The sequence below is a fragment of the Trichosurus vulpecula genome, chromosome 8 (genome assembly GCF_011100635.1).
Source record: "Trichosurus vulpecula isolate mTriVul1 chromosome 8, mTriVul1.pri, whole genome shotgun sequence".
Lineage (NCBI taxonomy): Eukaryota > Metazoa > Chordata > Mammalia > Diprotodontia > Phalangeridae > Trichosurus > Trichosurus vulpecula.
In genome coordinates, this window is record NC_050580.1 from 123,269,842 (window position 1) to 123,341,930 (window position 72,089).

A 72,089-nucleotide genomic window follows, 5' to 3' on the forward strand; every position below is an offset into this window, starting at 1 on the left:
GAGAAGACAGTGTATGTAGGCGGTTTCAGCTTCAAGTCAGATGGAAAGGCACCGTGGTCCTCAGGGAGCAGCAGCAGGGCAGGTGGTAACGGCATGCCCTTTTGTGGTGAGAATGTTTCCTTCTGGGTCTTTGGCAATCATAGTTGCTGAGCAGGCAGGGAATGCAGTCAGCTACAGATGGTTTCTAGGTTGTATCTCCTCAAGGGTTACTATTCCCTTGGATGATGACTGTTGAGAGTTGGATAGAACCACAGCCAATGGGATCCGGTGGCTCTGGTATCCCGGGGTTCTTGGGTTTCCCTGTCCATCAGTGAGCATTTATTGAATATCTACTCTGTGCTAGGTATTACGTGAGGTAGAGAGAAACAAAGACAAACTTTGGGGTTGGAGTTGACTCTGTGGTCCTTCCCTAGACCGGGCTGCACATAAAGTTGGGTAGTAACTGGCCCTTTGCTTCATAGCTCAGTTCTGTCAGTCAGTAAGCATTAGTGGAGGCAGTTGGTCAGTGCTTGGTGGCTGCAGGGGTCAGGCTGAAAGCAGGGCCAGTGACCTGAAGAAAGGGGTGTTCCAATTCCTAGAACTCTTGGACTGTCTGCCCCTGGGCCTGAGGGGAGGTGGTGGGTGAGATGGTGGCAGTGGTTTGACCCACCTGATACTCTGCTTGTCCCAAGACTCTTGAATAGTCTTCACCAATGACTTCTGAGTCTTTTTGCTGGCCTTCCAAGATGGTGGACTGCAGTCTGATCCCTGACCAGTCTGAGCATTCCAAATAATGCTCTCTGTTAATAACTGTTCTATTTTTTTTTTTTTTTACTGTTTCTCCAGGATGACTGAGAGTAGCAGGAAGTGGAGCATCTCTCTGGTGGCCTCTATCTTTTGAATCCCTTCACCCTAATTTCATCTTTGATGCTTCTCATGGAACAGTGGCAGTAGGAGGGGAAGATGTCATCACTTCATCTTAGCAGGTGGTTGGAATATGCTTCAGGCTGGCCCATCTCCACTAAAATCCTTTTGGGGCTGGGCAAATCCATTCGTTGTGGCTCCTAGAGGACCTAGGCTCAAGGCCTGTTCTTTTCAGAGTTTCCCATGTTTAGTTCCTGTCCTCATTCAGGTGGCTCAAGAGTCTTCCTAGAGTGTGACCAGATACCTCCAAGATGAATTGGAATTATTCATAACTACACATGGAGGAAATAAAAGTGACTCACTCAGCTGAGACACAGTGGCTCATGGGAACAAGTTGGTGAATTCCCTGTTGGCCATTTTGGCTTTAATTTCCTGAATGGGTCCCTGAAAAACTAAAGTTGGATATCAGTTCCTCTTTCTTCCTCTTTGTGCTCCTTCCCTATGGCCTTGCATAGATTCATATACTCTCTCCCACAGCCCCATACCCCTCTTACCTTTCTTGGCAATGCAGCCATATTTCCATTTACACTGTAGCCTTCATCCCCAATTTCACTTTGTCCCTCCACTAATTGTCCCCTCACTGGGGCTGGCAACTTTAATCTCTATCTCCTGATTGCGAGATGCCTTGGATTTGGCTGGCACTAATTGGGCAGTTGATAGGGAAGAGCCAAAGGGGTCCATTGGTGTGCCTAATTGCTCCATAGCTCTAAAACTAACCCTACCAGTCCAGAATGTTTTGATTTTTAATGTAACTTATGCCTCTTTTATACCACAAGCTAATTTTATCAACAGTTTTTGTTAATTAATAAATTTCTGGGGTGGGAGGGGGCAGCTAGGTGGCGCAGTCAGTAGAGCACCGGCCCTGAAGTCAGGAGGACCTGAGTTCAAATCCGGCCTCAGACACTTGACACATGTACTAGCTGTGTGACCTTGGGCAAGTCACTTAACCCCAATTGCCCTGCCCCCCCCCCCAAAAAAAAAGCAAAAACAAACAAAAAAAAAAAAATTTCTGGGGTGGGAGAACACAAAATAACCCTTTGATTTAAGTGTGTGATTCTTAGTTTGAGTCAGTGCCAGTAAATGCTCTAATCTTTCTTAGTTTCAGGATGCTGTTCACTGAAAGTGGTTTCTAAGTGTTGGTACTGCTGACTAGACAGTTAATATGCTACAAAAAAAACACCCAGAATCTGAACTAGGAAAAAAATCTACTTTTCCTGAAAAAGGAGCAGGGCCTAGGTGGAGCCTTGGAGATCTCCATGACTTAACCTCTCTCCAGAACATTCTGAGAATATCAGTCATCAGTGGGCATTTATTGAATATCTACTCTGTGCCAGGTGTTACACGAGGCGGAGAGAAACAAAGACAAACTTTGGGATTGGAGTTGACTCTATGGTCCTTCCCCAGACTGGGCTGGACACAAAATTGGGTAGTAACTGGCCCTTTGCTTCATAGCTCAGTTCTGTCAGTCAGTAAGCATTTATTAGACGCCTACTATATGCCAGGCACTGTTAAGCGCTAGGGATACAAAGAAAGGCAAGTCCTGAAGGAAAAGAAGGTTCTGAAAAATAATGTTTTTGTCAGAAGATTTCCTGGTCAGTATCATTTGTCAGATGGGCAAGCAGAAAACATCTAGTCTGCCAGAATGGAACCCTAATTTTCCACATTCCAGGGTCCTTGAAATAATGCTGCTGATGGATTAAACTCTCTCATATTATTTCCTTCCAAAGGAAATAAGCATTATAAAGCCCCTACTATGTGCCAGACACTGTGCTAAGAATTTCACAGTTGTTATCTCATTTGATCCTTACAACAAGCCTGCAAGGTTGGTGTGGTTAATATCCTCCTTTAAATGTTGAGGGAACTGAGGCAAACAGGGTTCAGTGACTTGCCCAGGGTCACACAGCTAGTAAGTGTCTGAGGCTGGATTTGAACTTGGGTCTTCCTGATTCCAGGCCCACCTTGTGTCCTATATCCACTGCCTAAAAGGCAGGTTGCATCACATTTATTTAAAAATTTTTATTTTGGTTTTTATTGATGGGGGACGGATACCTTTTGTTTTTCTGTCACTTTACCTTCTGAATATATATCCCTCCCAGGGAGCTATCCTTTGTGACAAAGATTAGGAAAGAAAACAGAAGCAGATGAACAACACCAACAAGTTTGCTGTGTCCACCAGTATATGCGGTATTCCACACCAATGCAAGAAGGTGCATTTTCTCAATTCTGATGAAACTTGTGCACGATAGATAAAAAGAAATTATAAAAACCCTCTATGGGTAGGGTGAGAGTTTGGGTTAAGGGATAGCTAGGAATTATCCTCACATTAAGGAAGTTCCATATTCCCACCTGTCTTTGGGGAGGGCTTGACTTGGGGCTTCTGGCTCCGAGTCTAAATAAACTCTGTGTCTTCCTGAGCCTGGTGACTTTAATGCCGCCTCAGTGTAGTCTGGTGGAATCGAGCACGCAGGAAGATCAGAGGGTCATAGAAGGAGAACCGCCAACCCTCCCCTTTTACATGTGAGGAAGCAGGAGCAGAGGAGTTAACCGAATTGTCCGAGGTCATACTGCTAGCTCCTAGCTGAGATGACATTCGAACACAGATCTCTTGAGTCCAGGGCTGTAGATACACCGCCCTGGCTTTGTTACTGATTAAGCAGGTACCCTTGTGTCATCTCACTGCCTGCTGTGCTTAGGAGATTATTTTATGGGAGCAAAGAACACATAATAGCACTTACGTAATATTTACTGCCAGCCGGGTGCTTCGCAGTTGTTATTACGTGTGACCCTCACAACGACCCTGGAAGGTGCTATCATGAGCCCCATTTTACAGATGAGGAACCCCAGGCAAACAAGTGGAGTCACGCAGCTAGTGAGGGTCTGAGGCTGGATTTGAACTCAGGTCCACCTGACTCCAGGCCCTGCACAGAGCCAGGGTCTATTATTTATCCCTCATGTCCAACCATCCTGTTAATTTGGAGCAGGGCAAGGATATGGGTCTTTGAAAAATGCCCCCAGACCTTGGGTATCAGGGGGCGGGAACCTATTTTTGTTTTTGTTTTTGTAAAGGTTAGCGATGGGCTCCCAAGGATCACAAAAGAGCTGGTGGGAAAACTGAGTCCCAGCCACAGAAAACGGCTCCCTAAGAAGGGTCGGGAGTAGGGGGCGGGCCTTAAGCGCCGTCTCTATATTTCGGGCGGGGGGACACTATTGGCAGAGGGACTGGCCGGAAGTAAGCGTCAGTCCTGGCGGAAGCAGCCGGAAGCGGTGCCTGAAAATCGGTAGCGGCGTGGGCTCCCGGAAAGATGATCCAGGCGATTCTGGTGTTTAACAATCATGGGAAGCCACGGCTGGTCCGCTTCTACCAGCGTTTCGTGAGTGCGGCCCCCTTCGCGCTGCGGCAACACCTCCTCCTCCTTCTCCTCCTCTTTGCCACTCGACCCTTGACCCCTCTCGCCGGTCGCGTCTATGGCGCTACCCGGGCGTCTACACCTGCCGCGCCAGTCCTCCAGCGATCCCGGGAAGCGGCGGGTGTGGTGGAAACAGGGCTGGGCTGGAGTTGCATAATCCCGGAATAGTGAGATCACCTTGGTGCTCAGCCCTCTATTTACGGAGGCGGAGACTGAGGCCCAGAGAGGGCAAGCGACTGGCTCGGGCACGCACTGGTGGGCATTAGCGGGGCCGGGATTCGAACCCCGGGCTCTTGATTGCCGGCGTTCAGGGCCTCACCCCGACACCACCAGTGCAACCTTGGGCTGGCGCCGTCGCCCCCCCGGATCCTCAGGTTCTTTATCTGTAAAATAGGCGTGAGTGGGAGGGGACTGGACGAGAAGGCTTAGGATAAAAATCGTTTGAGGTTTTCAGTGGTCATCCCGCCGCCGGGTACCGTGACCGACAACATAGAACTGCGAGTGCCTTGTCGCCGCCCAGCATCCCCTGTTTATCCTGTACATAACTGACTTTGCGTACGTTCGTTGGCATGTTGTCCTCCTCCACCTCCCTCGTTAGACTGTAAGCTCCTCGAGGGCAGGCACCACCTTGTGCCTCTTTGTATCTCCAGTTAAGCGCCACCATGCCTGGCACTTAGTAGGTGCTTAGGTTGGTTGAATTGAGGTCTAGCTTGCTATGTGCCCACCTACATCCCAGTCCTTCTCCCCAATTACTCTGATTCAGCCAAAGTTGGAGAGAAATGATGAGTGGATATGAAGGCGCTGTGCAGATGTTGTTTATTGGTGGTCTAGACCCTTTTCTATGCCTGAAAACTGATTGTTTTGCCCCTCTGCATACCTTTCACAGGTGTCCTGACCTAGTGGAAAGAACACTGAATTCCAGGCCTGAAAGGACCTTGGACAAGTCCATCCCTTTTAAGCAGCCTCAGTTTCCTTATCTGAAAAATGAGGGTGTTACGGTAAATGATCTCCATGGGCTTTTCCAGCTCTTACTACCAAGAAAGACACTTAGGACTGGGTCCTTTTCCTTGAAAGGCGTTGTGGACAAGGCTGCATTGGCATACTGCCCACAGTGCCGGACTTGGGAGTCAGGAGACCTGGATTCAAATCCTGTCTCTGATACCATTTACTAGCTATGTTCAAGTCATTTAACTAATACGAGTCTCAGTTTCCTCTTCTGTAAAACCGGACTAGCACCTATATCTCAGGGCTGTTATGAGGTATGGAAGAGATGTATGTATGTAGTATGTAAAGTGATTTGCAGACTTGTGTGCTATAAACACGCCAATAATTGTTCCTTTCTTTTCGTTGATTTGAGATGCTTTCTTACTCTTTTGTCGTTACCATGATCATTAACCAAATTCCTGTTCTTAGACCTTAGCCCCTTTCCTTGGTCCTTCATACTCTTCACTTCCCCACCTTACACTTAGGCCTGGGTCCTGGAATCCTGTCCTCCAGAGAGGCAGAGAGTGTCTTTTGAAAATTTGATTTGTCCATTTAATTCCACAACTAGTAATTGTTTACCAAGTGTAAGGCAGTGGATGAAAAAGAGTACAATGGAAGTACAAGAAGGTAAGTAAGACGGCTCTCTGGCTCCAAGCAGTTGACATTTGGATGGAAGGTATAAGATATGCTGAAATAACTAAATGTCTACGGAAGAGTTATGACCAAAGTTGATAAGAGAGCCATCGTTTTCCACTTAGAGCAAGATTAGATATGGCTGCATAGAAAAGGTAACATTTGATGTGAGCTTTTGAAAGAGAGGTCAGATTCAACATTAATTAGGTTTTTTTTTTTTAGTATAATTTTATTTATTTTTTTTTGAGGGGGGAAGGCAGGGCAATTAGGGTTAAGTGACTTGCCCAAGGTCACAGAGCTAGTAAGTTTGTCAAGTGTCTGAGGTCGTATTTGAACTCAGGTCCTCCTGACTCCAGGGCTGGTGCCCTGCTCACTGTGCCACCTAGTTGCCCCTTTTAGTATAATTTTTAAACCCCTTAGCCATATGGACATGTTTTTTTTGTTTGCATGATTTCATATGTAAAATGGGCATGATTGCTTTTTTTCTCAATGGATGGCAGAGTGGCCAGAGGGAGAGACATAATTTGCTCAAAATTTAAAAAAGAACATTAAATTTTTTTTTTAAAGCAAGCAACAAGTTTATTAAGTGTCTTCTGTGTGCCAGGCCCTGTGATAGGCACTGTACAAATTTTCTCTCATTTGGTCCTTACAACATACTTGGGAATTATGTGTTATTATTATGTCCCATTTTGCAGTTGAGAAAACTGAGGCAGAGATAATGTGATTGACCCAAGGTTGCAAAGCTAGGATGTCTTTGAGTTTGCATGTGAACTCAGGTTTTCCTGACTCCTGGATCAGAGCTGTATCCATTGTACCACCTCACTGCCTCTACATAAGCGTATGAAGCAGAATTTGAACTCAGATATTTTTGCATTCAAGTCTAGTGTTCTTTCCACTAGGCAATATAAGTAATAATAAAAATGTATAATTAGATGAGTAAGAACTAGCATTTATATAGATTAGCACATCCTAGTGACTTTGAACTCCTGTTGCTCATCGTCCAATCCTCATTCCTCATCCTCTTCAACTCAGTTCCTCATTCCCACCCCTCTCCATTCTCTCACCTCAAAATTTTATCATAATGTCGTCCCCCCCCCCCCCCCGCCTCCCGGCCCTCCCAAGCTTTTCCACTGTGCTTTTTGGAATGCCTTTCAGGCATTTTAAAAATATTACTCTCTCACTCCTTCCATCTATGAGGTCTTGCTGACACCTGGCTTTCCTCCTGATAACACAGCCTCCCTGGCCACTCTTTCCAGTACTGGCTGCACCTTCAATCATTCCCTTTGGCTCACCAGCCATGGCAGGAGAGTTGGAATGCTGTTTGCTACTGCTTGCTCCCCCATTGCCATTTCAGGTTCTCTCCACTCCTTTTTTTTTAATTAATATATTTATTTTTAGTTTTCAACATTCACTTCCAAAAGCTTTTGAGTTATAAATTTTCTCCCCCTCCTGCCTTCCCCCTTCCCCCTCCCCAAGACTGATATAGGTTCTACATATGCAAGAGAATGCTAAAATTTTAAAATAAAAATACTCCAGCCTGTGGGACTTGACAGGTTCTGCTATTTAAATTATTTGTGGGTAAATGTCAGTCTGGGGCAGCCAGGTGGCGAAATGGATAAAGTGTCAGGCCTGGAGTCAGGAAAACCTGAGTTCAAATATGGCCTCAGACACTTACTAGCTGTTTGACCCTGGACAAATCACATAACCCTGTTTGCCTCAGTTTCCTCATCTGTAAAATGAACTGGAGTAGGGCATGGCAAACCACTTTAGTATCTTTGCCAAGAAAACCCCAGAATGGGGCCATGAAGAGTCGGACATGACAGAAACAACTGAACAATACCAAACAAAAATGTCAGTTCTGATAGTCGTGGTATGTCGGAGTTCTGTGGTATCATAAGTGTTCAGGAACCACGTTAGGTGCTAGAGTGTTGAGGAAATATCAGCGTTGCAGTGTAAGTAAATGCTAAACAAATCAGACAGTGATTTGATTTCTTTTTAAGATGGACACATTGCTTTATTTCATGCATTTAAATGCATGCTAAGTACTCAAACTTCACCCAGCAGTTTTTTCTCAAATACGGAAAACCATGTTCAGTGCTGCTGCCAGAACACATGGGAATTCACTCTTTGCTGTTCATCATCATCACAGAGCGTCTCTGTTCTCTTCCCAAGTACAGGCTTGCGGAGTCCTAGCCTTCTCCCATCCAATGCTCTTCTTATAGGTCGAAGAGAAACATTACAATTTCAAAATGCAAATTGAAATAAATGGGGCAGAATTTATTCCCGTATGTGTCCCCTATTTCATTGTGTAGAATCATTTTAAATAAAAGTTACGTGTAAGAGATGTGTTAGAGATGGTACCTGCTTCATACATTAAGGATATGTTGTTCAGTTGTGTTCAACTCTTCGTGACCCTGTTTGGGGTTTTCTTGGCAAAGGTACTGGATTGGTTTGCCATTTCCTTCTCCAGCTCATTTTCCAGATGAGGAAACTGAGGTAAACAGGGTAAAGTGACTTGCTTAGAGTCACACAGCTAGTAAGTGCCGGAGGCCAGATTTAAACCCAGGAAGATGAGTCTTCCTGACTCCAGACCCAGCACTCTGTCCACTGCATTACCTAGCTGCCCTGTATATTAAGGATATAAACCCAATGCATTGATTTCCAAAATATGTTACAACAGTAACTTCTGGAAAATATAGCAAACTAGAGTTTGTTACTTACACGATCCCTTGGTTTCTAAGCTACTAGGTTTCAGGGACCAGTGGGAAGCCAGTGTAGTCTCAAAGGGCTTCTTCAACTTTTTCCACTCAGGATGAGACCCCATGCGGTCGTGACCCAAGATTTGTATACATACTGTATATGTTTTGTCAAGGGGTGAGTCAGTGCGTATAGTAAGTACTTTGTCAACTTTGTATTAAAATTGGGTAGCAGTTGTTGAAAAAAGAAGATCCTCATCAGTGATAAACTTACCTTATGCCAGTCTCTTCCTCTGAGTTCTTTTTCACAGCCTCATTAGTTAGATGTGAGTAAGCAGTCCACTGCCTGTTGCACTCTTTCTGTTGTAGTAAATCTACCCTGTGCACTTTGGAGAAGGGTTACAACCTGAATCTTTCTCTCCTGCCTCTGTCCATCCTTATCCCTTCCTATCATCTTTTTTGGTGTGAAGGGCGATATCCCCAGCTCCTTTTCTCCAAACTCTTTTAAGAACAGGTTTAAGGTACTTGATCACAAGTCAAAACTTTTCAAGGTTACAGCAAGTGGACCAAAAGAAGGAAATTTTTTTTAGTGCTTAGAGTAGCTCCACAGACAAATTCAAGAATTTTAACCTGAGAGAACTTTCCTAATTCTTTTCAATCTCATAGTGATAAGTAGTAATCAGATAATTCATAGCATTTAGATCATAGATCGAGAGCTGGAAGGGAACTCCGAGGCCATTTTGTCTAATCCCTTCATTTTATAATTGAGAAAACAGAGGCCAAGGGATTAATTTTGGAACTTCAGTGTCTTTAATAATAATAATGATAGTTGTCACTTATATAGAACCTACTGTGTGGCAAATACTATGTTAAGTCCTTTATGAACATTATCTGGTTTGATCCTCAAAACAACCGTGGGAGGTAGGTGCTATTATTAACTTCATTTTTATAATTGAGGAAACTGAGCAAAACAGGTGAAACTGAGTCACACATCTAATAAGTGTCCAAGGCTGGATTTGACTCCAGGACCTGTGCTTTATCCACTTGGCCATCTAGCTTCCTCTCAGGGTAATTTGGATCAGGAATATTTCAGAATGCTAACTTGGAAGCTGATTAAAGCAAATTGAACACAGTATCTCAGAGTGGTGAATTAGCAGTGTTGAGATGGGTGTTTTGGGATTTAAAAAATGACATAGGGGCAGCTTGATTTTTCTTAGGTCCTGCACTTGCCCTGCTGTGGTATTTTATTTTTCATGTGAAGTCCTCAAATCTATGTTTTAGTGCTAGGTTTTCTGTTGACCCTCTGACCTTATGTAAGAATTTAGCAAATTTTCTCTACCTATGAAGAACCGCCCCCTACACACACACACGTCTTACCCCCCAGCATTTTCTGTTAGCTTATCTTTGAGAGCAGTGAGTCTTCTGCTCTTCTCTGTGGGCCAGGGATGTGTATATTGTTAGAACTGTAAAGAACAGCCAGTTTACAGATTGAGTCTCAGAGATAAGAAGTGATTTGCCCAAGGTCATCCCTCTAGTTAGTGACAGAGCTACAGCTAGAACCCAGCACTTCCCTCTACCTCTGTCCTAAGACCAATTTTTCATCCAGAATCAGAAAAGGGTCAAGTGGCACAAGACAAGGTTTCAAGAGTTCTGAAAACGGTGGTTTGGCAAAGAGTTAAACTGATGTATTTCCCCTGGGGATGAGCTTCTGGGCAGGGCCTGGGGAAAGAGGAGAGAAATTGCATCTTCCTCTGCCCCTTTACTATAAGCCCAAGGAGGGATTGGTCCAGCACTCTCTAGAGAGGGAGCTTTTCTGCATACCTTATACTCCCCTAAAGGGCTAGCTTTCACTAATCTTCATTGTGGTTTTTGTTAAAAACTTTTTTTTTTAAATTAACAAGCATTTTATTTTCTCCTCTTCCTACTTTCCCCTAACCTTAACTGGTAAAAGAGAACATAGTAAAGAGAAAAAAAATCATTGTAATAAATATGCATAGTTGAGCAAATGGAATTTTCCTATTGGCCATGTCCAAAATTTTTTTTTGCATATTTAAATATGCATTCTGCATATTTAGTCCATCACCTCTTTTTCAGGAGTTTGGTAACATTCTTCATTATCAGTCCTCTATGAGCTGTAGGTGTTAAGAATTCTTGTTCTGGATCAGGACTGTACAACCTTCGGCCCGCCAAAGGATTTCGGGTGCCTATGAAAAATGGGTGTATGGTTGTGCAGGCCTGTTCTAGATGGTGTGAGAAATAATACATTTGGACCCCTACTCTATTCTAATCAGTATCAATCAGTTTGATATTCCATACGAATCATATAGGGATAAATAGGTTCTTAAAGTGGGCCTCAAAGTTTAATGTAAAGTTCACGACTTGTCTACCAAGTTATAAGGCTCATTTGTGCAATTACAAGAATGCTGACAAAGATATCTTCATCCTGTTTTACTCATATTCCATGTCTAAACCTAGCATGGCTAAGATGCCTTGAAAGTCTCCCAATCTATTTTTGTACCTCCAGGCCATTCTCTCTTGTCCAACATGAGCAGGTGACCATCTTATGACCTCTTAGTGGAAATGTCCCATGTTTCACCCAACCTGTGACACCCTACCCCCTGCTGATGTGTCTTTTTTTTTTTTTTTTTGGCTCTCAAGAGCAAGGTCTTTCAACCAATGAGAGTCTGTATTTCACCATGCGTCTTTTGTGTATCTGGAAACTTCATAGAAACAAGGTCCTGGAAGAAGGAGGCATCTCAGATCATGAGGAATCTCTGAGGTCCACTGCATTAAAGTGGCTCATGGACCCTTTAGTAAAGTGCCATTGGCTCAGAGCTCTGCCTCAATCGATTTTATTATAGGTTAGATAGCTTTAATCCCCACAGTAGCAACATCATAAAAGGGATCTTCATTGGTATAAATAGTCTGTTATCTTCAGGGTTTAGATCATGGATAGTCCAGAACACTAAAGAACTGATTATAGGTTTAAGGTTTATACTGCTATACTAGAGATAAGCAGGCACATTGCTGAGGCCAGTCTCATCTTGGCAGAACCTTACGGACTTAATTCTGGGATATATACCCATTTGTGAGAGAGCTGGAAAAAATAGTCTTGTTTTACTATTAGTAATCATGAGCTATCCTGATTGTCCTTATATCACTCCTAACCTAGGAAGACAAAGTTAGTCCTCAGGAGTTTGGGTCATTTGATGACATTAGACATTAGAATGTCTTCATATTGGGCTCTCAAATCTACCTTAGGAGCTTTAGAAATGAGATGGTTTCCTTGGGGTCCCTCAAGACTAAACTAAACCCCACAGGATTTAGCTTAAGATAGCTTGGCATCTGAAGATGAGGTGATAACATGGTAGATGAAAGATTTATAGCATTAGGCTTCCTGTTCTGCTGCCAAGCCGGGGTCAGGTATTTGTCCTGGAATGTAGAAGAGCCTGGGTTTTGACCCACACCTTTTGAGCATCTCCCAAATCTAGCCAACTTCTGGGATGGTTTGTGTGCCAAATGAAAAGCTGTTCACCTCAGTAACGTCAATTCATCGTGGGTTCACAAAGAAATAGAAAGACGGAAGTGTGTGTATAGCCTTTGTGAAAATATGAATGATATCTGTTGCCTATAAGCTCAAAACTAGCTGTTTCTCCACCGACCTCTGATAATCATTTTTAATTCTTCAGAGATTGCAAGGTTCCATGCCTCATAATCTTAAAATACTGGCAAGAATATTGGTATTTAAAAGATGTGCTTTAATTTGTGGGAGAAGCTTAGTGTCATTAGGGTGCCTTTTCAATTTCCTTAAGGCAGAGATAAGTGGTGAGGTATATGGTGGGTATGAGCAGGCCGCAACTATGAGCAATGAATAACTGCAAAGAAAAACAGGAGTAAAAAAGATGTTATTGAGCATAAAGATAATGAGGAGATTGGCCAGTCATATGGTTTAGTCAAGGAATGGCAACAGATGGACAGACTGGGTGCTGCCCTGGATTTTTGAAGTACCAGAAGTTCAGGAAGGCCTCTGACATTTTGAGTGGACATTTTGTTGCAAATTATGGAAGGCTATTGATAAGAATTGTTCAGAATTGACAGATATAGATGGTTCATGATATGCAGCTTTGGAGAAACATCCAATCCGTGAGATGACTGATCCATTTGAGTTTTTGTCAGTTAGACAAGGTTCAAGTCAAAATTGTATTATTTTCTTCCATTATTTATTTTTCTCATACTCCTCATCTACTCATCATCACTAATTTAGGTCCCTTATTAGCCCCATATGCTAGTACAGAATAAAAGCCATCCAGAATCAATGGAAAGGTGATGGTAAGTAAAGGGGGGTACCACTGGGGTGCAGTGTGTATCCTTCTGCTTTGAAAGTGTAGGATATTTACTCTGCTTTTCTAACCAAAACCATCCAAGAGCAGCTAGGTGGACTTGGAGTCAGGAAGAGTCTGGGTTCAGATCCCAAGTCTGACACTTTCTAGTTATGTGAACCTAGGCAATTCTCTTAACCTCTGTGAGCCTTAGTTTCCCCATCTGCAAAATGGGGATAATAATATTTGATATACCTGTGTCACGTAGTTAAATGCCTTTAAGGTGCTACATAAATATAAACTTAAATAAAAAAAGAAATACACACCTAGATAGGTATAACTTAAAGGTAAATTCAGAACAAATCAGAGTGAAATCTTCTGACACTTTGGTCAGTTCTCATGCTGATACCTCCTCAGATTGAGGCTTAACTATCTGTCCCCTAAGCTCATGCTGGAAGCGAATGCCACCTTGAGGTTTGCTCATTAGGTCTCAAGGTCTCCTTCATTGCTGCAGCTATTCAGCTAGGAAGAATGATAGAGAACCAAAAGACTTCACTTGTACAGAAGGGATTGTTACTGAGAGTTCAAACACAAAGACTTTTCTCCACAGAAAAGTCTTGAAAGGTTAAATCAGAACTTGAATTCAGTGTAGCTTATCTAGCAGTGCACATTGTTCTGAAAGACAGCAAAGCTTAACCTTACCCATGTGACAAAATTACACATGTGATGGATAGGGCAGAGACACGTTGTGAGGTTGGAGGGGACAGTTGGTTCCTAACACCAAAATGACTAATTGGATTTTTCTAAAATATCCTAGAGAGAGTTGTATTTTTGGCAATAGATAGAAGATGGGGACAGGGTGATAAGAGCAAGTAGTTTTTGCTCAGCAGACAGTTCTTCTAAAAAAGTATTTGGGAAATTAGGTTTCTGATTCTGTACTTGCTTTAAGGTTGTTGCTTATAAGCATTGTGATAAAATAGTTTCAAGACTGAGAGAATGTATTTTGGGGAGGTCAGTGTATTTAAATGTTCTAAGCGTTACATTTTTGGAATATTGGCAAATGTCCATGTTTATCCTACCCAGTGATTGCAAGTTTTGGTTAAGGGAAGAATGATGTGCTCTCATAAATTACTTTCAACTGGAAGTGATGGCCATATTTAAAGAAGTTTTTCCTGGATCCCTAGTATAGAATGTTATGTCCTCAACTTTTTCTTTCTATTAATGGTATAACTTTGAGATTGTCCTCTTGCTGTTCCATGACCTGGACAATGAAGTATTATTGTAACTATGTATGGGAGGGTACTGTTCAAAGTCTCAGAAAAGATTAATCGAGAGATAGAGCTGGGACTAGTTGTGTTGCAAGACTTGCATCTCATTGTATTCATGGAACTATTTACTTTATAGTTCATCTTGGTGATGCTAGAAATGGAGACTTGATGGACAATGTCCATTTAATGGTAGCTGACCATCAACCACTTGATGTTTTAGGGCAGCAGTGCTCAAAGTGATGGTCAGACTCTTGGAGGTCCCCAAGATCCTTTAAGGCCTTATATTAAGGTCAAAAACTATTTTCATGATAACATTACCAATACATTATTTGCCTACTAAAGTTCTCCTCCCTTTTCCAACTACATATCTGTGTGAGGTCAGAGTTTCTTCATACACATTGACCAAAATGACATCTCTCAAAACATTTATATGAGAATCCAGCATCTTCTGTTAAGCTAGACATTAAAAAGATTTACAAAAATTTGTAAAATAATGCTACCCTTCTCACTACGTTTTTTTTGTTTGGAAAAAGATAGTTATTTTTCATAAAAAATTTATGTTAACATGGAATGGATTTATTATTTTAAGTGAAGTAATAACTAAATATTTAAAAAATTATTAGCTATAATTTCTAGAAGGTTAAATACCAACAGATATAATCCACATAAACAAAAGTTCTTTGGGATCCTTAATTTTTAAGAATGTAAATGGGTCCTGATACAAGTTTGAGAACTGTTGATCTAAGGTTAGTCATGTGAGTCCCTGGTAACATTAGAGGGGAAGGGGAAAGAGCATGGTAGGGAAGGAGGTATATGAGGGAGAGTGGAAACTTCCCATTTCCAGTGTTATAGAATAGCAGAGTGGTGTGCTTTATAGATTTTGGTAATACTTTGCTCTCCTCATAACTATGGCCCCTTTGGGTCTCAAACAAATCCACTGATTTGTCTGACTCTTCTTTTTTCCTGCAGCCAGAAGAGATTCAACAGCAGATTGTCCGGGAGACTTTCCACCTTGTCCTCAAGAGGGATGACAACATCTGTAACTTCCTAGAGGGGGGGAGGTAAGCCAGCAGCTCTTTCTCCACTTATTTCAAGGTCTGGTCAGCTGACAGGTCCTGTGACTTCAGACTGGTGCTCTTTAAGTGTCAGGCTGGATCCAGGACACACCTTGGCGTTAACCTTAACAGAGATGTTCATGAAAAGGCCCTGTTTAATTTTTCCAGGGCTTGTCTGTGCTTGTAAATTCACTTCCTTCACTCTGAGGAGGGGCTACATGTCTCTTGCTCAGTTTGAATGTGAGTCTGGTGAATTGTGCTGTGCATTTTTAGGCATTGTGGTATAGTGGAAATCATATTTGCTCCAGCACAGTATTTCAGCTCTCTCTGGGGGTTGTCTTTTGTTCCTGCAGTTTGATTGGCGGTTCTGACTACAAGTTGATTTACCGGCACTATGCCACTTTGTATTTTGTGTTTTGTGTGGATTCTTCAGAAAGTGAACTGGGGATCTTGGACCTCATTCAGGTATGTCTGGTGGACTTGTTTAGAGGCAGAGTACGTACTTGACTTCCTGGGGCCTTACTTTTCTTATTGGTAAAACAATGGCTGATGAGCTAGATGGGCCTCTTGAGTTCCCCCCTGGCTCTAGATCTGTGATTCTGGGGTCCTAGGGTGAGGTGATAGTAAAGTGGCTCCAAGCCTTAGCCAGTGGTGATTAATCTTATAAATTGCTGCCCCACACTGTTATATTCATCTCCTTTGTCCCTTTGGTCTCCTGGGGTCTTTGTGGAAAGCTCCACAGATGGTTTGCCTTGGAGTCACTTACTGGTCTAGTGGGTCCTTTTACTGTTCTTAGATTGATACCTGAGACAGAATTGTCAGATGACCAGCAGGTGGTGCTCTGAGTCAAGTCCTTCTGAACAACCCTCTGGGTAAAATTTGGGAGTCAGGCAAATAAAAGCTTAGATTGGTGATCAAGTAAAGAGGAAACCTCTTGTTATTTAAAAACTTTTGGGCACCCTGTGAAAGGAGAAAGTATGCTTGCTACCTGAGCCTGTAAGTAATGGGGCCATATTAAAATAGGAGATTTTTTTCCCCAGAAGCTTTTTTCATTCCCTGTACTGGGTTAGATGATGTTCAGTTAATACTGTATTAAAGGCCTAGTGCATAAGATCATTTGTTGGAATTCCATTGAGAGGAAGGGGTAAGCTTAAGTCATAGTTGCCTTACTCCCCAACGGGTTTACATTGAACGATTCATGAGCAACTTCTTCCAGTTTGATCTAAGTCTATTTCTCTTCTTTCTCTAGGTTTTTGTGGAGACACTAGACAAGTGTTTTGAAAATGTCTGTGAGTTGGACTTGATCTTCCACATGGATAAGGTACATCCTGTCCCAGAACAAGGTTCTCAGTAAGTTAGGAGCTCCAGGCTATTTCCACTCCTCTCTACCCATTCTTCTTTTGTCCATCTCCTACTTCAGGAATGTTCCCAGAGCTGCCTTAATATATTTAGTTTGTGTTTTATTTTTAAACTCTGTGTAGCCTCTACTTATCTGTGCAGAGAGAATCGGACATTCAGTGAACTCAGAGTAATTGGATACCAGGGTGAGATTTAGGCAGATTATAAAATGCTATTCTTTGCTTTGGCCTCGGGCAGATTGAAGCTTACTATTACCACGGGGACTTTTGCTGTAGTTTTCAAAGTATGAATTTGTCACAGAGAGTTTAGTTACTAAAATGACAGTGACCATAATTCAAGGTTGTGCTGTATTCCAGGAAAGGAGTAGTAGACTGATAAGATCGGGGTTGGAATGGGAAGAAGGTGGGGTGGGCCAGAGAATTTGTCCTTAGATCCATCTTACTACTACAACATGGGACATGTGGGACATGGTCTGTCTGCCCCTTCACTGTTGGGAAGGCAAGCTTCCTGATGTAACAATATGTTTAAAGGTAGAACCCGGAAGACAATAGCAAACTTTGAGCCTATACTATAGTACCAGTACAAACACATGTGCACGTTGTTATCTCAAGTATGAGCTCACTCGTTCGTAGGTCTGCTTACATAAGTTTTATCTTTGAGATAAGTTAGAGTCCACTAAAAGACTTTTCTTATCATGAGATTAAATGTTCTTAGACAAATCATTGATAGTAGCCTTTGGTTTTTGGTTTTTTTTTTTGAGGAATTTTCTTTTGATTCTGAATAAGTTCCTTTGTCTCAGTATTATTGCCCTGAATTGTTATTAAACTCAGTGAAGAACTAACTGTATGATGGAACTAGGTATTCTTACATGACTTTGTTCTTGGACCCTATGAAATATATGATTCCTGTAGTTCTAGAAGAGAACCTAGAACACGTACAGAAAAATCATGACTTCCTGCTCCTTCTTTCTTTACTTTACTTTGGACCCTCGGACAGTTATACTGGTTTCCAGAGCCTTCAGGGAAGCATTTGAGCATCCACTCTCCTGTTCCTCTTGAGAAAGGATCCTAAAAGTTTCAAAGGGCTATTAGTATACTATTTGCAGTCCTTTGTAGTGTATGCTGAATAAGCTAGTTGTTAAAGCTTCTGTTCTCCTGTCATACATCTAGCAAGGAGATCTAAAGTGAAAATCTGCTTCCCTGTCACACTACTGAAGAGACAAAGCCAAGAATAAATGGTTTTGAGGATGTCACAGAACATAGTGGTTCCTTTCCTCTGTGCTTACTGGCCTTATCATTCTAATATAATATTTTGAACATTTGTAATAATTCTCATAAAGTAATAAAGCAATTCAAATACATTGGCATATTATGAGACTTATTCTTGAAGAGAAGGAAATAGCCACAAAATAGCTGTTGTGGCTCTTCCTTACAGTGCTTATCTTCATGTAGGCTCCATTAACGATATTGCTGATGTCACAAATTCTTTTTATAACTTATTAGATGGTTTACTATATTTTACTCATGTGATATCAGAAAGGATTGTCAACCCTAAGATTGTTGGGTGACAAATAATGCAGAAAGTAAATCAGAAGCCATAGCCCTCTTTGAGCATCAAAAAGGTATCTTCCCTAAGACATTTTTTTGTTAGATAGAAATTCAAACTCATCTTGATTTTATATCTCTGTTTCTGAGACAGACTTACTCTCTTCAAATGCAGAAGATAAAGGAAAAAAAAATAAGACTCTAGATATATCACCCTCATTCTTGATTTAAGTATTTTATTGCTTTAAATTTAGAAACACAGAGTAATAGCTCCATTGCCAGGTTTGTCTGATTAAAGTTAGCCTCTCCTTCTCTCTCTACTCTACCTCCCCAAGTGGTTCCTCCTCAGGGTTTTTACTAGAATGCTGTTTTCCTTCAGTCTCTGGAATAACCTTGGTTCTAGGCTAGCTAGATATTTCATAAATGACCCCAGCGTGTGACCAAGTTTCCTCAGCCAATCCAAACATGATTGCTGTGCCACATCATTGTCATTTCCATTTCCAAGAAATTTCCTACTTAGTCTCAAGTCTTGTGTTTGATGGAAATGAAAGCTTATGGCTGAGATTGATTAACTGAGACTTGTTTTCTCCTTGTTAAAATATTAAGGCATTTTATCACTTTAAATGGGGTGGGTGCAGTCAGTTCCACCCTTATACTCTCTTCCCAGTTTTGATATTTGCTGTTGCCAGAAAATCTACTGGAACGTGTTTGGCAAAGCTCTTTTAGTGCTTGGGGACGTTCTTTATTTCCTTTTTGAATACTTTTGCCAGTGCCTCTGGAAAACTCTGTATAGCACAGTTGATAATCAAAGCTGGTAATTAACATTCTTCCATACTTCCAAATACATTATAAAACAATTTAAAGTTATAATAGGGTTATTCTTGTCTTGGTACTTTCTAAAGATCCTTACCCAATCCAAAAATAATAAAGAAAAGGGAAAGAAAATCAAACTACCTTCTCAGAGGAAAGACTGGCTCTTTACAGTGTTATCTGAGAGTGTGGGCTTCTTCCCAAAGGGAGTGGGTTCACTAGAAGTCAGCCCTTTACCCTTCTGGTGAGAAACCGAACAAATTTGGCTTGGTGCTTGTGTAGCAGCACTGGTTCATTGGCTCCAGAGTGGGACCAGGTCCTCACTCTTTCTCTCCTGTGGAGAGGCCTCTCTACTCTGAGCTAGATCAGTTTGCCAAGTGCTACAACAAAACCAAAAGTGGGTCCAAGAGGCCTCTCCCCACAGAGGTCAGGGACCTGGGGTTGCCTAGAAATCATCCCTGCACAATTAGATGAAAAACCAGACTGTTCTAGGTAAAACTCTTCAATGATTCTCTCAGACCATAAAGATGACTGACTGGGGTCAAGACAAAATTTCTAGGTGTTTCGTTCTACATAGCACACACCAGATTTCTTCAGGGACCTTGGTATCTTAAGTGATTCCTGTGAAGGAATTTATTCTGAGTCCCTGTACCAAAGGGCACCATTATTTTCCTCGAGAATTTTGACATTTTTTTCCACCAAATGAATGTTGTTATTTTTCTTCTCTGTAAAGTAATCCTTTGGTAGTTGATGATTGTTATGACCTTGGATAAGTAAATTAATTTAGAAAGTATTGGCATTTCTATTATATTGCTATGGCCCACCCATGTTAGTAGCTTTCCATTTACTTAGGTTTATCTTTATTTCTGTTTTAAAAAAAAGTGTTTTGTAGTTGAATTTATGTAGTTCCTATTCATATCTTGGTAGGTGAACCCCTAAATATTTATAGATTCTCTAGTTATTTAGAATGGAATTTCTCTTCCTATCTTTTTCTACCAGGTTTTATTAATAATATATAGAAATGTTGCTGATTCTAGGGGATTTATTTTATATTGTGCTACTTTGCTAATGTTATATTTCAATTAATTTTTAGTTATTTCCCTAGGGTTCTCCATATAAACTATCATATCATCTGCAAAAGTTAATAATTTTGTTTTTTCTTTGCCTACGCTTATTCCCTCAATTTCATTTTCTTATTGTTATAACTAGCATTTTAGCACTATGTCAGATGATAGTAGTGATGCCAAACATTCTTGTTTTACTCCTGATCTTATTGGAAAGGTTGCTAGCTACTTTTTAAATATTTTGATTTTGTTTGATTATTTCTTTTTGTTTCATGGAGTCATTGAGTCCTCCTTGTTCCATTCTAATTTTCAGAGTCTGTTATTTAGGTGGGATTTTCCACCTTCTATTGAAGTAATTATTTTTTTCTCCTTATGATTCTTTCTACCAGAACTCTTAATTCACTTATAATTTGATCTTTTATCTCTTGCTTCATTTCTTTCATGTACTTTCATTGTCCTTGTGGCCAAGCTGTTTTTTTCTCTGAGGCTGTGCTTATAGTTATTGTGGAATTATTCACTTCCTCTGGTTTTAAATCTTCAGCATATTTTAACCCATAATATTTTTTATGATGTTCAGTATCTTCTGTTTAGTCATCTTTCCTTCCTCAGTTCCTTATTTGTGATTTGGTGCCAGAGTTAGACTTCTTCCTCTTCCCCTCCCACATTCTTAATTAAGTCTCATTTGATCCTGACCCTCAATTTTTTAATCTCCTGCCACTGACTTCCACTTCCTCTTACATGTCTACACGCATAGTACTGGCAAGATCCCCTGGACCATCCAGGTTAAGAGCTCTGCGGTCTACAGGGTCCTTAGGAGCCAATCAGTCAGGTCAGAGTAGTACAGATGTCTGGTCTTTTTTCCACAAAGCGCTGTGGGTCTTCATTACCCTTTGCCCCATCAGCTTTCCCTTCCAAACTTTTCAGGTCCTCTTCTCTAGCACTGAAGGCTTCAGGGCCCCTGGAGGGGGTCAGAATACTGGCAAGTTTCTGGCTTGCTTACCTTTATTGAGGCTAGCTAGCACTCCTTGTCAAAAGCTCATAGGCTTCAGACCATTTGATCTATTTTTTATTTTTAGTCCAGAGTTATATGAAGAAGTGAAGAAGTTCACTTTTGTTTCTTTTTGGATTTCTTGATCATTATTTGTGTCCATTTTGATTCTTTGCCAGAGTATATGCGCAGAGCTGGGATCCTCTATGACTCATTTGAAACAAAAGTCCCTGGCTGATGTTTTAAGTATACAAGTTTTCTAATGGGGATACAAATGATAAAATAGGTTTATAGAGTAACCCAGCACATAAAATTCTCCTTAATTTTCTTTAAACAGTTTCTAGGAAGGTTGCATAGGGTAGAAGTGGAGCACTGTCTATAGACAGTCTTCTCGAGGAGTAGGCTGCTATGAAAGGAAGCAGTAATAAAGCCTGATAACTAATAGACAGATCAATCGAGGATTTTTTGAGGATGGAGCAGACATGAGTGTTTTTGTCAACAGGGAAGCAGCCAGTAGAAGGAGTTTGAGAAGAGTGAGACAGTGGGGATAAGGGGAGTGGAGAGGAATCTGTTGGAGAATATGGGATGGAATGGTATCACTTGTGCATGTAGAGGGGTTTGTCTTGGCGAGGCACACCTCTTTGTGTGAGACAGGAGTAGCAGAGGAGATAGTAGAGGAAGGCATTTAAATAATGTGACATAAGGAGGGGAGAAGGAGCTCTCAGTGAATGGCCTCAGTTTTTCCAGTGAAATATGAGACAAGCTTCTGAGCTGAGAGGGTGGGGAAAGGGTTAGCCATGGAAGGTTTGAAGAGAGACAAAAAAGTCTGGAAAAGCCACTGTGGTGAATAGGATAGTATATCCATTAGGGCTGTATGAAAGGATTGCCTAGCAGCAATGAGGGGGCCCAGTTGAATTTATGTAACATGAAAAAGAGATAGTTTGGGACCAACTTTGGGAGGGCCTTAAGTGTCAAGAATTTGGATTTTCTTTATATTGTAGCAGTTAGGTATACCCTATGGAGGATGTGGCTTCAGGCTCCAGAATACTTCAGAGCCTCCTGGAAATAATCCATAAGTCCTGACCATAAGAAACATCAAGTAGATGAAGAATATTTTGTCCAGATTATGACATGAATTTGGATGGAAAACCTACAGAACTTGTTCATCATTATGTGTGTCTGGAACAGATGGTACAACTGGACAGAGTTGGGCCCAGAATTAAACAGGAGGAGGAGAGCAAGAATCAATTGGCTTCAGGAATTGCAGATCTCCTTTAATGATGCTAAACTCCTCCCAGGAACAAAGAAAGACCCATCTTTTTAATACTAACATTCTACTAGTTCTGTCGTAGGACTGTGAGAGACAGAACGTAACAGTCTCTGAAGGATTGGAAAGGAATGTCACACAGAGGGCTGTGGATACTTACATGGTAGGTGTGAGCAGCTTACAACATATAACTAGTCAGATATTTTGAAGAACAGAAAATAAAGATGTCATCAAGACACAATGATAGGAAGAAAAGTTGGCCTGGTTATGTGGTAAGGGTGAAGGATGACAGGGAGATAGCCTGAGTTCTCCACTGGTATCCTCAAGACATCAGGAAAAATGGTGGAGGTCCTCCAGCATATTGGGAGGACAGTGTTAAATTTATGGAAAGATGTTGACAAGAATCTCCCAGGGCAGATGTAAATGGACTGCAGCTTGGGTTATCAGAGGAAACATACACATCTAGGAGATGTTAGATCCATTTGAGTATATGAGAACAAATAGAGAGCCAATGACATATTTTGAATAGGGAAATGATAAGTATAAAGCAGCACTTAAATTCTTTTATTGATTCTTTTTTTTTTTTTATGCCACATTTAGTCTCTCTCCTCCCCCCCCCCCCACCTTGTAACAGTGAGTTAAAATTAAACAGGTTTAGTAGAACTGACCAAAAAAATGACTATGACTAATGGCACAGAGACTATTCCTTTTTCATAGTTCTCTATTTCTCTAGCAAGAAGGGGGAAGTTTGTTTCATTATCTGTTCTTTTTGACCAAAATTGCTAATTTGAAGCAGTATTTTGGAGAAATTATCTTCTACTATTCCTTTCCTGTTAATCTTTAACCCTGGGTAACTTCTACCACCTGATTTCCCTTCTGTGCCCTGAAGCTACTCAGTATTGCTAAAGAAAATTACAAAATGTTTAATTCTATCCATTATAAATTTATGCTGCTTAACTTCAGACAGGCTCTCATTGCTGTTTCTCAGTCCTTTTATTCACCTCTTCTGAGTTCCTTATCACATTCCCCACAACAACCATTTGAACCACTTTTATCTCTTTAAACCCCAACTCTGATTCTGACCCTACATTCGAAGAAGTATAGATGATCACATATGCCCACATTATCGCCTCTCATCTCTATACTGAAGACTCCTAAATTTATATCTCTGGTCATTAGCCATCCATTGCCAGTTGTCTTCTGGACAGCTCTACCTAGCTGTCTCACTGTCATCTCAAATTCAGTATGTTCAAAACTGAATTTATGCTCTGTCTTTTCCCCATAACTTGTTATTCATTTGATTTCCTTTTTTCTGTTAACTCATCACCTAAGTCATCTATGCTTGAAAACCTGGTGTCATCTTTGACTTCTTCCTTTCCCATACCATCCATATTTATTCAGTTCTACCTCAGTGATACCATATGTTCCTTTTCATTCTTGCTGTCACCGCTTTAAGTACATTTTCTCATCATCTCTTGATTGGACTGTTGCAGAAGCCTAATCAGCCTCCCTATTTCCAGGCTCTGTCTTTCCAGCACGTTGTTCATATGTTCCCTACCAGATTAATTATCCTTGGGGACAAATCTGATCAGCTGGCACTTAATAAATGCTTGTTGATTGGTTGCTCAGAATCATGTAGCGGAGTCTCATTTCCTAAAGGATAAAGAACTAATTTTTCTGGCATTCAAGGCTCTCTATAATCTCAGACTAATTTATATTTATAACTTAATATCACACTACTTTAAAAAAAAAAACTTGTTGAAGTTCTATTTAGCCTTCAAACCTAACTCAAATGCCACCTCCTTCATGAAGCCTTTTTTTATTTCTTCACTTGAAATGATCTTTCCTTCATCAGCACTTTTTACTCAATTATGTTCTATTTTTAATTGTAATTCTTTTCTATGTCTTATCTTACCAGACTCTTCCCTTCAAGAGCAAGAACCATGTCTAAAATTCATCTTGGCATCTTCTCCATTGCCTGGCATAATGAGCTGTATGTAGCTGGTGCTTACATTTATTAAATTTGTTGTTGCATTTGGATTAGAAGGAGGGGAGAAACTTAGGGGACTATTAAAGTAGTCCAGTTTGAAGGGATAAAGACCTGGTCTAATGTGTTTAACAATGGGAATAAAAAGGAATGGGAGGGTAGGAGAGACATTAGGAAAAAAAGTAGAAAGGACTTGAGTACTGAGTGGGTATGGAGAAGACGGGAAGGGGAAAAAGAATTACAATATCCTGAACTTAGGTGCTTGGAAGAATAATTGCACTATTGATAAAAATGGAGATGTCCAAATGATAAGGTGCTTTTGGGGGAAAGATGGCAGGAGAACTTCAGTCTACTCTCAGCACCACCACTTACTAGGTGTGTTAATTTGGACAAGTTACTTCATCCCAGGTGTTGGTTTCCTCATCTGTAAAGTAAATCAAAGACGAGGTGACTTCTGTGGTTGAAGGAACCAGAAACGTTTAGTTGTCTTCCAGTATTTCAAGGATTGTCATGTGAAGGAGGGACCAGATTTGTTCATTGTAGCTCCAGAGGGCAGAACCTAGAACAAATGATGAAGAAGCAAATTTAGGTTCAATGTCAAGAAAAACTATCCTAACAGAGCTACCAGAAGTGGCTTCACCCTTTCCTTGTAGGTCTTCAAGCAGAGGTTGGATAACCATTTATTGGGTATGTTACAGTGGGCATTTGTTGTTTGTGTATGGATCAGACTAAGTAACTGCTGAGCTCGCTTCTAACTCTCAAATTCTGTGATTCTGTGAAGGTCTCTTACATTACTCGTAGTTTTTGATGTGTTTGATTCTAGACATGTTGAACTTGAGATGAAAATAAAACATCTAGTTGGAAAAGTTAGAGATGCTGGTTGGAAACTCAGGAAATAGGTTAAGACAGCAGATATATGTTTGGGAATCTTTTTATAAATGTGATAGTTGAAATGATGTGAGTAAATTAGTTCTTGGAGAGCTGTGTATTGAGAGAAAAGAATTTGGGGCAAGGCTTTAACCTTGGTTTATGCCTGCTGTGGGGTTGAAAGGCCTGCCAATCTGGAAAGGCTTCAGATATAGACCTAGTGATGGACTTTGTCATCTGAGAAACATCCTGGGTAAGTTAGGAAAAACTTATCACCAGGTTGACTACAGTGATGAATTATTTTGCCCCAGCAACTCCCAAAGACCATCATCTAAGGCATCTGAGAATTATGATTTGAGTTGATGGAGAATACCTACATCAGTGAAATCACAGATTGTTGAAGCATTGAAATGGCATACGGTCTTTTTCTCCTCAACTCCTGTCTTCATTGTAAGGGGACTTTTCAGTATACATATTGATGCTCTCCCAAATAACCTAATTTCCCAGTTCCTCCCTTTATTCAATTCCTCTGAATTCCCACTCCCCTATTCCACTTCCTCTACACATAGAGATAGACTTGGCCATGATCTTATTACCAACAAGTGCTCCACTTCATGAAGTCCAAAACTTTATTTGCCTTATTTGATCGTAATCTCTTATCATTCCATCTTGGTTAGTATCTCACCTCAGAAGTATGGTCGTGGGCAAGACAGTTAACATCTCTGAACTTTAGTCTCCTGAATTGTAAAATGGAGATGATAGTATCTATAATACCTGCATTACAGAATTATTCTGAGGATTAAATGAGATACAGTACGTTCTGCCTTCTGCTCTGAGGCTAAAGGTCTGAACTCTGGGTTATGATGGTGAGGTAAGGGGGAAAAGAAAGTGATGAGAGCACAGGACAGAACTGAAGGAGGTTTAGAGACAGGTAGGACAGCTTTGGAACTAACATGCCAATGCATTATATGTACTTTAAAAAACAAAGCTGTATATAAGGGAGGTTCATGATTTTTTATACACTAGTTTGGTTTTTTGAATAATGTGATGCTAATATTTATTAGAGTTTGTTAAGTTCAGAATAACAAAAAAATAAAATATGTACTTTTTAAAAAGTAAACTTGTATATGAGTTGCTTATTTGCCTATAATATAGGATAGAGAGAACCTTGGCTACCTGATTGCAGTTTCCTGGGTTGTTTGCAATGGGGAGTATGTATAACAATACTCACAGAGCCAATTTAAAAAGATTAATCAATTTATAATACTATGTAAGACACTTTTATGAACCTGAGAACACGTAGCTAGCTCTGGGTATTTTTATGTACCTGGTAGAACTGGTATCAAATGATGATATGCTTCATTTGCATCTTAGGAAAATGAGTACTCATAAAACTTGGTGGGGCATTATCTCTGTTGAATGGCAAAGACACTTTGCACAGTAGTTAGCTGAGTCTAAAAGACTCAGTGAAAATGGTAGGAAGGAAAGCTTTGATTTCCATTGGCAACAAATACTTGAGGACTTGAGAGTCCTCTTGCTGTTCCTCCTACTTGTGTTACCTGCTCCTTTTACCCCCATTATGACCTTCTCTAGTTTATATGCTTCAGGTTTTATGATGACTGGTTTCTAAAGCATCACTTCTCAACATGGATCTTCATTTGTTGTTGTTGTTGAGTCATTTTAGTTGTTATCTGATTCTCTGTGACCCCATTTGGGGTTTTCTTGGCAAAGATACTGGAGTGGTTTTCCATTTACTTCTCCAGTTAATTTTACAGATGAGGAACTGAGGCAAAGAGGGTTAAGTGACTTGCCCAGGGTCACAGAGCTAGGAAGCATCTGAGGCAGGATTTCAACTCAGATCCTCCTGACTCCAGGGCCAGTGTTTTATCCACTGCACCACCTGGCTGCCCTATGGATTTTCATAGTATTCCATATTTGCACAGCATATTCTACTCATCAATCATTTTACAATCGTTTTTATTTTAAGTTGTCCTTTAAAACCTTCAGAGGTGAAATGGAAATACGAGTCCTTTTTATAGCTCAGGAAATTGAAGAAAAGACGAAATAACTTGTCCTGAAAAACCAATGGTAGAATCAGTATTTAGCCTGATTGATAAACCTTCCCCACTCCTGTCTTCTAAGTACTTGCCCTTGCTAATAGTCTTATAACTGTCAGTGACATACTGTCTTTTTCCCAGGTAGAAACCCTGGAATGATCTTTGACTTTTACTCTTCTTCCTTTGTCTCCTTTGTTCACATTCACCAAATTGTACTGATATGTTTTTTCACTTGTTCTTCTTGTATCACATTAATTATAATTTAGATACTAATAACCTTATTTGTGGATTACTGCAGTATCTTCCCATCTCTCTCTTCTCTAACTATGTTGAACACTGTTAAGAGACTATTTTCTCAGCCAGACTGTCTGTACCTAGAGTGTATAAAGGTGAATGATGTGTGTGGTAAGACTGGACAGATAGGCTGAAGTTGGATTGTGAAGGGCACTAAATGCCAGACTGAGGAGTTTGCTCCTAGGGGCAAGAAAAAACCGTTGGAGTTTATTGAATTGGTAACTTGTCCAAGGTCAAGCTATTCAGCTAGTAAGTGTCTCAAGCCAAATTTGAGCGCAGATCTTCCTGACTGAGCCTGGCACTCTATACACTGCTCCACTAGTTGCTCATATAAATTAATAAGTAAATATATGCTTAAGGAGGGAGGGTATGCTCAAAAAAAAATTTTTTTTTAACCAACATTGTTGTGTGATCAAAAAAGTTTGGAGACCATTGGCGTAAGATAGTGAAAAGTTAAGGGACTGGTCTGGGGCCACATAGATAACGTGTGTCAGAGTCAAAACTAAAATCTAGTTCTTCCTGACTTTCTGCTCATTCTTTCAGGCTGCTTCTCATAGGTCTCACACACACGTGCACGCACGCATGCACGCACACATGCACGTGCGCATCCCACAAATTACCAAACAATTAAATGACTGCCATTTCCCTCCTGTATGGTCAGAACTACTCATTCAGATTCATTAGGCCAGTGCTCACTTGAAATGCTTCCTTTTCACCTGATATTACCTTTCATTCCACAAATATTTCTTAAGCACCTGCTAGTTAGATTGTGTTGTACTCTTCAACATATCATACCTACTATAATGTTTTTTGCTTAGTAACTGTTTGCAGATTGTGTGTGTAAAATGCTCAAAGGACTTATAGTTCATGGTTTGTCTGCTTTAAGAAGGTTCTATAGTGTTGTTATGTATTGTAGTTTTGAGGTTATCAGGTAAAAATTACTTTTAATTGTAATTGTTCACAATAAATGGGGAGAACTTAAAAAAAGAGAGAGACAGCTTTCTCTTTAGTTGTGTATCATTCCTCTGCCAAAGACTTATAGTGGCTCCTGATACCTCTTGTATCGAGGGTCAGCTCAGCTTGTGTTTAGAATCCTCCATAGCCTCCGTATATTTAGAAACCTCCATATCCATAGCCTGCCCCAACTTAACTGTTTCACTTTGTCATTTACTGTTCTCCAGCACAAACTCTTTGTGCCAGTCCACCTAGTTTCCTCCTTATTCTCCATGCGTGCCATGTAAATGCTGCATCATTTCCAGCCAAACTGACTCTTCATGTTTTTAACACACGGCAGTCCATTTCCCATCTCCGTACCTTTGCATCATCTGTCACCCTTGCCCAGAGGGTCTCACCCCACCACTGCCTCTGAGACTCTTTTTCCCTTCAAAAACTCTGCTCAAGCTACTCCCCCCACTCCCCTTTTTAAAGTTTGCTCCAGTCTGTATTCAGACATCAACAATTCTTTCTCTGGGGATGGATAGCATTTTTCGTAAGTCTTTCAGAGTTGTCTTGGATCATATCATCATAACTAAGTCATTCACAGCTGATTATCTTACAATATTGCTCTTACTTTGTACGTAGTACGTTTCAGTTTGCATCAGCTTGTGCAAGTCTTTCCAGGTTTTTCTGAGAGCATCCTGCTTATCATTTCTTATGATACAATAGTATTCCATCATAATCACATACTGCAGCTTGTTTAGGCATTCCCCAATTGATGGGCCTCCCCTCAACTTCCAATTCTTTAACCTAAGAAAATTGCTGCTATAAATATTTTTGTACATACAGGTCCTTTTCTTTTTTATCTCTTGGGATACAGACCTGGTAGTGGTATTGCTAGGTCAAAGGATATTCATAGTTTTATAGCCCTTTGGGCATAGTTCCAAATTGCTCTAAAAATGGTTGAATCAATTCACAGCTCCACCAACAGTCAAGCTACATCTTCTATAGAAGTCTTTCTTGGTACCCTTCCCTCCTAACTACTTGTGTCATTCTCCTTCCCACTCCCCAGCTTTGTTGTATTTATTTTGTTGTTGTTATGTTCATATTGTCTCGCTAATAAAATGTAAACTTCTTGGGGACAGGGACTGTTACTTTTGTCTTTGTATTCGCAATGCCTAGCATAGTGCCTAACACGTAATAGAAGCTTAATAAATGCTTGTTGATTAATTGAGCTGTACTTTTGTTACTCTTTTATGACCTACCTATTTCCACTTAAACAAAAGCTACCTATTTTTTCAAAGTCCAACTGAATTATCACTTCTTTCATAAATTTCCCTAATTATTCTTACCTCTAGTCAACTCTTCCTTATCTTTCCTGCTAGTTCACTTGATTATATGTGTAATCCATAGCCCAGAATTAAAACTTAACATTTACACAAACTATTTTTGGTCTTTGGGTCTCCTCACTAAAATATCTTTATGACTTGTACCTCTATCCAGCATTTCCCTTGGGAACATCAGAATTTGCCTCTTATCTAGATCTCTACAGAAAAGGTAAAGATCTTGCCCTCAACAACCTTCAAGCACTCTGGCTAACACCACATTGACTATAGGACAAGCTTTATTTCACTTGACTAAAAATTCAAAGCATAAAAGACTCTTTGCACCTTTAAATAACTAAGGTAACTCTTCCTCTCTCCCTAGACACAATACTAGGTTTTGTTGTTCAGTTGTTTCAGTCATGACTGACTTTTCATGACCCTGTTTGGGGTTTTCTTGGCAAAGATACAGGAATGGTTTTTCATTTCCTTCTCCAGCTCATTTTACAAATGAGGAAACTGAGGCAAACAATGTTTAGTGATTATATTAGGGTCAAACAGCTAGTAAGTGTCTAAGGTCAGATTTGAACTCAGGAAGAGGAGTCTTCATGACTCCAGGCCCAGCACTCTATCCACTGCACCACCTAGCTACCCTGGTTTTAGGTTCCTTCAAAAAGACAAAACATTCAAGATTGCTAGAGGTTTGACTCCTCTCCCTCTCGTGGGAATGATCTTTACCTTCCCAAATAATAACAGCAGGAAGAGAGAAAGAGAGAGAAAACTATAAAATGTTCTATAAAAAGAAATAATTCTTGGTTGGATAGATTATAGAGGAGGAAGGGAAGGAGAGCCCAAGAGGCTCTGGGAGGATCATATAATGTTTCTGGATCCTTTTCTCTTTTTTTTTTCCACTTCATATTAAAGATGCATAATTAGACATCCATTGAAATATGAGAACTAGAGATTATATTTGACTGGCTCTGTGAGCCTTCCCCCATTCTGCTTTAAGTACCCTCTAAGGCTTTCCTCAGAATAGCTGAGCTTCCCAGAGGAACTGAAATTTAACACATCCTCAAGCATAGAACATTTACTGTTCTTCTCTCAGAAGGCAATTACTTGGGACTCTTAAAAGAGGAAAGGGGAAAGGAAGGAAACACGCCAAAGTGGAAAGAGGAAGGGAAGGGAACAAGCATTTATTAAGCACCTACTTTGTGCCAGGCACTGTGCTAAGTCCATTATAAATATCTCATTTGACAGTTAAAATCGACTAAAAGCATGCAGGATTCAGGAAAATAGGCCCCTTGTAAAAGCTCTTTTGTAAAGTGCTTTATATTTTAGTTTTGTTATCATAGATCACTGGAGTCAGTGCTGAGTGACAGAAAGGAACCCATAGTTACCTTTTTATCTCTGGCTTTTTTGAAAAGTTTATATGCTGTAACATTATAACGCTCTTGATTTAATAAGAATAGTTAATTAGCACCCTGTACTTTACTATTTAATTTCTAGCATTTATTTTATTTAATTAGATAGCATCAGTATAATACTTTATTATACTTAAGGCCACTCTATTTATCAGGAATCCAGCTTTCTTGCAATTTATCTGGAACAGTGGTGTCAAACTCAAATAGAAACAGATTCCTTTAGGCCACATACTGGCTTAGAAAACCACAAATGAACATTATCTATGTTCGTATTATATTATTATTTATTTTGTTAAACATTTCTTAATTGCATTTTAATCTGATAGGCCACTTGGCTCCCCACCAGCAAGTTTGACATCTCTGATCTAGAACACAGTGATATGTAAAATATTATCTATTACTTTGTAGCTCCTAATAGAAGACCACACTTGATAAGTATCCATATATGAGAATTAGTGGCAGGGGAGGTCATAACCCATACTCCCTATTCCTTTTCTGTGTGAAAACAGCTGTCCTTTGTTTCCTAATTAAGAGCATTCTGGAATGATTGACTTAGTGATACTTCATAGTATCTTCTCTCTCTCCCTTCAATCCTGTTCTCTAGCTTGGGAGTCTTTACTGCTGCTGCAAATATTTGGGATGTGTTTCTGATGTCTCAAGCTGAAACTTGGAATTTCCCATGCAGTTATTGAACAGTTGTTCAGTGTATGTGAAATAATACCATTAATGCTATATTTAAGCTATGTTATGAGTTAAATAGCCTTGTAGACTGACCTAGAGCTCTAACCACCATTTTAAACGTAATTTTTAAGGGAAAATATATTCAAATTTCTAAAACATTGAGTTACACGTGAACTTTTAGAACACAATCTGTTCTTAAATCAGGCAAATTTGAATTTTGGGACTAGGGGGTCATTTTGACCATGAAGAGGGTAGTTTCAATGGAGTGATGATGGCAGATGGCCATTGGCAAGAGGTTGATGGAGAGAGTAAGTAGTGAGGAAGCAGAGGTATCAAATGTAAACATCTTTTAAAAACATTTCATTGATAATTTTTTAAAAACATTGCTGTCATTACCCAGTGACAGACAGACAGACAGAAACACACACACACACACACACACACACACACACACAAGAACCCTCCAGTCTAATACAAAAGTAGAGTTAAAGAAAAAAATGCATATACCTTTTGATCCAGTAATACCACTAGTAGGTCTGTATCCCAAAGAGATCATAAAAAAGGGAAAAGGACTCACGTGTACAAAAATATTTATTGCAGCTCTTTTTGTGGTGGTGAAGAATTGAAAATTGAAGGGATGCTCATCAGTTGGGAAATGGACAGACAATGTGGTATATGGTATATGAATGTAATAGAATACTATTGTGCTATAAGAAATGATGAGCAGGCGGACTTCAGAAAAACTTGGAAAGACTTACATGAACTGATGCTGAGTGAATGGAGCAGAACCAGGAGAAAATTGTACACAGTAACAGCAACATTGTGTGATGACCAACTTTGATAGACTTAGCTCCTCAGCAATGCAGTGATCTAAGACGATTCCAAAAGACTCATGATGGAAAATGCTATCCATGTCCAGAGAAAGAACTGTGGAATCTGAATGCAGATTGAAGCATTCTGTTTTTACCTTTTTTTTGGCTTTTTCTTTCTTGTGGTTTTTACCTTTTGTTCTGATTCTACTTTCACAACATGATTAATGTGGAAATATGTTTAATATGATTGTACACGTATAGCCTGTATCAGATTGCTTGCCGTCTTGGTGAAGGAAGATGGGAGGGAGAAAAAAAATTTTGAATTCGAAATCTTATAAAAGTAATATTAAAAACTATCCTTATGTATAATTGGAAAGAAAAATGCTATTAATTGGAGGGGGGAATGTTTCTCACATCCGCTCAAAAAGAAAAAGAAAACAAATGTATACACTAACAATGTATAACCATACATGTGTCATTCTGCACCCTTAGTCTACCTCCTCTGTGCTGAAAGGAGCCAAGCAGTCAACAAGCTTACTTAGTATGTCCCAGGCATTGTTTCTGCTGCTTAGAATCCATAGCTCTCATCCAGGAAAACCAACATTCAGCTCAAATACCACCTCCTTCAAGAAGCCTTTTTCCTGTTCTTGCAGTTATTAGTACTATCCTTTCTCTGCCAAATCTCTGCGTAATTTATTTTGTCTATTACCTGCATTTATTTACCTGTGAACGCGTTGTTTTCCTTTAATGGAATGTAAGTTTTTGAGGGCAAAGATAGTCTTACTTTTTTATATTTGTATCCACAGTGCCTAGCACATAGAAGTTTAATAACTGCTTGTGTATTGATTGCTCGTCAGTCCTCTGGAGTGAAGATTGATATAGGCAACTTTTTCAAGACATTTACCAGTAAATAGGAAGGGGGAGAGAAAGGTCAAAGGAAGGACTTCTGATATGGTCGCGAAGGCCTGAGGGATCTGTAGGAGCCATTGGACACAGAGAAATTTAAATACAAATAAAATAAAGTTATAAATGAACAGAGAAGGGCAGAAGAAGCTTTGGATATACTACATGTAGAAATTTGTGTTGCAGTGTAAATAGTTCTAATTGTATGTGTGGTTTTGTGGTTGTCTGAAGTTCAATGCACAATAAATTGTTTTTAACAAATAAACACATAAGAGAAAGCTGATGACTATTGAAACAAGATTCGGAAGGCAGTAAGAGAGCATGGGATCAAGAATATAGGTAGAAATGGGGCAGCTACTATCAGCATAATTGATCATATCAGTAACAAAACTAGCAGAAACCATATGATTATCTCAATAGATGCAGAAAAAGCTTTTGACAAAATATAACACCCATTCCTATTAAAAGCACTAGAAAGCATAGGAATAAATGAAGTCTTCCTTAAAATTATAAATCGCATCTACCTAAAACCATCAGTAAGCATTATATGTAATGGGGATAAGCTAGATGCATTCCCAATAAGATCCGGGGTGAAACAAGGATGTCCATTATCACCCCTGTTATTCAGTTTGGTATTAGAAACATTAGCTTTAGCATTAAGAGAAGAAAGAGAAATTGAAGAAATTAGAATAGGCAAAGAAGAAACTAAATTATCACTTTTTGCTGATGATATGATTTACTTAGAGAATCAAGTAAAAACCTACTTGAAATAATAAAAAATTTTAGTAAAGTTGCAGGCTATAAAATAAACCCACACAAATTCTTGGTATTCCTATACATTACCAACAAAGCCCAATAGCAAGAGATAGAAAGAGAAATTCCATTTGAAATTCCTGTAGAGACTACAAAATATTTGGGAGTCTACCTGCCAAGATAAACCCAGGGCCTATATGAACACAATTATGAAACACTTCTCACACAAATAAAGTCAGATCTAAATAAATGAAATAACATCAGTTGCTCATGGTTAGGCTGAGCTAATGTAATAAAAATGACAATTTTACCTAAATTAGTTTACTTATTCAGTGCCATACCAATTGAACTACCAAAAAATTATTTTACAGAGCTGGATAAAATAATGACAAAATTCATCTGGAAGAACAAAAGGTGCAGACTATCAAGGGAATTAATGAAAAGAAATGTTAGGGAAGGAGGCCTAGCCATACCAGATATCTAACTGTACTATAAAGCAGCAGTCATCAAAATTATCTGGTACTGGCTAAGAAACAGAGTGGTGGATCAGTAGAATAGGTTAGGTACAGAAGATGCAGTAGTCAAGGACTATAGCAATCTACTCTTTGATAAACCCAAAGAATCCAGCTTCTGGGCTAAGAATTCACTATTCCACAAAAACTGCTGGGAAAATTGGAAAATGGTATGGCAGAAACTGGATATAGACCAATATCTTATATCATACACCAAAATAAAGTCAAAATGGGTTCATGATCTAGAAATAAAGGCTGATACTATAAGCAATTTGGGAGAGCATGGAATAGTTTACCTATCAGATTTATGGGAAAGGGAAGAATTCATGACCTAACAAGAGATAGAGAGCTTTACAAAATGCAAAATGGATAATTTTGATTATGTTAAATTGAGAAGTTTTTGTATAAACAAAGCCAATGCAACAAAGATTAGGAGGGAAGCAGAAAATGGGGAGAAAATCTTTACAATCTCTGATAAAGTCTCTGATAAAGGCCTCATATCTAAAACATACAGGGAACTGAGCCAAGTTTATAGGAATAAAAGCCATTCCCCAATTGAGAAATGGTCAAAGGATATGAACAGGATATGAACAGAGGAAGAAATTAAAGATATCTATAGGCATAAAAAAATGCTCTAAATCAGGGCAGCTAGGTGGTGCAGTGAGTAAAGCACTGGCCCTGGAGTCAGGAGGACCTGAGTTCAAATCCAGCCTCAGACACTTGACACATGTACTAGCTGTGTGACCTTGGTCAAGTTACTTAACCCCAGTTGTCCAGCCAAAAAAAAAAGCTCTAAATCACTATTGATTAGAAAAATGCAAATCAAAACAACTCTTAGGTACCACATCTCTCCTGTCAGATTGACTAACATGATAAAACAGGAAAATGATAAATGCCGGAGAGGATGTGGGAAAATTAGAACATTAATACATTGTTGGTGGAGTTGTAAACAGATCCAGCCATTCTGGAGAGTAATTTGGAACTATACCACTCCTAGGGCTATATCCCAAAGAGATCACACAAGTGGGAAAGGGACCTGTATGTACAAAAATATTTATAGCAGCCCTTTTTGTGGTAGCAAAAAATTGGAAATCAAGGGGATGCCCATCAATTGGGGAATGGCTAAACAAGTTGTGGTATATGAATGTAATGGAATACTATTGTGCTATAAGAAATGGGGAAGATAGGGACTTCATAATAACCTGGAAAGAACTACATGATATGATACTGAGTGAGAGGAGCAGAACCAGGAAAACATTGTACACAACCATAGTCATATTGCTTCTGTGATGACTAACTTTGATAGACTTGGCTCTTCTCAGCAATACAAGGCTCAAAGACAGCTCCAAAGGACTCATGATGGAAAAAGCTAGCTATATCCAGAGAAAGAACTGTGGAATCTGAATGCAGACTGAGGCAAACTATCTGCTGTCCTTTTTTTTTTTTCCCCTCTTCTTGTTTGGTTTTGTTTCTTCTCTCTCATGATTCATTCTATTGGTCATAATTCTTCTTTGAAACTTGACTGTTGTGTAAATAAGTTTAATGCGAAGGTATATATAGAATCTATATCAGACTGCATGCCGTCTTGGGGGAGAGGGGAGGAAGGCGAGGGAAGGGAAGAAAATTTGAAACTCAAGAACATGTAGAACTGAGTGTTGTAAACTAAAAATAAAAAATCTAATTAAAAAAAAAGAAATGGGGCAGCTAGGTAGCACAGTGGATAGAACAGGAGTCAGGAGGACCTGAGTTCGAATGTGGCCTCAGACACTTGACATTTACTAGCTGTGTGACCCTGGCAAGTCACTTAGCCCTGATTGTCATGCCAAAAATATATGTGTGTGTGTGTGTGTGTGTGTGTGTGTGTGTGTGTATGTATATGTAGAAATATACTCTCCTTTGTGAGGAGTATGTATATATCTTGGTATTTGTGTCCAGAGAGGGAGGGAGTTAATGGTAATGATGATAAATTTTGAAGACTAGATGTACCTCAAAAGAAGAGAAGTCATTGAGAGATGGTGGTACTTACATGGTGTAGAAGCAGCAATGGAGAGTAGTGACTATGCTCAGTCCTCCTCCTGACCAAAGGCCCAAGTAGGCATTACAGCTCTTAGATCAAGTTGAGTGGGAATGGGGGAGATGCTCATCTGAGGTATGGGAAGACCTCAAAATCCTATCTGCATGCCTACATTACTGCTGACCTCAAGCATCCCATGTGAAAGGCATGGACCTCCAGGCCCTGTGGCAGCACAATATAGACATACCCAGAGAGGAATGATCTGTCATCCAGAGGCTCTGGTCTCTGGCACAGCAGTGAGTCCTGATCCTTGACACCTCTAATTCCTAAGAGCCTGAGGAAAAGGTGGAAGATTGAGGAGGGTACAGAAGTAGAAGAAGACAAGTTCCAGGAAGGTGTAGGTGACATCCCCTTGGGGAGAATGGCTTGGGGCCAAATGCTAGGGCCAAGGGAGTAGATGCAGCCACTTAGTCATTTTATGTGATTGTTTCAGGGAGCAAGGCATGGGAGATGGCCTGTATAAATTCTTGGAGAGGGTTGAGTTTAGTTGAATCATAAATTTAATGCAGATTACAACTCCTTTACACAGTGTATTTTGTGGGGTGGGTGTGGGGTGTGTGTGTGTGTGTGTGTGTGTGTGTGTGAGAGAGAGAGAGAGAGAGAGAGCCTGTAAATCTGCCATAGAGAATCTATCCAGCATATCGACTTGCATTATATGACTGGTTCACCTCTTTTTCTGATTACATCATGTCCTGGTGTTCCATGATATATAGCCATATAACATGACCAGGAGAATATTGGTCATAAAGATAGACATTTGCTGCAGCAAGTAGCCAGGACCATTGAAAGTATTACCTAGTTATCCAAATGTTATCCAGCTTCGTTTCTTCTTTATTAGTTCTGGGCCCATTTTGTTGTCTGCCTACAGCACGTGGCCGAACATAGATGTACACATGTATACATACATATGTACCTGCATGCCCACATACATGCACACATACACAGCAACAAACATGCACATGTATGTATGTGTGTTTTATATATACATTTATATTTTATGTATGCCACACACACATCCAGTGGTAGGTGGTGCAGTAGATAGAGCACTGTGCCTCAAGTCAGGAAGACTTGAGTTCAAATGCAGCTTCAAGACACTACTAGCTGTGTAATCCTGGACAGGTCACTTAACTGTTCTCTGCCTCAGTTTCCTCATCTGTAAAATGATGAAATGATAACATTTACCTCCCAGAGTTGTTGTAAAGATAAAGTGAAATATTGAAAATATTTGTGAAGCGCTTTGCAAACCTTAAGGCGTTATATAAATGCTAGCTATTATTATTATTTACACATATATGTATATATGAGGTTACAGATTAGAATCCTGTGTGATCTTAACATATGCTTAGATGACTCTTGTTTGAGGAGAGCCTTTGCTCTTAATATTTTGTTCTACTGATTCAAATGGTTTTCCCCCTCAAATCAACAAACAATAGATATAATGAGACCTTATGTTTGCAGACTTCTGAGTCAATTGTATGATACTGAAGATGGCCACTGTAGAAGAGGGTCTTCCAAAGCCTGCTTCATCCTTTATCATGTTTTCATTTAGAACGTTTTTTCATATGACTATAGATAGCTTTAATATCTTCACCTGAAAGCTGTGTGTTCATATCCTTTGACTATGGATCTTTGGAGAATGACTTATATTCTTATAAATTTTTTGACTCAGTTCTCTACATATATGAGAAATGAGGCCTTTATCAGGTACGCTTTCTATAAAAATTGTTTCCCAGCTTTCTGTTTTCCTTCTAATCTTGCTTGCATTGGTTTTGTTTGTGTAAAACCTTTTAAATTTAATATAATAGAAATTTTCCATTTTACAGTTTGTAATGCACTCTATCTCTTGTTTGGTCATAAATTCCTCTCTTCTCCATAGATCTGACAGGTAAACCATCCTTTGCTCTCCTAATTTGCTTTATCATGTTTTCTTTAAAGCTCTCCTTTCTTTCATGCATAGACCATTCTCATAAAGATTCATACAACTGAGAGAAGACATTGTAGAGATCTTCAAGTCCAGTTTCACTTTATAGATAAAGAAAACTGAGTTTCTGAATCATTTTTTGGCTTAAATTTTGGCCATCTTTTCCATTCTCAAGAGTCCCTCTTTGGGGATATCTTAAATTGATCCATGAATGCTTCTAAAATTGTGAAGCCTCTCCAGCATGACTTTGTTCTCTGTATTTGGTTAGGTTCAGTTGCTCAATAATACTTCAGTAATACTTGATATGTGAGTAGCATTTTATAGTTTTCAAAGCACTTTCGCATACCTTATCTCATTTAGTTCTCAGAACAGCACAGTGAGGCAATAATTATCTCCATTTTATAGAAGAAGAAACTGCACCTGAGAGAGATTGGTTGATTGACCTGCCCAAGATCTTTCTACTACACCATGCTAAGTTACTGTCTAGCAGTTCCTGCTTTGAAGCTGCCTGAGGTTATCTTCTTAGAATGTGTCTGTTCTCTCAAACCGGACTGTAAGTTCTTTGGTACCATTTGGAAACACCTTATTCCTTTTTTTTGTTATTTCCCATAGGGACTATCATATAAAAGGTATTATGGAAATGGTGTTTTATTAATGTCACCTATCAGAGCCCAAACTGGGTATTTCTGGACCTTCTAAGCATTTGCTTAGCAAGTTTTTCCCATGTAGGACAAAGTATGTAACTGTTAGAATGGGCAAGTGGCTTTATTCTGAGTTGGCAGCTTGGAGTTGGAATGTTCTCCACTTTTGGTGTGAAAAACAGAGCAAGATTCCACTGATATGTCTTGAAAAGTAGATGGGCTATGAAATCATATTGCTAAGCTTGGCTCCCAAAAATACACCTCCCTCTCATCACCCCACCCTGCTTTTTTGTAAAGGTGGGGGACTGCAGATGTGGCATACTGTATATAATAACGTATTTTTAAAATATATTGCTTAATTTTACTGAACTGGTTTTTTTCCTCTTTCTTATATGGAATGGCTCTCTTGAGGGTATGTTGGTGGGAAGGTAAACTTTGAATAATGTAGGTGATATAAAAATAAAGGCTATCAATAAATAGTTATTTTGAAGGAAAAAAAAGAAAAAAATAGTTTGGGAAGAATTTGGTTTCTCATCCCTGCCATGAATTTTGTCAGGGTTTGTAGAAGTAAGGAAGTGACTTTATTTTGCCTGAACCACTTTCTTTTAGTAGCTAGATCTTTTATACAGAACTAATATGAAGTTACTTCTCAACCATGGTCAGTTTGATTCTTTATCTTGTTAGGTGAAAGGAGGAATGTGGCTTTGTTCTGTTACCAGACTTAATGATAAATCTATATAAGTTCGGCCTTGCATACAATTAGGTGTCTCTAGTAGATGTGGCTTAAAATGAGGTTAGTTGAGCCTATGTCCTGAGCAGTCGGCAGTCAGCGGCTCAGTCTGTTGCCTTCACTTGCTGTCACCATACTGGCCACTGTTCTCCACTGCTACTCTGCGTTGGTGGAGGTACTGCTGCTGAAGCCGGGGACTGCAGCCCCCTCCTCCTGGTTGTCCTCCGCCTCTCCCACTGCCACCCTGTCTAGTCAGTTCACTGCTATTCTCATGGGTCCCATGAGGCAGATGAGGAGTTTGACGCTCGCCGGGTGACGTACTTCAGCAAACCGGATCTTGATATCTGGGAATTACGAAAAGGAATGTGTACATTGGTTGGCTGTCACCTGGTTCCAGAACCCAAAATCATTGATGCTGCTTTGAAGGCATGCAGATGGTTAGATGATTTTGCTAGAGCAGTTCGCATTCTAGAGGTTGTAAAGGACAAAGCAGGACCTCATAATGAAACCTACCCATATGTTATCCAAGAACTTAGACCAACTTTAGATGAATTGAGAATTTCTACTCCAGAGGAATGGGGCCTGGACAAAGCTTAAACTCTTGTGGATGGGCTTCCTAAGGATTTATTGGTAATGCTGCTTGATTATGCACATTTACCTGGAGATGCTGTTGATAAAATATTATTTGAACATGTCTTCTTTATTGAGTCCCAGTTTGTATGATATTTACTTGGACCTTAATAAAAGGGAAACAGTTTGAACTTTTAAAAAAATGAGGTTAGCCATTGTGATTTGCTTGAGACCCAGTGGAAACTCATCCTGTCCTCAGTTGAGAAATATATGACCTCAGGATTAGGAGTTAGGATTGGAGTCCTTAACCATTGACTGTAGCTCAGCTCATTGTCTCCTCACTCTCAGTTTGCAGGAAAGCCCCTGCTTTTTCTTGGAGGTCCCCAGCTCAGACCTAGGAGGTCTAATTCTTCATATCTTTGACTCTCCTTTTTAGGTTCATTACATCCTGCAAGAGGTGGTGATGGGTGGTATGGTACTAGAAACGAACATGAATGAAATTGTGGCCCAGATTGAAGCTCAAAACAAATTGGAGAAATCAGAGGTGAGTAAGTCCTTGGGATTCCATTCCAACAGGGCTGGGTGTGTTTTTGTTAGAGAAGGACAGCCAGCAGAGGAGATATATAGATTTGTTACTTCATGTTGCCTTCCTACAGCTGTCCTTTTCTTCTTCCATGGGGATAGGCGGGGTAGAGTAGGAAAAGCACCAGATGAGGAAGGAGAAGCCCTGGATTGGAGTCTTGGCTCAGTCAGGATCACAGAGTCTCAGAGTTGGAAAGGAATTGAGAGTCTGTCCAGTTCAACTTGTACTTGAAGAATTCCTTACACATCACAGCCCTGACGGTAGAAATCCAGTGTCTGCTTGAAAACATCCAGTGATGGGACATGCTAAGACTATCTCTTGAGGTGATCCACTCCATTTGGGAATGGTTTGAATTATTCGTTTGTTTTTTTTTCCCTTTGTCAAATCTGTCTCTCTGCAGCTTCCATCCCTCCCTCCTAGTTTTGTGCTCTGAGCTTAAGCACACATTCTTCTCCATAATAGCCCTTTGTATGCTTGAGGATAATCATCAGGTGTCCCTGAAGTGCTCTCTTCCTTACCCTTGGAGGGTGTGGTGTGGAATCCTTCCTGCCTCCTGGAGATGTGCAAGTTTTTCAGTTGCCTTCCTAAGATGTGGCATACAGGATTAAATATAACACTCCCAGGGTGGTCTGACTGATTCAGGTGGGACTGTTGTCTCCCTTCTTCTCCACTGTCCCCTCTTAAAGCAGTTGAAGACTGCATTAGTTTTGTGTTGCTACTGAGCGTGCAATTCAACGAAACATCTTTTTCATAGGAATTGTTTCATCACAGTTTCCACATCCTAGACTAGTGAAGCTGTTTTTTTGAACTGAGTTTAGGACTTTGTGTATATCTCTATTATTAGATTATTTTAAAATGTAAACTATTTTTCTAATCAAAAAAACAATTCACATGTACATAGTACTTTAAGATCTGCTAAGTGCTTTATATACAGTATCTCACTTGATCCGTACAACTCTGTGAGGGAGGTACTGTTATTATCCCCATTTTACAGATGAGAAGTCTCGAGCTCAGAAAGATTGTAACTGGCCCAGGCTTTACAGCTAGTAAGTGGTTTTATCATAATTCAAGCCCAGATCTTTCTAATTCCAAATCTAATACTTTATCCATTACACTACATTGGTTCTGCCTGATATTTTGAATCTTCATTCTAGACTGTTAAGATCTTTTTGGATTCCAGTTGTCATCCATTATATTAAATATTCTTCCCAGTTTTGTGTCATCTGCAGATTTTATAAGCATATTATTTATGCTTTCCTTCACAGAATTATATGTTGTCAGAGTTGGGAGGGACTTAGATACCATCTAATCCAACTCACACTCGATCAAGAATCTCCTCTATGTTGTTATCACATCCGAAAAAGGCTTGCTTCTTTTTATATAACTTTTTATAGTCCTCTCTCTTCTCCCTCTGTATTAGGTAAGACAAAGGGGTTATTGGAGGGAGAAGGGTCACCTCTCCAGCAATCCTCAGTGCTTTTTCTTTTTGAGGGGACCTAAACCCTGGGGCAGAACCTGAGGAGACAGAAAATTGACTGTTTGGAGGTGATTGCATTTTTTTAATCAGGTAAAATTTATTCCCTGTATTGTTAGCTTGGGAACTTGCATGGATACTTGCTGCATAAAGGCAAGATACCTTTTCTGTAAAGAAGTAACTACAAGCTGAATCCTTATGCTCCTAGGGAAATCATGAGTGAAAGCACAAATCAAATAGAAATTTTAGTGAGAAGCTTCCAATTTGAAATTTATCCTTGTAAGCCCAGAACTTTACATTTGGGTTATGGATTACATATATAATCAAATTAGCTATTCAAATCAGTAATAAAATATTTTACAGTACAGCCATGGACAAATTCCTGTGGCATCCCACCATAGACCTCCCTCCATCTTGACAGGACTCCATTCACAACTATCCTTTGAATCCAGTTATGCAGCCACTACCAAATTCACTTAATTGTCATCTAGCCTGCATCTCTCTTGTCTAGAAAGATAGGATGTGAGGTTATCAAAGGTTTTGCTAAAATTATTTCCCTCTATATTTATATATATATATAATATATATATAAAATAATATATATTATTTTCCCTCTATTTGCCTTGTCAAAAAAGGAAGTGAGGTTAATTTTGTATGACCTGTTCTTGGTGAAGCCATGATGACTCTTAATAATCATCACTTCCCTATCTCAATGTTTGCAAATTTTCCTTTTGCTATATCATTATGTTGTCAATCTGATTTTATCGGTTTGTGTACTACTTTCATAGATGCAGATTATAATCCCTCTATCAATTAAATAGACCATCTTCAAGAATCTCTGTGGCTGAAAAATGAATCCCCTTGCAGCCAGATTGCTGATTAGCCTCTCTAAACCTAGCAAGGCTGATCCCTGGAAGGAACCTACATGTAGTCCATCACTGGGACCTATAGTTCAAGTTTTTCCAGCTCTGTAGTTCCTGCTAGAGCTTATGCCTTGTTGGCGTAACCTTCAAGAACCCAACTTCCATCTTCACCATAATGCATTAAAGTAAGTCTTTATACAATTTGACAGGAATTGAAGTCAATCTCAAGGCCTATAATTGGAAGCACTGTCTTTTTCTCTTCTTTGGAAACTGTGACCATAGAAAGCTACTATGGTGACAGGGAAGCAAAACACAAACTCAGAAGAGGACAACAGTATCAAAGTGCCTACATGTGAAGCCTCAAGGGAGAATATGAATTGGTCTCAAGCCCAAAAAGTCCTCTTGGAAGAGCTCAAAAAGGATTTTAAAAATCAAGACAGAAGAAAAATTGGGAAAAGAAATGAGAATTATGAAGGAGAATTATAAAAAAAAGAATCAACAGCTTGGAAAAGGAAGCACAAAAATTGACTGAAGAAAACAACTCCTTAAAAAATAGGATTGGCCAAATGGGAAAAAAAATCCACTGAAGAAAACAACCCCTTGAAAAATAGAATTAGCCAAATGGAAAAGGAGATACAAAAGCTGAGGAAAATAATTCATTAAAAATTAGGGGTAAATGGAAGCTAATGACTCTGAGATATCAAGAATCAGTCAAACAAATCAAAAGGATGTAAAATAGAAGAAAATGTAAAATATCTCATTGGAAAAACAACTGACCTGGAAAATTGATCCAGGAGAAATAATTTAAGAATTATTGAACTACCCGAAGGCCATTACATTAGGAAAAAAAAAAAGAGCCTGGAGACTATCTTCAAAGAAATTATCAAGGAAAACTGCCCTGATATCCTAGAACCAGAGGGTAAAACAGTCATTGAAAGAATTCACCGATCCGTCTCCTGGAAGAGATCCCAAAACGAAAACTTCAAGGAATATTGTAGCCAAATTCCAGAATTATCAGGTCAAGGAGAAAATACTGCAAGCAACCAGAAAGAATAAATTCAAATATTAAGGAGCCACAGTTAGGATTATGCAGGACTTAGCAGCTTCTACATTAAAGGATCAGAGGGCTTAGAATATGATATTCTAGAAGGCAGAGGAACTTGGATTACAATCAAGAATCAACTGCCCAGCAAAATTAAGCATAACCGTTCAGGGGAAAAGAAGGACATTAAATGAAATAGGACTTTCAAACTTCCCTGATGAAAAGACCAGACCTGAACAGAAAATTTGATCTTCAAATACAAGACTCAAGCATAAAAAAGTGAACAGGAAAGGAAAAAAAAACATTCAGTAAGATTAAACTGTTTACATACATGGCAAGATGATACTTGTGACTCTTGAGAACTGTGTCTCTATTAGGGCAGTTAGAAGTTAAGAAAAATGATGAGGGAAATGGTTTCAGAAAAACCTGGGAAGACTTATTATCAACTGATGCAACTGGAAGTGAGCAGAACCAGGAGAACACTGCATACAATAATAGCAATAGTTTAATGATGACCAGCTGTGAAAGACTTAGCTACTCTGATCAAGACAATGATCCATGACAAAGGACTCATGATGAAAAATGCCATCTACCTTCAGAGAAAGAACTGATGAACTCTGAGTACAAATTGAAGCATATTGTTTTCACTTCTTTTCTTTTGACTTTTTTTGAGGGGGGGCAACATGAACATATGTCTAATGTGGAAATGTGTTTTACATGGCTACATATGGGTACATTGCCTTTTCAATGGGTAGGAGAGGAGTTAGAAGGAGAGAATTTGGAACTCAAAAAAATATTTGGAGAGAAGATTACTCCTCAAGACAAAAAAAATTAAAAAATTTCATCCCCACCCTCTGCTCATTTTGAAAAAGCTTCTTTACAACATTCCCATTCTTTTCCTTATTGAATATAAACTTCTTGAGAGCTCAGATGATTCCATTTGTGTGTGTATGTGTGTGTGTCCTCAGCACCTGGTCCTATGCCTGCTATATAGGAAGTACTTAATAAATGCTTGTTAATTGTTTGCTTTTATATTCTTTTTCATTTGTTAGCCCTTGCTTCCATCCATCTATATTTTAATAATCAATAACTATAAGTTCTCTATTCATTCACATCAATCTCTTTAGGTAACTCCCTCTTTTTCTTCCTTGTCAATATTGTTTGCTTTGCCTTCAGAATTTAATCCTAAGAATATTGTATCTCTTTTGGGTCAGCTTTCCATGTAGAATTTTTTGGCCATTAGATCTTATTTTCAGAAGTCACCTTTCAATATATCTGTGGTACATGTCAAACCCATCTTCCCTCTCCTTTTCTATCATAGATCTCAATATGAAATGGTAACTTCCCATTAAGGTTCTCATTTCTACTTTAGCAACCAGTTCCTTCATATTTTTCAGAGTCAGATCCAGAATAGCAGTTTCATTTGTTACTTTCTCTACTTTTTGAACAACGAAATTCTCATTAAGACAAGACAGGAATTATCAGCTGCTTTGCTTTTGGAACAGGTTTCCAGCAAATATGTGGGTATCTGAAGTCCCCCATTACTGTTATATCATGTCTCCATGCTGGGTCTGTGATCTGTTTCCTAAATTCCTTGTCCATTTTCTCCTGGCTAGGTGGTCCTATCACAATATAGCTCCATTTCTTCTATTAAAGGATCATTCTTGCTAACATTATTTCCTTTTCTAATCTGGATTTCCTTATATGAAAATATGTTTATAATTTCTAGTGTCACTCTGCACCTCTTTCATGTGTCCTGTTCCTTTTAAATAAGGTATACATTATTGGATGTCATCACTATATTCCAGTCATCAGTCTTATCCTGCCAATTCTCAGTGATTCCTATCACTGAGAGGCCCAAATTGGCCCCTTTCATTAAGCTGACTGGCTAATTTTATTAGCCATACCATGTACATAGTAATGTAGACATCTGGGGCAATTTCCTAGCTTTCTGACAAAGATTTATTTGCAAAATCATTTAGTCTCCTGTAGCAACAATGTGGCTAGCAGCTGCTGTAGGGTATAAGACCCACAACAACCAGCACACAGAAGGGCTGCTAGCACATGTTCTTTTGATCTGCTTTACTAAGGAAAGTAACTTTTAGGGTTTAACAATCTCACTTTAATTAAACATACAAATATAACTCTCTTAGTTCAGGAGGAAAAGCCAGCACCCTGAACTTCAGAACAAATACAAATAGAAATTACTAATCACAATTCATGGTTACCAAAGAACCAGTGAGTGTGGGTTAACAAAGCCAGGGGGCAGTTACATCAGCTTGCCCAGAGTCTCAGCACTCCTTCCATGAGTGAGCCCCATCTCAGGGACCTAGGGCACTCCATTACCTCAGTGCTGAGAAGCACTGAAACAAAGAACAGTGAAAAATCCCATTTTGCGGGACATTATATTTGAAAGGCTAGACTCATCAAAAGTACTTAATTACCTCAGTATTCTAAAAGAGAAGGCAACAAAAAGTCCTGCCCTGATTACCATTACATTGTCTTAGTCCTGAGAAACACTCCCAAGACAAAAAGATCCCGCTTTATCTGCCCCATTAAAGGCACTTAAGAGAAAAACAGCAAAAAGCCCCACCCTAATTACCACTACATCTCCCTGAGCCTCAGTTTCCTAATTTGTAAAATGGATAACTTAGTTATCTTCCTCATAAAATTTTTATGAGGCTTTATGGGGTATAATGTAAACAAAGCACTGTGTAATCATAAAGGAATATAAACATGGATAGTAGTTGTTCCAGTTAAGCTGGAATTTGTTGTTGTTCAGTTGTTCATACATGTCCATGTGTCTGGCTCTTCATGGCCCTGTGGACTATAGCACACCAATACTGTCCTTGGGGTTTTCTTGACAAAGATACTGGAGTGGTTTGTCATTTCCTTCTCCAGTGGATTGAGACCAACAGAGGTTAAGAGATTTGTCCATCTAGGAAGTGTCTGAGGCCAAATTTAAACTCAGATCTTCCTGACTCCAAGCCTGCTGAGTCATCTAGCTGCCTCTCAAGCTACTTACACCATTGGCCAAACCTGAAAAGCAGACAGGTAGGAATGAAATTGGAAATGGTAGGCTTTTCGTGCTTGTCGTATGGGTGGGAAAGCCAATGAGTATGTCAAGGAAAGTAGCCAGCCCCCAATTGTTGGGGTTTTAGTCCATGCTTTGGTTACTTGTGTAACTATTCCAAGCCACAGACCTTCTAGAGGAGCCCTGGATCAACTCAGATTCCAGTGAAATTTTCTGGTTTGTATGTCTTCTGCCTTTAATGGAGCATGCACGTAGGGTTAAAACAATTCCATTTCTGGGAAAAGTATCCTCCCTCTGGATGGGCAAATGAACAAGCATCTATTAAGTGATAATTGTGCACATCGTTGTCCTAAGTGCTGAGGATGGAAATGGAGAGGTAAGAGAATTGTTGATCTCCAGAGCTGGGGCACACATAGTAGGCTTCAGCTGCAGGTCCATTGAGAGGCCCAGTGTTCTTTGGGGTGCAGTGGTAAGGCAGATGTTAATGCTTTTTTTTTTCAGTGCCATGTTCATTGATAAAACAATAATTATTTCTGATGTTGAGGTATTTGACCATCCTAAGGCCTTTGGTGGTGAGAACTTTTCTGGGTCTTTAGTAGCTGTAGATTCTAAAAAGGCAGGAGGACCATTGACAACTCCATAGTAGGGACTAGAGGCAGAGTGAATTGTCTGGAGAACAATTGGGCTTATCTCTACCACTATTCAATGGTAGTTGGCATTGGTTCTTTTGGGATGGTGAGATTTTTCCAATGGGGTTGCACCCTTGAATAATTGTTGTGAAGCTAGGCTGGAAGCAGGACTGGTGGCTTGAAGGGAGCTGGTTTTTTATTCCTGGGGCTGTTGAGTACAGTGTCATGGGTTGCTTCCACTGAGAACTAAAGGAAGATGTGGTCAGGGTTAGGGCAGTGGTTTAATCTGCCTGGCACATGTTGCCTCCTGGGTACTTTGCTACTTTAGCTGCCTTGCTAGGTGATACTGAAAAATCAGAGTTGCTTCTTTGTAAGAAGCTAGATTTGGGTTAATGGTAATATTTGACTCTAACACACTAAATGTCCCCTCAAATTCTCCCAGTTTCCTGAAGCAATTAAATTACTGTATTTGGCTGAGCTACAAGAAATTCTGTCTTCCATGAAGCCTGAAACTTTGTGATATGGAAATCTTTCTAGACTACTGCCATAGTGGCAGTTGTGGTTTCTTTAAGAGTATTGGCTAACAGGCTGCTAGAAATAGCGAATGAATCAGGATCAAGTGGTTTTATAGCTGATGGAAAAATAGACTTGCTGGGTGAGGATAGGCTCTATGTTAACATACAGGAAATGGATCATTAGAAAAAGGAAATCTTGAGAAACATTCCTGACAACCAGCCTCTCTCCCTGTCCTCCTAATCTCCCATCCCCCCTCCCTCAGGCCTATTCTAGATAATGGGGATTTTTTGGCTACCAGCTGCCTTCATCTGCTTTTCATTACAAGTCTTGCCAGTTGTACTGCACTTTGGGGCTCTCCAACTTCACGTGCGTGTCATTGGTTCCCACATTATATCCATGTGAAGTTTCCAAAAGCCAACTCTTTCCTGTCTCTTGCAATCCCATTGGCAAATGACTGAAAATAAAGCAATACAGTTTCATTTCCCTTCCAAAAAAGGTTTCTCTGTGACTGTTGGTTTTCTATAAAAGTCTAGTTGCTAAGCTATCTGGCCTAGAAGAAAGTGTGTGATCTTTTTCCAAATGTAATAACACATCTGCATGGCCTTAAGGCATGGAGAAACCATATCAAATAAAGTATAGAATTTAGTTCTCTACATTGGGCTTTGAGACTATTACATGAATAATTGCTTGTTATACTTGAAGAATGAGATGGAGAAAATCAGAACTGGGAAGTACCATGGTGCTATGGGTAGTTTTGGATTTAAAATCAAAAGACTTGCGTTTGAATCTTGACTTTGGTACTTAATACTCATGTGACTTAGGCCAATTTAGCCTCTCTGCTCCTCAGTTTCATCATCAATCCTTGGATCATAATTTGTTTAGCGTTAACCATAAGCATTCATTTGTCTTCTGTTTTTTAGCATTAAACAGTAACTCAAGAGCCTATGATGATGCAGTCGTTTGTCTCATGTTTGTATCTCTTTTGTCCCATTAGGGTGGCCTTTCAGCAGCCCCTGCTCGGGCTGTATCTGCAGTGAAGAACATTAATCTCCCTGAGATCCCTCGGAACATCAATATTGGGGATATCAACATCAAAGTTCCCAACCTCTCTCAGTTTGTCTGAGGACTTGAAGTAGCATCAGTTGGATCAAACAAAACTGAATCTCTTTGAAAACCCAAGGCCAGGCTGATCATGGATCTCAGCAAAATTTGAGTCTTAGCAGCATTAAGACCTGAGGCCTGGTCTCTTTTTGTTTGGGCAGACTCGTGGGTGTGGGATTAGGGAAAAGTCAATATCATATCACAATCTCTGTACACATGTCCAACGTGAAGTTCTTCATTGCCTGCAGGTACAACATTCATGTGGGCGATGCATATCCCACTTAAGTAAATCAGCTAGCTTCTCAAATCTCTTGCCCCATTTTTTTCCGCATGCTGAATCTCCCTGAGGGTAGTGGTTGTTTGAGTTAGTCCTCACAGATTCTAGGGGCGCAGATATCTAGAGGGTCATTATTCTCAGTGCCAGAAGATTCTTGTGGTTATTACATCTTTCTGCTAGGTGCCAAGGATTGGCTCTTTAGATTCAGGTTCAGGAAAGCTGGCTTTCTTCTGAAGTTTATCAGAAAATGATAGGTGTGGGGGACTGATTTTCATAGAAGTCTGAATCACCTGCTGGCTTGATTAAGGTGATTGTAGCCAATATTCTTCCATATAACCATGCCTTTTTATATAGCAAATAACATTTCTTCCCCCAAGAAAATATCTTCTTTTCTGTCAAGAATCCAAGATCTGGGTTTTTTGGGTTTTTTTTTTGGTGTTTTATGAAAAGTCCATAGTGAGAAACATGACAGCAGCTGCTTATCCATGGATTGACAATGGATCTACAAACACCCAAATTCTCAGCAGATGATAAATCTAGTAAGCTCCCTACCTAAGGAATGGCCCTGGCTGATGGAGTATTTTAAGAGCTGGGAGACTTACTTTTGTAGCAATTGATGTGAGATATTTGGATTATTTTAGGCTTATAGTTCTATTGTGGTCTTTTCTGAGGAATCTTCCCTTGGCTTACCTTCAGTTGGGAGTTCTAAGTTCAGGACTGAATGTTGCTTTTACCTCTTCTATATGATAAACCCACTATAGTTTCCATTTGAAGACTAGGACAGGGACTGGTAGGAGTAAAGGAGCCGTGGGGGTGGGGCTCAAGGTGAGAAGTGGAGATGCTCAAGGACTGCAGTGAGGAGTGTCAGCTGAATCTCTGGTTGAGGATAATGAGTTTAATGAGGCCCTTCCTGAATTTCAAGACAGGATGTGTCCCTTTCCTCTCCTCCATGACTTGCATATCTTTTTTTATGGTAAATTTATAGGTAAACTGCTCATAGTAATATTCAGATTCCTGTCCTCCCCACCTGCCTTTCCACTGGACCTGATCAGAGACTGCAAAGCAGTTATTTCAACAGTACACTGTGTTACCTGTATGGTCAAATGCTTCTTTTGATTGTAATAAGAAATCTTTCAACCTAAGGGGAACCTCTGTTTTGTACAAAACTGTGTGCTGTCCTCTTCTCTTCTGGGGGAACTGAGCTGTTATTTTGTTTCTTAAACTTCATGGGAAGGTAAGTTTACTTGACTCATAGGACCATGGTTGAAGAATGTTTTTGTCCATATTTGAATTGTGCAACTCATGACTCTTGGTCTTTTCACCCTACCACATATTTTTTTGAAAGAAAATCACTGTCATTTCACATTACTTTCCCCAACCTCTCCCCAGAACTGTCCCTGGTAATAAATAGATATAATTGTGCAAAACAAATCAATACATTTGCTGTCTGAAAAAAGTGTGCTTTATTCCATGCCTACAGTTTGCCACCTCTTTGCCAGTATGCCTACCTGGAGCAAACCTTGACTCCAGATCTGAAAATAACCTAGGTTCCTGTAGAGCAGGTTATCTCTGAAAACAGTCTTGGACTTAGTCCTCCTCAGAGGACAAATTGAAATTAACAGAGACATTTGCTTTGCTGGGTGCTGCTAATATATAGATTTAAAGCTAAAAAGGACTTTAGATGCCATCTGGTTCAATCTCCTTGATGAGGTTTGCGGTTGAGGGGTGCTGGAGACCCCAAAATACCGACATGTCAGGTCCTGCTGAATGAATTCAATTCAAGCCTTCTCAGCTGAAGAAAAACAAAGTTTATTAAAGATTCCCCTTATTGGCTAGACTCAGGGAGCCCAAGCATTTGTGACGCTAATGCCAACGGGCTAGATTAATCTGAGCTGAGCTAGATTGAATCTGAGCGCCTCCAGGCAGGCAAGATGGAACTTGTATACAGAAAGATTGTGGGATCTGGGGTGATGGGAGGAAGGGTTTAGGGTGGACTGGGGTGACATCAGACTCCAGGGTGGGAAATAGCTGAAGGCTATGTGGAGATGACTGACAATAGAGGGCTAGGGTAACAGAGCCAGGGTATAGATATTTTGATTGGGATCAAGGGTGGGAAACAGCGAGAAGGCCGTCCATAGGTAACCAGAGGATGCGAGGCTAGGCTAGGCTATTTGGGCCAGAAAAAGCTACATCAAGTGGGAAGATTCAGGGTGGGGTTCAAGGGGGTTCCCACAGTCTAAACCCCATCACCCTCATTTCACAATTGAAGAAACCGAAGCCCCCAAGAAAATACAAGTAGTGATGTCAGAGTCAGGATTGATTGAACTCAGTTCATCTGACTTGGACTGGAAAATGCTCTTCCCACTGTGGACATATAGGAATAATACAAAAAAAGCCCAAACTAATATTTTTAAATCATCTCTCTTATCTGTCAGATAATATAGCAAATCTGCTGGATATAAAGGCAGGTGACACCTTTTGGCATACATTATGTCACAGGGAAATTTCTTGGTGTCATATCTATTTTAAGTAATAAATTTTAAAATGTAAGTGGCAATATTGAGTGATGTGAATTTTGATAGAGATTAAACAATGCAAGGTAGGAATCAAGTGTCATTTGGTTGAGGGTGAGGGTGGAGAAGTGGGTAAGGATAGCTAGAGGTCAGTAGTTGGTTTGTTCACCCAAGCCATGTGAAGTCTTAGTTTATGCGCCACATTTGTGGCAGGGCATCCTGGGACATATGTATGTTCAGTCATGCAATGAAGCTCAATATTTATATAATAGCTCAATGAAGCTCAACTAACTGTTCTGTCATTTGGATGCTGGGTGTCATTTGGTAAACATTATTATCTTTAATCCTTTTTAGTCTAGGGCTTTGTACTTGGTAAATGCATCATGTACTTAAATTCTCAGTATTCCACCAAAGTAGGTCATCCATTTGAATAATCTTTTTTAGGTATATGCAGAGTTAACTTTTAAGTATCAGAGATAAACTGTTATTCCAGTAGTTAAGAATATGAACTCTTTTGGTTGCAAATTAGCGTAAGGCTTGGGAATTAATGAATGAAAAGGAGGAAAAAACATTCATTAAGTGTTTACTATGTGCTAGGCTTTGTGCTAAGCATGGAGAATACAAAGGTCCTGTCAACAGCTTACATTTTAACATTGGAAGACCGCTCAAGTAGGGGGGTGTTTTGGGCAGGGAAGTCAAAAGGAATCATAGGGAATTGATTGATATGTTCTTTCTGGGAATACTAATGTTGATTTGATTACTGTTTTGAGAGCTGGGCTTGCAAAGGGGGTATAGATGCATCAGCATGGCATGAAGGTGGCTAGGAAGTGACATGCTGGGTCTGAGCTTTATAATTTGAATGTCTTCAATCAAAAGTGCGTAGTCTTAAGGTGGAAGCTGGAATGTAAGAACCTGGCACCTTAGAGGTGACTAAGATTCTTTGGACCTTCATTTATGCTGATTCATTTTTGTTAAACTGTAGACAAAGATTTAGTCATGAATTTTCTGCAGTTGCTACAATTTGGAGATAACAAAAAGAACATTGAACATCAGATGACTGTTTTTGCGTAACAGGTATATCAGGGTTTTCCTGTAAGTCATAACATACTATACAGAATCTCAAACTGCCATCAGTTATGTGATCTGATGTACACGGTGAAGAACTGCTTATATCAAAACCACCAGGAACTTGGAGTAAAGATAACAGATTTGGAAACTGATTTGGTGCCTATCAAAAGGTGAATAGCTAAACAAGTTATGGCCCATGAATGTGATGGAATACTGTTATGCTATAAGAAATAATCAAGCATTGGTTTCAGAAAAACTGGGGAAGACTTGTATGAACTGATGCAAAGTGAAGTGAATGGAACCAGGAAAACAGTAAACTACAATACAATAAATACAATAACAATATTGTAAAAACAAACAACTTTAAAGACTTAGTAACTTTGATTAACACAATAACTAGCCACAATCCCAGAGGACTCATGATGAAACATGCTGCCACCTCCAGAGAATCAAAGTGCAAGTGCAGATCTCTCTCTCTCCCTTCCCCCTTTGCTCCCTCCCTCCCCCCTCTCATAATTAAATTTAGGGGAAAAAAAGAAAGGCTTTCTTAACTATCATTAAATTTGATTTAATGAAAAATTTTGTCAAGGTAATCAAATAATATAGGTTTTCTTTACTTGAACAATGTATTTCCAGGAATCAGGCTAAAATCAAAGAGGGGATATTAGTGAGTCCTCAAGGCAAATGATGAAAGATGAACATTTTGAAGAAGAATTGTATGAAGTTAGAGAAGCTGCATAAAATTGTTTATATGAGCCGCAACCAAACAATTACTGAAAAGTTGTCAAAGATATTTCCAAAGCCTGTAAAGTTAGGTGATACAACGTATCTCTCAAGATCTGTTTTTTAGATTCACACTTGAACTTCTTGGGAAAACTAGGTATCCCCAGTGATTGGCATGAAGAACTCTTCCAATAAGATAATCCCCAATGGAAAAGCAAAGTCAGGAAAGTGGAAAACAAGTATGCCTACCGGCTAATGTTGACTCTAAAGTGGGATTTGCCGCAGACCAAATTCAATAGGAAATCAATACCTTCATTTTAGAGAAGTTAAACAAATGTAATTTTTGGTAATAAAAAATGATTTCCAAAAATGTAAAACTAATTCTCACAGAGGTGGCAAACAATAATAATAGCTAACAGCTACATGGCACTTACTATATACCAGGCAGTGTGTTGTGCTTTAAAAAATATTTCATCTGATCCTGACAACAATCCTGAGAAGTAGATGCTGTTATTCTCATTTTACAGATCAGCAAACAAGAAAACAGGGGTTAAGTGACTTATCCAGGGTTGCAGGACTAGGAAGTATCTGAGGTCAAATTTGAGCTCAGGTCTTCCTGATTCTAAGCCCAGCACTCTGCATTGTTCCTCTTAGCTAAACTTATAATAGTAATATATAGATAGATTACTCAGATGAAATAATGAAGATCCACATAGAATTTCGGTGCATTCTAGTACATTAGGAAACCAGTGCATTCCCTGGTATATGAGGTAGCTGTTTGTTTTTTGTCGATGGTGGTTTTTATTTCCTTTTAATCGGAACAATAAAATTGAAAGTTTCCACCCAGGCACTTTATTCGGACATCTGATATTCCTTGTTATCTTCTAGTCCCCATCCCATTCCAAAGGTTCTAGATTCTTCCCCACCCCTCCCCAGTGTTTCTTAACTCCTGGTGAACTCTTGTCTCAGATAACCTTAGAACTCAGGTGGAAAATTTTACAGCTGTCAGAGAGTCATGGTTATTAGTGGCATGATTATCTAACTGAAACCAGATAGCAAACAGCTATTTGCAAGGCACCTTTGTATAGCTGCAACAGAGGATAAAAGTGGTACTTTCAGGGTTATGCTGTCTCCCACCCTCAGCCCTCACCTCCAAGCAGGAATTTCCCTGGGTGGCCTCACAGTAAGCCACACCTTTTTGTATGTTACCTACTGCTACTACCTGAGGATTGCATAGGGGTGGAGAAGTACCCAGCTTTTTCTTCTAAGATTCAGTCTTGACTCCCTTTTACTTCTGCTGGGTCCTTGTCTATGCTACCCGTTGCACATTGTAGTATAGCGCATACAATTATTTTTAAGTACCTATTTAAAATATTTGAACTATTGTTGTAAATGTGAGGAAATCTCAAGGTTCAAGCTCTATAGAGATTTGTGTAAATCTATAAAGTCTATAGAGATTTATGTAAATCCGATACAGTTCAATGTTACTTAGCTTGAGTAGATCTGAAGCACATTTAAAGCATTAATATCACCTAGGCCAAGGGTGGGAACCTGTGGCCTTCTGAATCCTTAAGGGTGACCTTTTGACTGAATTCAAATTTTAAAGAACAAATCCTTAGGTGTGGCCGTTTGACAGAATCCAAATGTTCTGTAAAATTTGGATTCTGTCAAAAGACCGCACTTAGGAATTTAGAAGACCGCATGTGGCCTTAGGGCCTCAGGTTCCCCACCACTGTTCTAGGCTCTTCCTGCTTCACTCCCCTTACAACAGGCTTTCACTAATCTTGCTTTGGGAGCAAACATTCCACCTAAGTCACACCCCCAGGCCCATGGTGACCAATACTGCTCACAGGTGGTGCCCTTCCCTCTCTCCCATGGGGTAGGTGAAGTGGTGTGCTGGAGCTGGAGGTACTGCCTGAGTGAGCAGATTGTTGAAATTTCGATTATCTTTCTGTTTGCCATCCCTGCCACAGTTCCCTCATGTTCCTGGGGATGTTTAAATTTTGCCTTTGTACCCTTGATGACTACTAGCATAGTGCTTGGCACGTAGTAGGTACTTTAAAAATACTTGTTGTTTAAGATATCTACAAGACACCTTATTCAAGATGTCCAATAGTCAGTTGGATTTGTGAGGATGAAGATGAGGAGAAAAACTGGATAAATAGATCTGGAAATCAGCATAGAGATGATTGAATCCATGAGAACTGATGAGACCACCAAATGAAATAATATATAACCCTAACCCTAACCCTAACCCTAAATGCGCTCTAACCCTAACCCTAACTCTAACCCTAACCCTAACCCAGGGCGAGAAGGCCATAGGCCTCCAGGTTGAGAAGGCAACTGAGACATAATGGCAAAGTCCAGAGAGTAAGAACATTAAAGGGATGAACTTTTTAATAAGGACTCCTTTTTAAAAGTCAAAACATTTTCACCTCCACATACTAGCTATACTATTCATATGTGGTGATTCATTAAATATGGAATGATAAGAAGCAAGTATGAACTCAGAAATGCTTTTGAGTAGAGTCCTTTGTTCATCACAGTAGCATCTATGTATTTTTTTTCGGGGGGGTGTAGTGACAAATGCGTGCAAAAGACTACATCCAGTCTACAAAATAAAATGCTTGGTGGGTTTAAGGATTTGTAGGACTTCTGTAATAACTATATGGTCCTCGGGGAGCTAAGGCCCGCAGACTGAGAACCAATAGTAGAGATGAAACTTTGATGTCCCTTACAACTCTGAGATTTGACCTTGAATTGGTGCTATATTTTTCCTGGTTTCTTTATGAAACAGAATTTCCTGAATTTCAACAGCTATTTGTCCTATAGAGATGAAGTCTTTGCATCTTTTTTCTCGAATGAATTCAACTCAAGCCTTCTCACAGCCAAAGAAAAACAAAGTTTATTAAAGGGTCACCATATTTTGTTGTCCTAAATCTCACCCTTTGTGTTTTCACAAGCGGGTTGGAATCTGAGCCCCTTCATGGAGGCAAGATGAAACTTATATACACAAAGATTGTGGGAGGGACCTAGGGTGGTCCTGGGGTGATGGGAGGAGGGGTTTAGGGAAGGGTCCTAAGGAGGAGTCTAAGGAGGAGCTTGATGAGACTGGAGTGAGGTCAGACTCCAGGAACCAAGAGAATGGGATTAAGGGTGGAAAGTAGCTGAAGGCTACCTGGAGATAACCGACAATGTAGGCTAGTTTACTGGTAACAGATTTGGGCATCTTTGATAGGATCAAGGGTGGAAACTAGCCAGACAATGGAGGGCTAGGCTAAGTTAAGAGTAACCTAGCCTAGAGATTTGGGCCTAGCCATAATGGAAGGCTTATGGCCTTAGGCAAAAGCCTCATCAAGTGGGAAGATTCAAGAGGAGTTCAAGGGGGCTCCCATAGTCTAAACCCCAACAGGTAGGGGCCAAAATTAAAATAGGCTAAACTTCTTTGGGTTGCAGATAGGTTTTTAGTGGCTCACTTTCCAAGTAAAGATATAATTAATGATTAAACTATTTTGCAAACAAACCATATTAAAAAAGGGGAAATTTCAATTAACATTGATTAATTACACTTATTACTTAAGACTTATTTATCATGAAATTCACATTAATGTTAAAAAATTTCTTTGCACTCACTTTGTTCCTGTTCAACGTCAGTAATGATCAAAAACACAGCAAAAAAGATATGACTCTGGCTCCTCTCAGACCAGAGACAGACTGATGATAGTTGTTTACCACAAGTCATGTGACAAAGAGAAGAGAGCAGGCAGTGGCAACCCACCTGCCAAGTTACATGACAGGCACAATAGTGACCAGTGGAAGGTGGGGTAAGCAGGGCATGAACAAAGCAATCCTTGTATCTTTACATTCTCTTATACCCTCCACATTATTTGCAGACTGTCTGAAATCAGCCCACAGGCCATATGTTGTACAGGCCTGTCCTAGACAGAGCTACACATTTCTAAATCTATTTTACTTCTTAAATGCATCCAGATTCCGGAAATGAAAAGGTTGGATGGCTCTCATGCTGAAATAGAGAGCTAACTTAGAAAGGCAGTTTGTTATAAGTAGAAAAAAATGTTTGACTGGCAGTCAGGAGATAAGGGTCACCAAATAAACATGTTTGACCTTGAGCAAATCACTTGATCTCCTTGACCAGTTTCTTTATCTGTAAAATGAGAGAGGTTATAAACTAATGATATCTCAGGTCTTTTCCAATTTTAGGCTAATTTTGTTTTGAATTTAGTATAGCAAGCAGGGTCATTGGTTTCTAGATGAGAAGTCCACAATCCCCAAGCTTTTAGTCTCAAATTGTATATAAACTTTCTAACAAGGTCTGCACGATAGCACTTTTGGGGTTATACCCACTCTCTCCACATTTCCTTGCACTCTAGGTTCCATCTCTACCATTCTACTTACATAATTTTTTTTTTTTAGTGTCACCAATGACTTTCTAATGACCAAGTTCAATGGCCTTTTTATTTTTTAATCCCAGTCCCCATTCTCATTTGAACTCACCACATTCTTTGTAGTATTTGTTTGGTGATGTTGTAGACGGAAGTCTTGGTCAGATTCAGATTGAATTTGATGGCGTCAGGAGTCCTTTCTCACTTTGGAATAGTATTATTTCATCATTGGTTGAATGGTTCATGCTTTCAACCAATCATTAAAGGATTTGATACAGATCACAGAACTACAGAATCACAGAGCAGCTCTCACTTTAGAGATTTACATACATCTTTGGGGTTAATGAATGTGTCATGGCCATTGAGGGCGCAGTAGTCTCATTGAAGGGACTCAGTTTTGTTTTCCTTCTTCATAGAAATTAAGAATGTTAGTAAGATTTTTTAAGACTGTGGACTGTGTGTTTGCAAATGGGTAGTCAGTCTCTGTATACTGAAGACTGCCATGGATATATAGGGGTGGGGGCTATAAGTCAAAAGAAATGAGAAAATATAATAAGGTGTACTCAAGCCCTGCATAAAAGTTCTTTACACGAAGGTTGACCCTTGTCTTTCTTTAATGCCATAACTTTACAGAATGCATTTCAGTTTTGACTCTCCCAGCATCAGAACGAAGTAGAGCTCGGTTTAGATCTCCTACGGACAAGAGAGCCTTGGTAAATAATAAAAGTACTAACCAAATCGGATTTCAAGATCATTTAGTGGCTCATGCTGGCTCCAAGGCATATCTAAGCTGCTGTACTGGTCTTAGAAAAGAGGCAATTACATGTATAACATATATCAGATTGCTTACTTATCTTGGGGAGGGAAGGGAAGAAGGGAGAAAAATTCGGAACTTAAAATCTTATAAAACTTGTAAAACTGAATGCTGAAAACTGTCTTTACATGTAATTGGAAAAAATGAAATACTATTTACAAAAAAAAAATTTAATGAGCCATTAAGCATGTGACAATAAAAAGGAAAAAAAAAAAAGAAAAGAGGCAATCTCTGGGCTGGCTGAGTTCCAGAGGCTGAGGGGATTAATGAGGAGACTCACGAGATGACAAAGCAATTACTGAACTATAGGATGAAAGCTCCCAGGATTTCCTAATGGAAAATACTCTTTGGTTAACCACCAGTCGCTTCTACCATTACTACCCACGGGAATTGTGGGTACAGTGGGATTCTTCCTTTTAGAGTATGAAGTGTAAGCACATCTTAACCCTGTATTCCTACACAGTACACCAATTTTACCATAGTGGATTATCAACCCTTCATATTTAGAACGAAAATTTAGTTCTTTGCTGCCTCAAAAAATCTTGGAAGTACATGCTATATTAAGGTTTATATCTAGCTTTAACAGGTATGTTGCTTCATTATTTAATTCAACTTGACAAAACAACACACAAGTCTTGTTTTTTGTATTTGATCCTAGTTGGTTGACTTTAATTTTTAAATTCTTACTCCCCCAAGTCCCCCAAATTAGGAATTTAATTGACCTTACAGGAGGAAAAAAAACCATCTAAAACCTAAGGAAGGTAATTGCTAAACTACTTGTTACTCCAATTTCTCTCCTGATTAATAACAAGCAAGCTGTTCCTCACCCGGACACTTTGTAGGTCTGTATAAGAGTTCATTTATAAGTCAATCTTTTCAAACTTGGAATATCCTTCCTCATGAAAGCAAAATTTTAAATGGTGGTTAGTCTCCAAGGCTTAACTTCTAAGGTAGTATGAAAACAATGTTTTTATGGGAACATTCAACAAGTTTAATACCAAGCATTTATTTATTAAGGGCCTAATATGTGCAAGGCATTGTACTTGATGGGGATACAAAGATGAGGTGAAATGGAAAAGTGGTTTTGGAGTCAGAAGACCTGGGTTAGAATCCTGACTCTGCCATTTGCTGTCTGTGTGACTTCAGGTAGGTCATGAGACCTCTCTAGATCTTGTTTCCTTATCTGTAAAATGGGGGGATTGGATGACCTCCAAGATTCCTTTCAGTTTTAAATCTATGATCTCATGGATCTCAGCCCTCAAAAAACCTACCTCCTGCTGAGGGGATACAACAAGTACACAGATAAATAAAAAACATTGAAATTACAATGTAATGTCAAGAGAGAGAGAACCCTAACAACCAGAGGGTAAAAGGCCTCCTACAGAACTTGTCTCCTAAGCTTAGCTTTTAAGGAAACTAGAAATTCTAAGGGGGAGAGGAGAGGGAACAGTGCATTCCACACCTGTGAAAAAACAAAAATGGGAGATAGGATGTTGTATTTGGGGAACAGTTAGCAGGCAAGTTTGATGGGAACAGAGAATTCTTTGCTAAGTCCTATATAGTCGAACTTCACAACACCTCTAGTTTGTGCTCCATTCTCCCTTCTGACATTGGTATCACCTTGGTGCAGGCCCTTGTCACTTCACACCTGGTCTGTTATAATGGTCTGTTAATGGTGTTTTTATGTGTGTGTGTATGCACACACATATACACACACACTCTTCCCTTTGCTTTCTGGGAAATTCCATTATACCCACCCTGCTAATATATTCATGTTCTGACCATGTTACCTCCCTACTTAACAAACTTCCTTATCACCTCTGTATGGTGTTCAAAGCCCTTCATAATTTAACTCCTTCCTATCTTATTTCCCTGTCATCTAGTGAATTGGCCTCCTTGCTGTTCCTTGCACAAGATACTGCACATTTTCACCCCTGTCCCCCACTCCTGGAATGCTATTCTTTCCCACAAGGCCTCCCGGCTTCCCTGGATTCCTCCAGGTCTCAGATAAAATCCCACATTCTACAAGAAACCTTTCCCAATTTCCCTGAATGTTAGTGGATAAAGCATAGCTCTGACCCTGTTATTCCCCTGCTCAATAAACTGCAAAGGTTCTTTATTATCTGGAGGATCAAGGACAAACTCCTCTGTCGGGCATTCAAAGCCCTTCATGACCTACCTTCAAACTACCTTTCCAGGCTTGTTATCTTGGCGAGAGAATTTCAGACTCTTGCTGACATTGTGATAGGAGGAAGACTGATGAGAAAGAAGATCTGGCTACCACTGTGATGAGAAGAGAATATTGCACACTGCCTTCTTTATGCCAACTGCATAATCAAGGTTTCTAAACAAACCATGGTTCCTGTTCTGACCTTCCTGATTTTGTCACTGTTGTTCAGTCCTGTCTGACTCTTCGTGGCCCCGTTTGGAGAGTTTTCTTGGCAAAGGAGTGGTTTGCCATTTCCTCCTTCAGCTCGTTTCACAATTGAGGAAACTGAGGCCAACAGGAGAAAGTGACTTGACCAGGATCACACAATTACTAAATGTCTGAGGCAGGATTTTAACTCAGGAAGATGAGTCTTCCTGAATTGGGTCCTGGTGCTCTAACCATTACGCCACCCAGCCGCCCCTTACCTTCCCAAAGAAAAATCCTTACCTTACACCTTTTGAAATGTATGCCCTTATCTTTCCCTCCTGCTTTTGGTAAAATTCCATTGAACCCATCTTGTTTATGTATTCCCATTCAACATATGTACATACGTGTATTCTATACATGTATATATTCTATACATTCTATACAATACATACATGTATTTCACATTTTATATTACCAAAACTGGTGCTCGGGGGCTGTCTAACTTTTTATCCAGATGAGCCTGTATTCTGAGTGTAAATAAAATCTGCAGATAGCTATGTCTGGGTCCTATGATTGTCAGCAGTACCTAGTCAATTTACCCCTCCGATAATTTTTATCACATTATACATTACTCCTCTTTGTTCACCCAAATTGGCCTTCTGCTGTTCCTTTTACTCTACACTCAATCTTCCTTCCTTTTCATTAGCTATTTCTATGCCTGTAATGTAGCCCTGGCTCTCACCTCTGCTTCTTAGAATCCTTGGTTCCCTTCAAAGCTCAGATTTATTTACTCCCCTCTCTGTCTCCAGGCTACTTCCTGACCTCCACCCATTTTTGTGGGTTGGGTGCTCAAACGGTGGCCCTTATTTCTCTCCTTGGGGTTCTAGGACTAACCCTGAGGGTATGGACGATTTCCAATACTGTCATATATAAGCCCCTAACAATTTGTTCCCCATCGATTATCCAATTGATAGAAATTCACCACTCATAGTTAATCAACTTTTAATTAGAAATATTTCCTAAGATGTTGCAGTAAGAAAGACTGGTACAAAACATTTTTTCTGTGTGTAATTCAGGGCAGCTAGGTGGTGCAGTGGATGGAGTCCAGGCTCTGGAGTCAGGAGAACCTGAGTTCAAATCTAACCTCAGACACTTCCTAGCTGTGTGAGCCTGCGCAAGTCACTTAACCCAGATTGCCTCAAAAAAACCAAAAGTCTATGATTCAGTCTTCCACAAGTACACATAGAGTTCAGGGGAGAGTAGGCCTAGAAAACATATGGAAGAGGGGTAATATCCTGGTTGGATAAAAGTCCTTTCATCAGCCAAGAATTGGAAATTGAGGAGATGCTCCTCAATTGTGGAATGACTGAACAAGTTGGGGTATATGAATATAATGGAATACTATTGTTCCATAAGAAATGTTGAGCAGGCAGACTTCAGAAAAACCTGGAAAGACTTGTATGAACTAATGCTGAGTGAAGTGAGCAGAACCAGGAGAAAACTGTACACAGTAACAGTAATATTGCTCAATAGACTTAGCTCTTTTCAGCAATGCAAGGATCTAAGACAACTCCAAAAAACTCATGATGGAAAATGCTAGCTACTTCTAGAAAAAGAACTATGAAGTCTGAACGCAGATCGAAACATACTATTCGCTCTCTTTTTTTGTTTTTTCCTTCTCGTGGTTTCTCCCATTGGTTCTAATTCTTCTTTACAACATGACTAATGTGAAAATATATTTAATATTAATGTATATGTATGGATATATCAGATTGCATGCCATCTTGGAAGGGGTGAGGGGGAGAAAATTTAGAACTCAAAATCTTATAGAAAGAAGCGAATGTTGAAAACCAAAAATAAATAAATAATTTTAAAAAAGGAAGTCCTTTTATTTGTCCTTGGAGTTTTCATGAAGTTCACCTGAGGTGTGGGTAGCTCTCTGATTGGCTCTGAATGTCAAAAGATGCACTTCTCTCTACCCTTAAGAGGTCACATTCCCTAATGCTACCTTTCCTGAATGTGTCTACTTTGTCCTGTCTCAGCTTCTGGTTGCATAGATTATTTATTAGAAGTCTGGTCTCTTTGACGATATAATCAACAGGCTCACCTTCTGATTACAGGTGCATGGATCTGGCTCCTCCAAACATGCCCAAAGCTTAACTCCCAAAGCAGTTGCTTGAATGCTGCAGCTGGGACAGGCTGTGGGAAAATCAGTACTTTAATGCACTGTTGGTGGAGCTGTGATCTGGTCCAGCTATTCGGGAAAGAAATTTGTCCAAAAAGTCCAATAAATTTTGCTTGACTATAACATATTTGTAATTGGTTCTGTTTTTCTTGCTTTCTTAACGGGTGTGGTTGGGAGGGAAGGGGAGAGGGGAGGGACAGAATTTGCAACTGAAAATAAAATAAAATTGAATTTAAAAAAAATGTTCCAGCTGGAGTCTCCTTCTTTGATGTAGTCACAAGAATACAGCTAATTTTTTCAATTCATTTAGTTATCTAAAGTCCCCAAGCACTTCACTCCTTCCCAAATTGAATAACTAGGTTGTTCATACTTTGATTTACTAATTTGCAACAGAGGCACTCACTGATTTTACACCTTTGTGTAACTTAAAGAGACATTCTTACTTAATAAAAGTGTCAGGGCATAGAGCATCTGTTAGTCATGTCATTTGGGGCTGGAGTATAGGATACTCCTCTTCAGTTTTCATATGTATACATTGCCTTCCCCCATAAAATATAAACTCCTTGAGAGCCAGAAGTGTTTTATATCTGTCTTTTTATCCCTAGCCCCTGGCACATAGTAGGTGCTTAATATATGTTTGCTGATTGTTGACTACCCATCTTTTTTTTTTTGTTTGTTTGTTTGTTTTACAGGGGGGGAAGGCAGGGCAATTGGGGTTAAGTGACTTGCCCAAGGTCACACGGCTAGTAAATGTGTCAAGTGTCTGAGGCCGGATTTGAACTCAGGTACTCCTGACTCCAGGGCTGGTGCTCTACTCACTGCACCACCTAGCTGCCCCAGACTACCCATCTTTTAAAGCCCAATTCAAATACCATCTTCTTCATGAAATTTTTTTTTTGTATAATAGAAGGAGGACTGACTCTGAAGTCAGAAGACTTGGGTTCAGATTCATCCTTTGATTGCTTAGATTACCCAACTTCACCCCAAATCTGTGATATTTTGCATGCTACTGCATGTGTAGCAGGTAACATGATACCTGATTGTTGAAGAGGATACTAAGTGCAACTCTACATACCTGTGTAAGGGAATTACTAATTTGGTTTAGAGATTCCTAGATCTAGCATGGGGGAGACACATGGACAGCAGTTACTACAGGGAGGAAAAAGATAAAGACTTTGGAATGACAGAGAGATATGGATATAGGCACCATCATGTCTCTCTATCTGCCTGAGACTCTAGAGACTGCTAGAATTGATGACCTTTGGGGAGGTTATTTTTCTTCTAGCTTGAGCTGAGATCTCATTTCACTCCCGGATGAAGAGCTCATTTATGCCTGTATATTCTTTAATCTATTCAAATCCATGTAACTTTTCTGATTTCTGTTTGCCTTTTTCTTGCATAAATGAGTTTACTCTACACATTCACCATTTGTGATGGTCTTTTGTGTAACCACCATTTGGGGGGAAGGAGTGAAGTTGGCAAGTGTAAGTTAAGGGTTACTTTCCCCCTTAAGAGTGTCCTGAACTCCTGAACCCAGGTCCATATCTTAAGACCAGAGATATTTGAAGAGTGACAGATAGATATTATTCTAGGCTATTTTGTTTCTCAGATATTGAAGGAATGAGTGCCTAACCTCAGAAGTCCTTCTGGGGCTTTCTTGCTTCTTTCCACCTTCCCTAATCCTCTCCTCTCCATCTCTAGTTAGCACTCCGGTGGTGTAGACAAGGTGCCTGGCCTCCCTTTTCTCCATAGAAGTGGATCAAACCTTAAATCTCATTTCTCCAAACCACACACAAGCTGTCTGTATTTTTAGACAACCCATACCATATCTTGCATGTGGTCACACACAAACACACATGTAATACACTTTACACTTACTGAATAACCCTGGGAAAATCACTTGAGATCCTTGGACCTCAGTTTCCTCATCTGTAAAATGAGGGGATTGAACTAGATCTTGAAATATAAAACTTTTAAAAATTCTATGACTACCAATGTTGAGTAACTGAATCCCCAAGTCTGTTGGTGTAGGACTCTCTTCCTCATTGGTGGAGAAGGGTAGGGTGAAGTTGGAGAGAAGAGAGAGAAGAGCCTCTGAGTCAATTGGGGTACTTCTGGCTTCCAGCTTCAAGAAAGAAGATGGACGATGTTAACCCCAATTAAAACTGCTGAAGGGAGAATAAGACTCTGGGAAGACACTGACATGAGACGAACTCACCATCTGCAACAGTGTGGAGAGGGTTTTGGGACTCAGGTTACAGTATTATACCTATTGTGTTTATAGTCCTGTCACCTTACTTGATGAGTGGATTCTTTTATCTAAATTTTGTGTCTTTTCCCAGTATCTACATTTTGCTAATGAATGGAGATTAGAGAGGCCATATGGAAGTATGGTTCAAGTGATTCTGCTTGGTTATAGCGGGCATAGCTAGGACTAGTGAGTAGAAGTTTCCAGAAGGCTGATGTTGGCTTAATATAAGAAAAAACTTCCCAATAATCAGAGCTGTCCATGAGTGGAATGGGCTGCCAGGCATGTAGTTCCTTGTTCAACACTGAAGGAAGGCTTTAAACAGATGCTTAATTTCCATGGATGCCACGGAAAGGATTTTACAGACTGGGTTGGATGACTTCAAAGAGCCCTTACAAATCTGAGGTTCCAAGATTCTGTAAATCAACAATGGACCCAGACAGATGGTTTAATTAGCAGATTCAAATGAACAAAACTGGAAGACAATCTGAGAGATAAAGATGATCCTAGAGCTGTGACCTTTGGTCTTCACCCATCAGCATCTGGGAAATTAAAGGCTTTTGAACTTGGACCTTTGGGAAAAACAACTCTGAAACCCTTCCCAAAGGGGTTTCTTGCATGACTGCCCCTGAAAACATTAACAGAATGCTGAATCAGGAAGGGGACAATGAAAGGCAGGAAAAGTCTCCTACTTGAGCCTCAGATAGTAAACAAAGGTCCTTGAGAGCACAGGGGTTTGTTTTTTGTTTGTTTTGGTGTCAGAAGAAAGAAAGGGTGGACACAGGAGTGAGTGAACACAAGATGAACTTTCTGTATTCCTGCAGAAAGGGAAATGGAGGGGTTCAGAAGAGCTAGAAAAACTTTTTCTGAGGTTCTAGGGCTGGTAGGAATATAAGTAGAAATGACCACAGCCTTCCAATCTGATTAGAAATCTAGAGATCAGGAAACTGCCACCTCTAAGTGCAGGAAATTACAGGGGTGGAGTCCCCAAACTGGGGGATGGGACACGGAAAGTCAGATCGGGTTGGAGTTAGAAATCTAAGGGGTTAGACTTCTCCCTGTAAGCCAAGTGATCGAGACTAACCTGAACAAACCCAAGCACGTTGTAAAGAATTTGCTATTGTTCTTCAGTTGTTTTCAGTCATGTCTGACTCGTCACGACCCCATCTGGGGTTTTCTTGGCAAAGATACTGGAGTGGTTTGCCATTTCCTTCTCCACGAGCATTTGCTGGCACCCTACTATATATTCTTATATTTCTGTCTATTTTATGTTTGTCTGCTATATACCTACAAATCTGGCTCAGCTAGATAAAAGTCTTTTTATTATAATGACCATTAGTTCAAAAGTTAGCAACAAAACCAATAAATAGTAAGTAAAAACAGTAAATAAATAGTAATAAAAAAGTAACAGCTGTCTTTTTCTTTACAGACTAAATACTCCTTCAGTATAAACTTTTCATATTTTCAAAAAAATGGCAGGGCAATTTCTTCATTTGATATTTAGTTGGCTTCTGATCCAGGGGTTTACTTCCTGGTATTTTAGTCATGGAAACAACCATTCCCAAGTGGAAGGAAGGGATGAAATTACTTCTCTGAGGTCACTCAACCACAGAGCCAAAGCCGGGACTAGAATCCAGGCCCTCTTTACTCCCAGTAGGGCTAAGGAATGGACCTATGATTACATAGGTATCAGGAACTTTTGGGCATGGAGCAGGTTGATACCTTCTCTGCAATTTGTGTTCTTAGAAGATCAGCTTAGAACAATAAGAGGTTTAGTAACTTGCCCACGGTCTCACAGCCAGTAAGAGTCCAGACTTGAACACAGGTCTTCCTCATTTGGAAATTGGTTTTCTATTCCCTACACTGCTGCCTCTCATTACTCTAAAATTCAGGGAAATTCAGAGAAATCAAGAAGACTAGCTCTCCTCCTCAGCTTAATTTGTGGTAAGGGCCATATTTTTAGCATGCTCCTAAGAGAGTAATAGATAGAGAGCTTCCCTCAGAGCTGAGAATACCAGGGTTCAAGTTCAGACTATGACATATATTAGCTGTGTGACCCTGAGTAAGTTACTTAACTTTTCTCTGTTTTAAGCAGCTTTCTAATACCAAAAGTTGAAAAGAGGGTGTTGACCTGCAATGATCAGTGAGTATGGGTCAGTGAGAATTAAGTACTGTAGTAGAATTGAAATTGAGATTAGAACCTACTGTTCTTCTCCCTCCACCAATTTAGACTGGCATTAGAGGATGGGCCAAATAACTATTCACAATCTATTCTGCTCCTGAGATTTTGTAGTTGTCCAGAAAAATTAAGGCAACCACAAAGAAGCAATCTCATTAGCATGGATGCTGAAACAAACAGATCTGCAATGCTGTAGGATCTGGCCTAGCCCTGGGAGGGGAAGAAGCCCTCAACTCATGGGTTCTGGCCTGTCTTTCCCTCTCCTGAACTAGGTCTTGAGGCTTCCTGCTTTGTGAAAAATGGCCTTGGCTGGGGATTCCTGAGTTCTGGAAGTTGAATAACGGAGAATTGTCATTTATTGACCTAACTTTGTTGGTCCTCTCCATTTCTTACTTGGGTGGGATGAAAAGTTTGCCAGACACTTACAGGATACAATTGAGCCAAGGCTAGTTCAAAGTTAGAGAGACTAGATTCTTGAACTTTGAAGTTAGTATGCATACTATCCAGAACCTTTTAATTACAGACTGAGGGAGAGCCAAAGAAATAGTAGCACTTAGGCATTCTTTCTTGGGTGGCTGGGTGGCACAGTGGAGAATGCTAAACCTGGAGTCAGGAAGACTTTAGTTCAAATCTGGTCTTAGATACCAGCTATGTGACCCTAGGCAAGTCACTTAACCCAGATTGCCCCTAAAAATTTTTTTTTAAAACTTCTATTGTGGAATCAGCAAACAAATCAGGATGTTGTCAAACTCAGTTAATTGTCACAGAATTACAAGATCTCAAAATTGGAAGGGACTTCAGAGGTCATTTAGTCTAACCCATACCTGAAGAAGAATCTTCTCTGCAACATACCCCCAAAGTAGCCATCTATCGTTTACTTGAAGACCCCCAAGGAAGGAGAATCCATCATGTCCAATTTCTTTTATAGCTTTGTTAAGAATTCTCCCCTTACGTAGAGTCTGTTTTCCTCTTTGCAATTTCCACAAATTGCTGTTACTTCTCTCCTCTGGGGCCAGTAGGATAAATCTAATCTATCTTCCACATGATAGGCCTTCAAATACTTGAAAAAAGCTATCATGTTCTCTCAAGTCTTTTCTTTCTGGGCTAAATGTCCCTAGTTCCTTCGGTGACCCTCCTATGGCATGATCTTGATGCCCCCTCACCATCTTAGTTGCATTCCTCTGGAATCTAGCATTCCAGCCAATATCCTTCTTTAACCAAGACACACAGAATTAAAGCCAATACTCCAGATGGGATCTGACTAGTCCAACTATAGCAGGACAGTCCTGTGCCTGTGCGCTGGGTTCTGTTCCTCCTGTAATTCCCACTGAAGTAACTTTTTTGTTGTTGTCGTTATCATGTTGCATAGTTGATTCACTGTGTGTCCATGAAGAGACAGTTTGTTTAGAGAATTGTCTGAGAAAACCTGCCTGTTCTCTTGTTATATTTAATCAAGTATACCCTGGATGGGCACAGATGATTCTCATAAAGAATCAATAGAAATGAAACTGTAACCCCATATGCAAACAACTAGGCATTGGTTTGATAGTTGCTAATGTGTTCACTTGTGCCTTTTTTAATAATAAAACTGGCCCTGATTTTTTCATTCAAATTTCCACCCTCTCCCTTTAGAGATTATCTTGAAAATTAATTCCCGAGGGTCTTTAAAATTTTGTATTGCTCCACACAGATTTCCTCCACATGCATTTGGCCAGATCTGGGCACTTTTCCTGACTTTGTTTGCTCACGTGTTATTTTTATTTGCACATGTGGCACACTGTCTAATCATGGGAACAGATTGCTATAGAAACATTAAGAGATCTTTTCCATTTCACAACTATACTTCGTCCTGCTAGTTTCATTTGTAACTGTTCCCAAGGAGGCTGTGGTTTTCTTGGATCTCATGCCAAGCTTCAGACTTGTTTTTCTGCTTAATGTTTTTTGCCATTTTGTGAAAGGATCCTATCTATAATCTTCTGTCATTTTGTTTACAAATAAGCTTTGTAACTCTAAATCTCCGTTATTTTAAGATGTTTTGCCACTCTGATTAGGGCAGCTGGGTGGCTCAGTGGATACAGTTCTGGGTCTCTAGTGAGGAAGATTCATCTTTGTCAGTTCAAATCTGGCCTCAGACTCTTACTGGCTGTGTTACCCTGGGCAAATCACTTAACCCTGCTTGCTTTGGTTTCCTCATCTGTAAAATGAGCTGGAGAAGGAAATGGCAAACCACTTCCAGTATCTTTGCCAAGAAAACCCCAAATGGGGTCACGAAGAGTCAGACACTACTGAATAGCAGCATCCACTATGACTGTCAAGGAGATTAAGTATTTGTTGTCTGAGATGGTTTCTTTGCCTTCGTTGATCTCTTTTGGCCTTGTTATTTCTCATCCTTTTAACTTGTCTAAGAAATTAATATAATCAGAATCAACATCTTTACTTTTATCGATTTCCCGTTTTTCAGAATAAAAAGCCTATTTAAATTGGCCAGGTTAGAGTTGCTGTGACTTCACCCCATATGTTGCTCTCACCTTATCATAATTTGATATAAATTTTGACTTTTCTATATAAACAGTCCAATGATCTCACGGACTATGGCCACTGAATATGAAATGTCTCCTCTGTGTAACAAGCCCTTTCTTTCTGTGAAGAAAAGAGTTATGAAATATGAAATTACATTTTTGTTAAGGTTATTCAGTGTCTGCTACTTCAAGGATGTTCTGGGTCCTGACTCCCTTCTTGAAAAAAATGTTAGTGATAAAAAGGGTGTGACTTCTGAGTAATCTACAAGCCTTTGGCTTCTTCTATTTCTTAATACTGAATCATATTTTCATATATGTATGTGTTTACCTATGTATCTATAGAAGACATATGATATATTATACAGGGAGAACAAACCTCCAGTGTGTCTACATTTGTATTAAAGTTACTGAATATCAAGGCAGAGGTTGAGTTGGTTTTGGGGTGGAGCAGGGTCTCAAATTCTTAATAGGATTTCTCTACTCCACTCTCTGCAACAAATGTTGTCTGTGTAAATTACAACCATCTTTGTGACTTGCGGTGGGTCCCTTGTGTATTTTTGTCTGAGCACTACAAGGCAAGATAACCAAGTGTCCTATAAAATGAAGTTTCTTCTTGTCCATGGGCACACAATGAGCTTAATTCCATCAACTTTTTATTTGTCTCCTCTAAGAAAATCTATAAACTCCCTTTCCCCTTAGGTTTGTTTTTGCCTTCCGGGACCTCATTTATAGAGAGAATGTCTACATGGTTATGACCGGTTGTGGATTAACTTGCTGGTCAATG

General features: G+C 39.7%; 2 protein-coding genes across 2 annotated transcripts in view; both read left to right on the forward strand.

The window, feature by feature from the left end:
- The window catches only part of ARPIN (actin related protein 2/3 complex inhibitor), a 23,542-nt gene extending 22,231 nt beyond the window's left edge, over window positions 1-1,311 (forward strand). Inside the window, exon 6 of the mRNA XM_036735312.1 lies at window positions 826-1,311. Within this exon, the coding sequence (XP_036591207.1) occupies window positions 826-834 (9 nt within the window). The 3' untranslated portion in view covers window positions 835-1,311. The remainder of the gene's footprint in view (window positions 1-825) is intronic.
- Window positions 1,312-4,141: 2,830 nt separating this feature from the next.
- Window positions 4,142-51,736, forward strand: LOC118828594 (AP-3 complex subunit sigma-2). Its single transcript, XM_036735313.1, has 6 exons — window positions 4,142-4,274; window positions 15,180-15,271; window positions 15,619-15,730; window positions 16,515-16,586; window positions 41,215-41,322; window positions 49,914-51,736. The coding sequence occupies exons 1-6, from the start codon at window positions 4,206-4,208 to the stop codon at window positions 50,040-50,042; spliced, it is 582 nt and encodes a 193-aa protein (XP_036591208.1). The 5' UTR covers window positions 4,142-4,205; the 3' UTR covers window positions 50,043-51,736.
- The last annotated feature ends 20,353 nt before the right edge of the window (window positions 51,737-72,089 follow it).

What these genes read in the sequence shown, in the direction of transcription:
- LOC118828594 (XM_036735313.1), top strand. Translation starts at nt 4,206, where the DNA reads ATGATCCAGGCGATTCTGGTGTTTAACAATCATGGGAAGCCACGGCTG. An exon ending in AACTTCCTAGAGGGGGGGAG is followed by an intron (nt 15,272 to 15,618) that starts GTAAGCCAGCAG and finishes TTGTTCCTGCAG; the next exon opens with TTTGATTGGCGGTTCTGACT. An exon ending in ACAAATTGGAGAAATCAGAG is followed by an intron (nt 41,323 to 49,913) that starts GTGAGTAAGTCC and finishes TTGTCCCATTAG; the next exon opens with GGTGGCCTTTCAGCAGCCCC.